General features: G+C 43.8%; 4 protein-coding genes across 8 annotated transcripts; 2 read left to right on the top strand and 2 right to left on the bottom strand.

Annotated features, from left to right (window-relative positions):
- The first annotated feature begins 17,215 nt into the window (after nt 1-17,215).
- Nucleotides 17,216-19,367, top strand: socs1a (suppressor of cytokine signaling 1a). The gene is made up of 2 exons (XM_053443047.1): nt 17,216-17,422; nt 18,459-19,367. The coding sequence occupies exon 2, from the start codon at nt 18,516-18,518 to the stop codon at nt 19,227-19,229; it is 714 nt and encodes a 237-aa protein (XP_053299022.1). The 5' UTR covers nt 17,216-17,422; nt 18,459-18,515; the 3' UTR covers nt 19,230-19,367.
- A 3,216-nt stretch (nt 19,368-22,583) lies between these two features.
- On the bottom strand, nt 22,584-47,786 carry clec16a (C-type lectin domain containing 16A). 3 transcript variants are annotated; one of them, XM_053443482.1, is made up of 23 exons: nt 47,533-47,786; nt 46,756-46,884; nt 45,262-45,395; nt 44,722-44,870; nt 43,139-43,244; nt 40,271-40,394; nt 39,832-40,006; nt 39,499-39,549; nt 39,292-39,408; nt 35,850-36,168; nt 34,619-34,730; nt 34,425-34,525; nt 33,655-33,774; nt 33,454-33,563; nt 32,781-32,825; nt 31,867-31,917; nt 31,624-31,752; nt 31,165-31,285; nt 30,176-30,327; nt 29,520-29,724; nt 28,154-28,324; nt 27,674-27,811; nt 22,584-26,446 (listed from the first exon to the last, which is right to left on the bottom strand). In XM_053443482.1, exons 1-23 carry the CDS (start codon nt 47,604-47,606, stop codon nt 25,860-25,862), a joined length of 3,420 nt encoding a protein of 1,139 aa, XP_053299457.1. In that variant the 5' UTR covers nt 47,607-47,786; the 3' UTR covers nt 22,584-25,859. The 3 variants fall into 3 exon arrangements, with proteins under 3 accessions (XP_053299457.1, XP_053299458.1, XP_053299460.1); XM_053443483.1 differs by having other exon boundaries at nt 35,928-36,168; nt 47,533-47,783; XM_053443485.1 differs by lacking the exons at nt 43,139-43,244; nt 44,722-44,870; nt 45,262-45,395; nt 46,756-46,884; nt 47,533-47,786 and adding an exon at nt 40,718-41,517.
- Nucleotides 47,787-47,981: 195 nt separating this feature from the next.
- Nucleotides 47,982-51,370, top strand: dexi (Dexi homolog (mouse)). 2 transcript variants are annotated; one of them, XM_053443481.1, is made up of 2 exons: nt 47,982-48,818; nt 49,192-51,370. In XM_053443481.1, the coding sequence occupies exon 1, from the start codon at nt 48,400-48,402 to the stop codon at nt 48,667-48,669; it is 270 nt and encodes an 89-aa protein (XP_053299456.1). In that variant the 5' UTR covers nt 47,982-48,399; the 3' UTR covers nt 48,670-48,818; nt 49,192-51,370. The 2 variants fall into 2 exon arrangements, with proteins under 2 accessions (XP_053299456.1, XP_053299455.1); XM_053443480.1 differs by having other exon boundaries at nt 47,982-48,825.
- Nucleotides 51,371-51,754: 384 nt separating this feature from the next.
- ciita (class II, major histocompatibility complex, transactivator) lies at nt 51,755-64,338 on the bottom strand. 2 transcript variants are annotated; one of them, XM_053443476.1, is made up of 21 exons: nt 63,488-64,338; nt 59,648-59,701; nt 58,867-58,905; nt 58,725-58,781; nt 57,983-58,087; nt 57,794-57,862; nt 57,450-57,656; nt 57,121-57,171; nt 56,930-57,037; nt 56,785-56,844; nt 56,483-56,700; nt 54,966-56,338; nt 54,300-54,821; nt 53,829-54,008; nt 53,633-53,704; nt 53,445-53,525; nt 53,257-53,340; nt 53,045-53,128; nt 52,863-52,946; nt 52,431-52,514; nt 51,755-52,330 (listed from the first exon to the last, which is right to left on the bottom strand). In XM_053443476.1, exons 1-21 carry the CDS (start codon nt 64,047-64,049, stop codon nt 52,255-52,257), a joined length of 4,170 nt encoding a protein of 1,389 aa, XP_053299451.1. In that variant the 5' UTR covers nt 64,050-64,338; the 3' UTR covers nt 51,755-52,254. The 2 variants fall into 2 exon arrangements, with proteins under 2 accessions (XP_053299451.1, XP_053299452.1); XM_053443477.1 differs by lacking the exon at nt 63,488-64,338 and adding an exon at nt 61,263-61,600.
- Between the last annotated feature and the right edge of the window lie 714 nt (nt 64,339-65,052).

The following is a 65,052-nucleotide window of genomic DNA, read 5'->3' as shown; positions in this document are numbered from 1 at the left end:
ATATGGTTCGTGAGAACAACTCTATCACACTCAGACAAATAAAAACTAGGATCCTGGCTGACCATGCTACATTTAGAAACATCCAGAACGTCATTGGACTGTATTCTTCATATGAATGCTATGCGGATGAAACAAGTGTTCAGGGTCCCATTTGAACGGAACACAGCCATCAAGGAGTTATTGTGAGAGTTTGTGCTTGTAAGTACCAACATTCAGCTCTGACACATGCATGTATTGTACCTGTAATCCAATATTGTTCCTTTTCTACAGTGTCTCACTGTAGCCCACTGTGTTGACCTCTCTGTGTCCATACTGTAACTTGCATTATCATGCTGTCTGTATCAGCGGATCCACGAGCATGACACAGCTCATGAGTTGTACCAGTACATCTTTATTGATGATGTGGGATTCAACCTGGTGAAGAGGAGGTGACGGGGCAGAAACGTCATTGGCCAGTGTTGAGGTCCCCGGCCAGCGTGGTGGGAACATCACAATGTGTGCTGCAATGAATCACCATGGGATGTTGCACCGTCACACCCACCCAGGGGCCTATAACGCTGCCCGTCTCCTCGTCTTCCTGGATGGCCTGCATGACCTGCTGGTACCACCTGACCAGACAGATGACCCACAGTGGATCCATCACGTTGTCATCTGGGACAATGTGAGCTTTCAAGTGCGTGAGTGGTTCCAGGACCACCCACATTTTTCCGTTCTATACCTTCCACCTTATTCTCCTTTCCTGAATCCCATTGAGGGAATTCTTTTCAGCTTGGAGGTGGAAGGTGTATGAACGGAACCCACAGGACCGGGTCCCACTGCTCCAGGCCATGGAGGAGGCCTGTGGCGACATGAGTGTCGAGGCCTGTCAGCATGTGTGAGGTATTCAGTTTACTGTGTGCAGTTTTGAGAAAGCCGTTATTGTTTTGAAAAACGTGTGTTAACAATTGTGAAAAACTGTAATTTTTGTGAAGGGGGGGGGGGGGGGGTTGAGTAGGCCGGTTTACAGTACTGTACTATTCTCTGTGTGTACCTTTTAATGCTGCATATTTGTGTGCTGTTTTATGTTTGACTATGAAAAAAGTAGGTCTACACTGAGACATTTTACAAAAGGAGAAATGGCTCATTCTCCAGAGTCACTGTCATTCATATGGTGTGTTCCATTTTGATGATTGTGTTTGAAATTTTGCACTTCAGCGTGCTGTAAATGCTTGGTAGTGTGCCAGCAAATGCTTAGTTGTGTGTACTCAATGAATGGTATGTGTGTGTCATTTGAAAATATGGCTGTGTGTACCAAATGAAAACACGAGTTCCATTTTGTGAACAGGTAAGAGATTTGATGGCAAAGAGTCCTCTTGCAAAGGGAGTGTCAGGTTTAGCATTTTGTGTGTGAGGTTTTCAGTTTTGTGTGTGCAGTTTTGAGAAAGCCGTTATTGTTTTGAAAAATGTGTGTTAACAATCGAGAACAACTGTAAGTTGATTTGTTACCTCCCCTGCTGGCAGCAGGTTACATTGGAAATATTTGTACTCTACCGCTGTCCTCAATGAACTGCCATGCAATGTAGCCTGAAGACAGATATGACAGGTGGGGCCCACATGCGGTTCCAGGAAAAGCTGTTTTGTGTGTTGTGAAAATTATCAAGAAATTCACCGTTGCTGTGTTGATGTCGACAAACAGGCCTGTGAACTTCCAGGTACATCACCTGGAATTGACACACCTCACCTCACCTCACTGTCAATGCTTTTCAGTAATTACATAAACCTGTCAATCAAATTCTTGGTCATGACAAGAAATCTGATTTTATCCCTGTTTTCTGAAAAGCATTCTGGGAAAATGTAGCGCAGGATGTTTAACAGTGAGGGAGGGATTTCCTTTTATTCAAGGACATTTTCATCTGTATTGAAATGTTGATATCATATTGAAAGTGCATCCTTCCTTCCTCCTCTCTCTTTCACCTCTTTCCATCTGCTCCTTTTCTGATCTTCCTCTCCAGTCCCACGATTCCCATCTTCACACCCTGTCTTTCACAGAGGGGAGGGCGTTGTTACATAAACCTGTTGCTTTCTTTGTCATTCACTGACCACAGAGCAGTTCAGAAACCCTCAAACGCTAAACATATACGGTTTTAGGCTCATTACTGAGTTCACAGCAATATTTGGTAATCATAAAAAATGTTATTAAAAGAGATGGTTAAACAAATGTGCATATTATCACGTGACATTGTTGTTTGTAAAGTACATTTTCGTCAGCTGTGGCTCGAGCTGGGTGTTAAATGAAAGTCTATTTGTAAGTGTAGAGACTTTGTCAAGTTGTGTTCACACCAGGTCTGCACACTGCCTCCAGGAAATAGCCATATGCTCGCACCACAGACCAAGTAGCTCACTCTCTCTCCCACAGACTAGGCTTCAGTAATATGTCACCACAGCATCCACGACCTTAGTTTATGCACAGTGTCGTGGATGAACTTGCCCATTGGAGAGAATACGAGTTTTATTTAATACAGTTCTCAGTGAGATGCTCTGAATGAAGCTGATCTCTGTCACTGGATTTAAAACTACTATCAACAGAGCTGTGGTTAAAGGCAGCTCAGGCCTCATTGATCCGAAACCACAGAGAGCTCATTCTTCTGCTTTCACAGCTCATTTGCATAACTGCACTTTACCCCCTCTCTCTCTCACACACTCACACACACACACACACACACACACCCACATACATACACACTCATCCTCTGTGGCTGTGTGCTCGAGTGTGTATCCGTGTGCAGTTGCGTTCATGTCTTTATTTTGCATGACGGTCCACGTGTTTCTAGTTATGCGATTTTGTCTATGTCTGCACGTCTTTGGTGTGTGTCTTTGTGTGTGTGTGTGTGTGTGTGTGTGTGTGTGTGTGTTCTGGACTGTATAATCATGTAAAAGGCTGCAGTGGAACAGATTTTTTCCTGGAAGTGTGTCTGCAGCATCATTCAGCCCCCTTATTCTAAACCACACCTAGAAGCCTAATACCAACACATCCCCTAAACCTAACCATGTTCTAATCTTGAACCTAAAACTGAGGACTGACAGTTTGTCTGAAACGTGAGGACGGACAGAAGTGTCACTTTTCCAAATGTCCCCACTAATTAATCTCAGAGGTTAAATGTTAAAACATGAAGGATAAGGTTTATATCTTGCACTTATCTTGTGTTTTAGCCACTTAAACATGCAAAGTGTGAACTTTAAACAGACGTGTAATTCTTTGAGAGCACGCGTGTGAAAGCTTGGAAAGCTGTCATGCATGGTGGATAATAACCTGCTACAAGATAATTGCTCATTCTTTAACACAAACTTCAAACTACATACATTTCAATAGAAATATTTTAGAACACTGCCTGTATGAAAGTGACTGTTATCAATTAAAGTGAGCAGGTTTGGCTTGTTGAAGTCATGAGTCATCATAAGAACTTATACAACACTTGTTTTTCTGAGGGTGGGATCGGCAGCTTTCAGCCCAACTCAGGGATAAATCTCACGAGGGTAGTTTGTGTTTTAAAGTCCACAAATATGACTTTTTGTTAATTAAATCTATTTAAACTATAATTTACTTTTATTACAATAAGTGCATTTCCAAGAATATAGTTTGTTACATGCCGTCAATCAACAAAAATCTGATTCACCAAGACAGATATACAAATTCAGAAATTCAGTGTGTGTGTGTGTGTTTGTGTGTGGAGGCTCATGTATCAGCACACCTGGTGAAGCTAGAAGAACGAAACACTGTGTGTTGCTGGAGGATATCTCACATTTATTATTGTATTTTTCAGCATGTTTTTTTTTTTTCCTTTTTCTCCCCCACACTGGAGCTGCCAGTTCCCCTGCTCACTCCCACTGTCGGCCCAGCGGAGGGTGTAAACACTGCTCCTCCTCGGATGCACGTGGACTTCAGCCAACTGCTTTGTTTCACCTGACGGAGAGAAGCTCCACCAGCAGAAAGAATCACCTGCACGAATGGTTTCAGACGAACCACCTCACAGCACCGGTTCTCCAAACCACGGAGTAGGAGCTGCCAGAGAACAAGTTGTGTTTGGTGGGATACTGACCTTTTCCCAGTAGGTCGATTACCAGGGTCTGTGATGACCCTGATCTGAACCATTCATCTGAAAGATGGTGCACCACACATCCAGCAGAGTCCACCTGAAGCCTGTGTAAGACGAGATGGAACGTCTGGTCCTTTCCTTGTAGTTGGATCCAGTGATGCAGACGTTCGGTGGTGACACAGTCCAAAAGAACTCGTACGCACATTTTGGTCGTGGACACACACCTTCCCTCTTTCTGGCCTGGACCTCCAGACTTTGCAGTTTTGTCCGAACCCAAATAACAGGTGGGAAAGGAGCCTCAGACCACAGATCGATCCAAAGGACCAAAGTTTAGTCTTGGTTCCGTTCCTTTGCACGATGAAAACATGTTTTGTGACCGTTCACACTTTCTGACCGATAGCAGGAAGGATTAAACAGCAGCTGAGGAGAAAGAAGGAGAAGAGGCTCACAGTCTTCACCGCAGAGGATATAAAGTTCGAGCAGTGAGGACGTTCATTCGCTTTATTTGAATAAACGTTGTGTGCCGCTCTTGATGTGGTGACAGTGGCAGCCGACTTAATGAACCAGTGTATTCATGCTTCATTCAAACCAAAAAGTTGTCCAACAAATTGGCAAGTGGCCACAGCCCACACAGGTGATGACAGGACGTTCTCTGGTGCATTCCTTCAGTTGCAACGCGAAACCGACACTAACTGATCAAATGTAAACAAGGAAAGCAAAGACGCAAACTCTGGCTCGGACCTTAGTTTGGGTCTTGGCACGTTTGTCATCTGCACACAAAGCTTTTACAGTATCAACTCGATAAGAAGCGATTTCTCTGCAGAGGTTAGCTACACATCAGAAAGCAAAACACAATCTTCCGTTGCACCCTCTGCCCACTCAAGTACATACATGTGCACGCTAACAATGATTGCTACTCTGAAGAAATCTTTAATCCCTTCACATCAAACAGGCGATGAAAGACCTGGAAAGAAAAAAAAAGACTCATTACCACAGCGTACAGCAGTGCTATTTATATGTGAAAGACTGGATCTCATGGGAGACAGGGAGGGAGGGAGAAGTGTGTGTGTGTGTGTGTGGGGGGGGGGGGGGGGGGGGGGGGGGGAGCACTGGGAGAAAAGAGTGAGAAAATAGACTCTCCACCTCCAGCCTGGTGGCGATCTCCATCTCCCACCGAGCAGAACACACCCACACATCTGCACCCCATGATGACCTCTGTGAGTGACAAGGTGGCGCCCTCTAGTGGCTGCAGGTTGTAGTCTTTTTGTGGATTCTACCATGTAGCTCATAACCTTAACTCTTTCTCTGGCACATTTTTACACTTTTGCTTTTAGATTTTATTTTCCACTTTTTGTTTTTCATCTTTTATGCGTTATAACAGACAGATGGAAACTCCTCTCCCTGTCACACTGTCTAGGTGCCCCTGAGCAAGGCACCTTACTCCCCTCTAACATCCGCTCGCCGTGCGCTTTTCCAATATATAACTGCCCACTGCTCCGTGTGGTTGAATTTCCAAATTGCAAGCAGCACGCCTGTGTGTGCATGATTAATACGGGACCACAATAAAGGAAATCTGAGTCTTTTATCTTTTTAAGTTTTTTCAGGGCAGGTGAAGTCTTACACAACATTGTGGTCTGTGTTTTGTGGTTTTGTTACACACTGAACTGTTCTGCAGCTGCTGCAGCACGTTGGCCCAAGGGGACAATAAATAATATTGGATATGATTTATTATTTGAAAGTGTCTAAATTCCTTTCAGCCACTAGAGAGCGCCAGATCTACGTTTTCATACTTGACGGAGAACGATCAGCGTCTGTGCAGCAGATCTGTTTGAGTTGGATTCTCTCAGCCCTGAAGCTGGAGCCTCACAGCTGTAATGCGTAATAAGCAGACTGGTTTAGAGGTGATGTCAAAGACTGACATGTAGATATACAACATCTACTTAATAACAGAGTTTTGTCAGTTTCATTCCCATGAAAAACATCTGGTGCGTGACAGCTCCATATATGCAAGGGTCACAGACAAATCACCATAAACTCACAAAATAAAAAAATCTCGAATGAGTAATTTAATATTTACTGATTTTAAGTTGTTGTCTATGTGATAAATTGCTACTTTAAAATAAGATCATTCAACGTCCCACAGGAAAATCAGTTTTTGTTAATCCTAACAAACACCAGTATAAGTTTACCAGTTTAAACAGCTACACTATATCATTCTCACATCTTGTGTTTGAATGACAGTGGTTTTTTTACCCAGAATCATATCTCATCTGCGACACCAGCAAAACCCACATCTTTCCAAACAGCTGCTCTGGTTCGTGAGTTATGATTTTCCAACCCATCAACCCTCAGTTCTCTGATGTGACTGATTGGAACAGGCGACACTCCCTCCAGGCTCGCGTGCTCCTTTGAAACACCCAATTAAATACTGTTAATCCAGATCTTATTCTGTCGAGTCGGGCCCATGTTTCCCTCTGAACCGGTTGGTCTCTTCCTATTGTTTGAAATTGGAACATCCGGCACTTCTCAGGAGTTCAGATTACACGAAGAGGAGCTGCTGTTTTGTTTATTATGGGTGTCACTGGGTGGACATGGTTTCCTTCAACAACCTGAGCTTCGGACTTGACTCATTGCAAGAGAGTAAAACCAAAAGGAAAACTGTTATTTACTGTCATGGTGTTTTATTATGTGATGATATTAAAGCAAATCATGCTTCATATTTGGCAAAGTGTATTTGTACATGAAAGTCTTTCTAGTCCAGGTTTCCAGCGTGTTCCCAGCAGCACAGTGTGTAAGGAAACTGTTGTACTGGACTCAAGTCCTGGACTCAGACCGGAGCCACTGGTCCTTTAAAACAGAATGGATAATTCCAGTGTAGAACTGGCTCAGCGGATCCAGAAGCAGGAGGAAGTACAGGAAGAAACACCCTCTGCATCAGGGTTCCAATTAATTGAGACCTGTGACTGAGAGCTTCCTCGGAACTGGGATGATGATTGTAGAGCATTCAAAACAGGAGGATTCACATGAAGGGTGATGCACCGTCTGGTTTCTGGTGTCGCCCTTATCTTCCAACGCACATGGGTCTTTGCAGCTCCTGCTGATGGGAGGTCTGTGGGGGGGGGGGAGTGATGAAAGCAGGAGGTGCAGTTGGTTGTGTGATGTTCGAGATGGAGGGTGAGGGTTGTCATGGGTGTAGTTCTATCCAAATAACGGTAAAACACATTTAAGTCATCAGCCAGTTGATGGGTTGGGGGGTGGGGGGGGGGTTCATGGTTCACACTTGTTAACTAGATTTGGAAAATGTAAGATCTTTTTTCCATTATTCTGTATCAAACCAATCCAGATTCCGATCTCGTGACTAATGAACTCTCCTGAAATTTGCATCAACTCAAAACCAAAACCAAAGCACGACCGGACAAAGGCCTTCTTAGGAATTACTATCTCTAAGTTCCTATGATTTGTTTGTGTGCTGTACTTACTGTAAATTATTTGCATAGATCCTCTTCTTCTGAAATTCTAAATTGTTATAGAGAAGTCTTATTTCCTTCTTTCGACCGTCACACCAACTCCAACACACGTAGGAACCGGCTTCACACCTCAAAGACTCACTGTGTCAGAAACAGAAACACTTCACATTCCCCTTTTTTTTGTTGTTAAATGACCGTCACCGTAACGCTAATTTCACTTTCAAATCATTATTCTGTGTTTTTGGAAGTGAAAGGCTTGATTCTGGGTTTGTCAGACATCGGCTTCTGTGAAGACACACACACACACACAGACACACACAGACACACAGACACACACACACAGACACACACATGGATGCCTGAGGTACTGGGTAAATTAGATACCAAGAGGTCACATTACTTCATAGAACTAAAAGTAGAGCAGTTTGTTGTTGTGTGTGTGTGTGTGTGTGTGTGTGAGGATTGTTGAGACACTGCACGGCTGCGTCAACAACACGTCTCTGTCCACATGCTCATCCCTCCACTTCAGATTCCATTTACTTTATTCTTTATCTGGAACGGGACGAAGACGCAGCCAGCCGAGCTAGTTCCCTTTTCCAGATGTTGATCGGCAGCCTGCAGTGATCAAAACACTACTACTACTATGACTAATAATAATAATAATAATAATATTAATTAGACTGATTATTAAAAAAACCTCTTAAAAGTAATATACAACACACAATTCAACAAAAACATGATATATAATGTTAAAAGAAAAGAATGAAAAACATTTTTTTATATCATCAGTATTTATTGGTTATTCCTTTTCCTTCCCCCCAAGCAGCAGTTGAAGGCTGCGTGGAGCAAAGGAGCCAATCAGAAAGAAGCTGGAGGTCTCATCTGTATCCGAGCTGTCTGGCACAGGTTGAACTTTCATTTTCCAGGGAAGACAGATCCCAGTGCAGCAGCAGATTGACTCAGATCAGCATTTGTTGGTACCAGAACGAGCTGCAGCCTCTCATGCGTCACTTGGACAAACATTTATCCTTCAGCCATCAAATTAAAAACATGTTTACGTTGTTTATAGTCATAGTTCACTCTTCTCCGACCCAGCACTTCCCCTGGCCCTCACTACGTAAACTGTTTTCCCAGACAGTGGAGGGAGAACAGGAAACTTCAACTAAACTCCGAGTCTATTCCTCATCCACAGAATGAAGAACTGTCTTCCAAGAACTAGCCGGGAGATTTATTTCACTTTCATTCTGACATCCTTGTCCTCTCTCACACACACCCTCCCAAGTGCAACCTATTCTTCTAAATTATAGTGCTTTTTTGTAGAGCAGCTAGGAATGCATTCTGGGTACTCGATGTTCTGATGTCGTTGTCCTTATAGAACCGGTGGAACGTCTACAGCAGCAAGGAATGCATTCTGGGTACTCGATGAGCTGATGTTGTTGTCCTTATAGAACCAGTGGAACGTCTAGAGCAGCAAGGAATGCATTCTGGGTACTTGATGAGCTGATGTTGTTGTCCTTATAGAACCAGTGGAACGTCTAGAGCAGCAAGGAATGCATTCTGGGTACTCGATGTTCTGATGTTGTTGTCCTTATAGAACCGGTGGAACGTCTACAGCAGCAAGGAATGCATTCTGGGTACTTGATGATCTGATGTTGTTGTCCTTATAGAACCAGTGGAACGTCTCCCTGACAGATTTGTAGCAGCCAAATAAGAATCTAGTGCTGTACATATTCATCTAATGGTTAACAGGTTGAGGTCCAACACTCCTGAACCAAACTGTGCACACTCACAAATATCAGTCCCCTTAAAATGAGGGACTACTTCGTCAAGATGAATTACATTGTGAGAAATTAAAGAGAAATTGCTAAATGCCGTAGGAAAATCCTGTATCCGCCCCCTGACCTGAACCCACACTGGGTTCTTCCCCGACCTGAAGCTCATCGCTCCACTATGTTCCCTGGTGATCCATCAGGTAGGTTTTGCGTAACTCTGCTAACTAACCTACAGACAAAGAAACGTAAACCTCCTCGTTCTTCAGTCGAGGATTAAGTGGATAAACTGAATCTTAGGAAAACTTCCCCGGAGCTGTGAACTGTACCCGAGCATTATAAGAGACTTTAAGATGTTTTGTCGTCTGATAAACCTTCAGATTAACGGGATTGTGACCCGACCTGAAGCAACAGGCCCGGAGCCTGACCCCCTTTTTCTTTAATAAGACAGTTTTGGGGGTTTAATGACTGGTTATCATGACGGAAAATCGCTGAAGCTGCGAAACGACCACACATCAATCCATTTATAACTTTACTGCAAAAGCGCGAAGAGACAACATTCATCGAATTGTGGAGATAATCCGTGGGTGCAGTTTTCACTTCCTTCAAGATTCATCACGGTTTTACACATGAAGATATACATTTTTCACAAGTGAGTCAAAAGTCAGAGCAGATATCCTATCTTCAGTAGTAGCATGACGCAATATTAAAAATGCAATGAGTCATCGTGATTCTGAGGATTAGTTTATGATCAAATCAGGATCGCAATCACTAAACACAAACGCACGCACGCGCGCACACACACACACACACGCACACGCACACTCATTCAGAGTAAATGCCAGTCGTCACTAAGAATGTCTGTCACCTTAGATCATTTCTGAGGAAGACTCATAACATTTTTCTGGTAGCTTATCTCAGAGGTTTCCACTTTAGATTACCTTCCTTGTACTCTATTACATTTCAGAGGTAAATATTGAACGTTTACATTGTAGTGACTATAGTTGATATTCCTTTCTGAGTCACATTTTTAGGAAAGGAATATATTTTGATGTGTTCAGTGGTTTTCTGTGGGATTTCTCGTGAATGATGACTACGCTCAATATTTCTCCTGAACAAACCCGGGGAAGTTCACTCGGCTTCGGTCACTTGGGCCACATCAGAGACAAACTGGGCCACATCAGAGACAACAATGAATTCCCCATACTGACCCATTAACCTAACCTTTAACCAGCACACTATGTTCAGTGCGTTAATGAGAAATGAACGTCAGACAGTGACTGACTGGTTCCGCAAAAGCTGTTAAATATCGTTGGTTTTTATTACTGCTGTCCAACTGGTTTCACACGTCCACCCATTGTTTCACTTGCGTTTTTACTCTTATTCTTTGTTGAATGACCTTTGTGTCCAAATAGAAGAGCCAGCCCCAGCTACTCTGATTTGACTGTGTTAAAAATGCATTGATCGTTAGGGAGAAATTGGGGCTTTATGACCCTGAGCAGCAGGCGTACGGACGAGACCTCGACAAGGACAAAGACATTCTGACTGGAGCTGAGAACAATAAAACTGTTTTCTCCTGTCTGAGCACAAAGGACCATTCAGTGCCTGGGATGAGGGACAAACAGAAGGATGAACAAGTCAGAGGCCTGGGAGGAATTCTATATATTGAATTCTAGTATTTCTTCATTAATTTCTCAAAAATTAAGAAGAAATCACAATTTTTTTTAGAAAACAATTTACAAAGCAAAGTGAATACTCTGAATACGCCTCTTCTACATCTACCCACCAGTTCAACAAATGTCTTTCTGTCTGAATGTGCCAGTGGTATCTCCCAAACCATTCATTTCATCGGTTTCACACTTGGCAGGTGCATTTTAATTCTCCCCAGGAAGAGCAGTTCCGGAGTTTGTTGCTATTCACACTCACGATTTGTTCAAACTGATCAAATTTGTCATTGTGTGTTTAATCCTGTGGATATATGACTTGGGGTAAACTACAGCAGTTATCAGCGACTGGGTTAAACCAATAATTAAGCTTTTATTTTGAAAAGTTGTGAACTTGGGTGAAAAGATTGTGTCGATGCTTTTTCTCTGAAATAGATGAAATGTAATGTTTGAAAAAAATAGCAGTAGTTCAGTAAATCATTTAAACTTTTATGAAAGCCACGCAGGTGAGCAGTAATAAAAGCTAGCTCTGTTTCATTTATGAGAAACACTGACTATAAAATCGTCACTGCAGATAAGCCAGGTCGGATTAGACTTCACTCTGCTCCATAGAACGTGCACACAGTTAAAGAAAAGTAACATTATTCTGTTTTGAGGAGAACTCACTAATGACTGAAGTAGCTCCGGAGCATCAACACAGTGTAGAAGGGGCAAAGCATGAACCCCGACTGGAGCCATCTGGTTTCCTCATCCTCACCTTTACAAGTGCTTCCAATAAACGTGTGGAGTTCATGGAAGATACTTACTTACTTTCACATTTAGCCAAACTGCCTCTCATGCAGAGCTCATTTATAAGGCTCTTGATTGTTTACTGTGCTCGGTTACATTGGAAGTAATAAACATCCCCGTGAATGTTTAGATCTTCCTTATAATAAGTGATAAAGATTCCCTGAAACTCAGCTTCTCATTTCACTGCACTTTCACTTTCACTGCAGCAGAATTGTGATCCGACGACAGTGGATTACAGGAAAGTCAGGATCCACGGAACCTGGACTAAACCTCAGACCGGCGCTGAACCCCCCCCCCCCCCCCCCCCCCCCCCCCGCCGAGAGAGAAAGAGATCCACTGGCTGAGTTTATTATAGAGGTGATTTGGCTGCAGGTCGGTAAAAGCTTTCACCGGGCTCGATAAGGAGGGTGAGGTAAAATACCAAAATGGAAAATGATTAACTTCTCTGGCCTCCACTGTGGTTATTTGGTGCAAACAGATATGGAATTATATTGACTTACAAAGGGCAAGAAAAGCAGTGACGCTTCCCCTGACATTTTCAACAGAATTAAAAATGTACACGTCATAACCCCTCTCTACCAAACTGTCCTGGTCCTGTTTATATATATTATATATTATATATATTTATATATATATTTTCAGTAGTCAAATAAATTCATTATTGCTGATACAGTATCTGCACTTTGGCCCGTTGCTGCCATACAGGCCTTATCCCTGTCACATTCAGGAGCCGGGTCAATAACCATATCACGAGTACACAGCAGTCCCTCTTAAATCAAGCCTCAAACTGAAAGTGAAGACACGCGTGATTGTATAATAAAATAATTTGACTTCCATCTATCAATGTTTTCAGAAGGACATCATATTGAAAGTAGATTCTGTTATGGAGCAACAGAAGTGGCTCTTACTGTAACACCAGGGTTTGCAAGAAGCTAAGGAATGAAAATGGGAAGCTAAGTGTGTGTGTGTGTGTGTGTGTGTGGGGGGGGGAGTTGACATTCCACACACAAACACACACATGCACGCACACTGTTTGCCGAGACACTTGTTCTAACCGTTGCCTTAATTACTACATGCCCAACCCTAACCTTAAAGGAACGGTTCACCCAAAAATGAAAATTCACTCGTTATCTATACTCACCACTGTGCCGAATGACAAGTGGGTGAATGTGTTAGAGTCCACAAAACACTTTTTGGAGTTTCAGGAGTAAACAGTGTCGCAGCCAAATCAAATGCAACTGAAGTGAATAGTGACCACTCCCTCAAACGTACAAAAAAAAGAACATTAAATGCCTCCATGCTGTTGCTGCTGTGGAGTCATTCAAAGTGTCTGTGAGCCTCGACATTCACATTCAGATTCAGTTGCAGTTACTAGGAGGGGGATAACAGCAGAGGTGAGAAATGGATTCTATAGTTGGAGTTTTTATTTTTCAGATAGGGAGGTGCAGGGAATTCTTTGTTGGAACGACACAGTGCCAGAAATAACCAAACCCCTCAGAGACAAAAACAGTTTAATTGTACCTGACACAGAACCACACGTGATGACACACCCCCAGTCACACAGGCCCCATTCATCACCATCACATCATCTGTCTGTCGGTGCACTTTCAAGCTGCGACAGGAACAAACTAAGTGAAACATCAGCTGATATTTTGACAGCTGAAAATTGCCGGTGTTCAGGTAGAACTTCAAGAAATTACATGTGTAAAGAAAACAACAGCCTCAGCTCCCTCCTGCAGAAACCTCCCGGGTGCATGTGCCACGACCTGTTCAGGAGGTTTAATCTGCTTAGATCTCAGATTATAATGAGCAGTCTTGTCTCATATCTGCAATAGTAAGTCCAGCTAAGCTCGTATGGTTTACTACAAACGTTCCTGCAGGACAACAAGGAGCAGACATGGATTTCCCCTGCTCCGCCTCTTCCCTACATCTGTAATCCATTGATGAGCCCTGCCACACAACAGTAAACAGCCGTTCGTGCAGCTATTGCAGGAACAAGTAACTTTTCATGAACAAAAAACTGATCCTGCAGCTTTGTGCATGTCTACTTTTTCACCGCTCATGCATCCTTCATTTTTCCTGTCCTGTTTCATGCAGCATCCACAGACATTCTCAGGATCTGCAATCGGACCCCATGTCCTCCATCATGTGGAGCTGGCTTTGTTTCAGGTTTCTTGTCTCTCTCCCTGTTTCACAGAAATGAAACTCATGGGATATGTGCACACACTGAGTGCACAACAACATGAACACAAAAGCAATATCAACATAGGCAGGACCTTTTTTCAAACCGCATTGCAGCCACATGAGCTGATAGTGGATTAGAAATATTTGCAATGCATGCAAGAAGCACCAACCACAGAGGAGGACCAGTGGCAGTATTCCAGTATTAGCGTTGTGCATCTGATTAAGCTCAATCATCTTACTACCGAGGAAAACAGAGACTTCTACAGCAGTCCCATGTCAAGCCCCCCCCCCCCCCCCATCGCCTCACTTTCATTTGGCAACACTGATCTGACTGCAGTGTGGTCCAACTATGCATTGTAAACATAGCTTTTCACACTCCAGTGACTTTTAAAATAGATGTGATTCAATTTCACCCTTCTGAGATTATTCTCCAAGCCGCCGACCGGCAGAATACTTTCTGATACAAGCTCTTAACCAGCATTTAAAGTGAAGTTAGGTCTTTGTAAAGGATTATCCTCCAAAGTAAAAAGTGATTTAGTAAAGGTATACAAATGAAAAGTTGTTTCACAGAGAGACGTGAGATCAACTCCTGAAAGTAAGCAGCCTCTTCCACCCACGTGCATGTTTTTATGTTATTACTTAAGGACGCACTTCCAAGTTATGATTCCCGTGCACACAACAATAATGGACCCACACCAGTGCAGGGGACACAGCAGGGGATGCAAGTGTCTCCAGAGGCTCCATGAGGGAGTCCAGGTGCAGATCAGTGTCACCATCAGACACACAGAGTGGAACCAGTTGAGTCAGGCCCCGATGAAATGAAACTTAGGTCCCACTCGTCTCACCTGTCTGTCTGACTCTTCCCCTTTCAGCCCTGCCAGCTGACCACGGGGCTCTAACTTTCTATTCATCCCTCTCTCTCTCATCCCCCTCTCTCTCTCTCTCTCGATTTACTCAAACTGGGATCCCAGCAACACACTGTTGGTCATTTTCACTTCTCTTTTTTTTTCTTGCGAAGAAGCCGCAGGTGACGACAGCGTAATGCAGCCGAGATGCTGCTGGAGAACTAAAGATCCTTATTGTTAGTCTCTGTTTACACTGCTCTGTGCCAAACCCATGAAACGTTTGGCAGGAGACCCGGAAGAAGTAATTCACACTGTAAGCAGATGTACTTTATGGGTTATGCACACATGCAGTATTCAAACACTGGAGAAGGCCTGGAGAGATGAACCTATAAGTGAAATCAGATGCTTTGTTAGTTTCGTTTTCACGTGCCGACTTCTGTCAGACAGATGTAGTTTTAAAAAAAGAAAGAAGCTGAAGTGAGATTTGAAAAGATTTCCAACATGACTGTTTTTCTTCTTTTTTTTTTTACGTGACATAATTAGAAATCACCTAAAATAGTCGTATGACAGCAGAGCGGTTCATCTTTATGAGAAACAGGCTCAGAGCAGAACAGACGAGCGTGACCGACGTCCACGTAAAGAGGAATAAGAAAAACACTGTGATGCGTCATCCGAAGAAACTTCATCAATTCTTTCAAATGTATCCTCAAAATGGGAATGGCAGTGGGAAATGGGTCGAAGTGGTAAAAATCCAAAATAGTGAAATAGTCTGACAGGATGACACAACAGTGAGAGTTAATCATTTATAATAATTGAGTTTTTCCCGCTTGTAGATAAGGGTCAACTGAAGAACCACACGTTTCCTTGTGCTTTACTAATCTCATTTTACCCTGTTATAACTCATTTCCCTTTAGTCTTGTACTTCTCTTCATGGTTTTAAATTATTTGTACAACATAATGGTGCAAAAAGTGGATCCTCTAACAGAAACATGTTAGCATACGACACGCTGACCTTACGCTAACGAGTACAAGTAGAAACAAGAGAACACGGACTCGTTTTGATATATGGTTCTCCAAGCGTTGCGTGTGTTCCAAAGCAATTCTCCGCCAGAACACTAGGTGGAGTAGCGTGTTTTGTCGAGGACGACGTTAGAGACGCCTTCTTTGTGTGTGGCAGTCATCGTCGACTGTTTATTTACATCTCCACCGCTGCTGCTCCTCAGAGCCTTTTTCTGGCGGACAAATTTGTCCCTGATCTTCCTCCACCGCTTCGTACACTCGTCGACCTGCGACCCGACGTTAGCCGAGATGTCCTTCCAGGAATAGCAGGTCATACACGTGGTACTTTCGGATCTCTTATGCCAAACGCTCTTCTATTTGGTCCATATTCGTTCTTCTAAATCTTCCTTGGTTTCTGTCGGTATCGTGGGGCATGAAACCGGAAATGTGACTCGGGACAGGATGTAGTTAGCGGACCAATCACAGCCTTGCGGGCTGCATGAGGCTTGTGTAGCTTTGTCAAATAGTTAAAAAAATTGGGCGACGCACGCAAACACGCAAGAAGGGATACGAAAGAAAGCAAGGGGCGTGTCTCGGAAAACGCAGAACCATGCGCCGGCCTTAAGGGTCAACTGAAGAACCACACGTTCCTTCTGGCTTTACTAATCTCATTTTAGCATTTTTATAACTCATTTCCCTTTAGTCTTGTACTTCTCTTCATGTTTTAATATTATTTGTGCAAAATAATGGTGCAACAAGTGGAGCCTCTAACAGAAACAAGTTAGCATACGACACGCTGACGAGTACAAGTAGAGACGTGAGAACATGGTTGGATGAACTTATGGATAACATGCAACCAAAATGTTATGAATAAGGTCTCGTGTGGAGAACAGCAGGACAAGAGGTGAGCGGGAGGACCACCTTAGAGGGGAAGAGCTGCAGAGACTCAAACACAGGAGGTTAAAAAAAAAGTATACTTATTTGCAGATTCCTCATCTGCGACATGAGACCATCAACTTGATCTGCCAGCTGATATCATCCCCCCCCCCACCCCCCGAGCACAACCTGTGCTCTGTCTAAACGACCGGCGGACCCACGCTGTTCTGTCCCTGCTCGCACGGGACTCGACCTCATCACCTCTCTGGGCCGAGCAGGTATAAATAGAACCCCAGACTTCTGATGCACGTGCAGTAACTCACTCGTCCCGCTGCCAACGTCTCGGCGTCACGTGGCCGTTGTGGTTTTCTAGAAATAAAAACAGAGCAATGAAATGAAAGAGGGGCTGCGCTCATCTTGGTTTCACTTTCTATTTACAAGAAATGGCTGTACTAGGAACCCGGAGGAGGAGGGGGGGGGGCGTAGCTGGGGGGGGTGGGGCTTAGACAGTATAAAGCCTAGTGAGCAGTTTATCTTCCCTGTCACAGACACACACACACGCACACCGATCTGACTGAGACACGACAACCAGCTCACTTCCACCTCCGAGCTGTCACAGGGAAAGAGCCCGTGAGTGTCCCGCGCTGCGTCCAGGATTCCCTGCGGGAGTTTCACCGCAGCCTTCACGCAGATCTTCACGCGTCGGGATTTACACAAGACGCGTCTTTAAAACGCCGCTGATGTTGTAACACAACGGTGAGTCGATCTATTTCGCAGTGCACCGGTTTTGTGATGCAGGTTAAAAACTAAATGGGACAGGATGCAAACCTCAGAGATCAGCGCACAGTGAAGGGAGGCGATCTTTGTAAAAATGCATTAAAGAGTTAAAGAATCAAAAATTCAACACGGAGATGATACACACTTGAAATTCATCTCTTTATACTTTATTCATCCTGAATATAACGCATCCATCTAAGTGACTGTGTTGACTGGCAGCACATGAGATCATCTGTCGATCATTACCTGATTTGGGGGAATCACTTGAACTTTTCCTGGAACTTAAAACAACTTGCAGTGGTTGGTTCAACTGCACAGGAGAAAGTAATTCATTAATATATTATTATTATTATATTATTCTATATAACATTTTTTTTGTATTTGTCAAAATAGGAGTGTAAACATTTGATTAAAGCCTGATTTATCAGTTCACTGTGGTAGGAGGCAAAGTCTTTAATGTAGACGTGTGTGTGTGTGTGTACAGTAAATTGACTGTGGATGACATCAGTGCTTCATTCTTAGGCAAACCACAGATTCCAGTCATATCAAACAAATTTCCGCTCAGTGGAAACCAGAATGAATTTCTAATCTACACTGACAGACATTCACTGAATTATGCACACACACACACACACACACACACACACACACACACACACACACACACACACACACACACACACACACACACACACACACACACACACACACACACACACACACACACACACACACACACACACACACACACACACACACACACACACACACACACACACACACACAATCTATATAAAAGACTTTATGACTCCTGCCATGACTCATCAATCAGGAATTTGTTCTTCTTGTTGAGTCATGTGACCTTACAGGGTCTTTTTCTGACACTTGACTTTAAACTTGTGTGTTAACTTGAGTCTCCATTGGTCGAGACATAATGACTCTTCACTGACTCTGCCTCTGCTCCAGCTGGATTGAAGTAAACTAACTTGTCTCTCCTCTTCTCTGTGTCTCTCAGGATGACAGTGGGGTGGGTAGAGATGGGAGAGGGTCTGGGGCCACTCTCCCCCGTAGGATGGTAGCCGACAGCACAGTGGAAGGCCACGACAAGACACATTTGTCAAGCTCATCGTCGGCGTCGTCCTCCTCCTCCTCCTCATCATCTTCATCATCATCATCATCATCCTTCTCCTCATCGTCCTCCTTGTCTTCGTCCTCCTCATCACTTCGCACAGAGGCAGAGCAGCTTCAGCAACAGGCCGCTCCAGAGCCGATCCCCAAACCAGTGTCCGTCCCCTCTGCGTATCTGACCCACTTCCGTACCTTCTCCTGCAAGGAGGACTGCAAGATAATCACAGAGACCGCCGCCAAGCTCGAGCGCAGCGGCTTCTACTGGGGCCCCCTGGGGGTGGAGGACGCCCATCGCATGCTGCGGGACGCGCCGCTGGGAAGCTTCCTCATCCGGGACAGTCGGCAGAAAGACGTCTTCTTCACTCTGTCCTACCACGCCAAGAGCGCGCCGGTCAGCGTGCGCATCACCTACAAGCAGAAGAAGTTCTCGCTGGCGGGAAACGAGCGCTCCTTCCCGACGCTCTTCGCCCTGTTGGAGTATTACATCAACTCCCCCAAGAAGAGCCTGAGCGCCCCCTACAGGAAATGGGAGCCAACCTTGCAGGAACTGTGCAGGAAGCGCATCATGGAGCTGTGCGACGGGGGAAGTCTGGTGCCAGAGCTGCCAGTCACACATGTGGTCCAAGACTTCCTGTTGGAGTTCCCTTTCAAACTATGAGCAGCTTGTCGTGGAACATTGTCACTGTACTGTTTTTAATCTCAAGACGGATGCTTTTACCAAGCAGCAGTAAACTGGAGGGGATGGAGAAGCCTGTCCAGGGTCTGTTGACAGGGAGAACTACATGTCCATGGCTACACATGAATTCATCCCCCTGGTCTGAGCTGAGAAGCTGCAAAACGTTTTCTAAGAGACGTCACCACAGTCCAGGGGAGGCGGCCTCCAGCTGGACAGGGCCCAGCCGGGACATTTCAACTCATGTTACCTGTAGAGAATCCACTTGCACACGGAGAGAGCATCTCCTGGACTTGAGGAAGCATGGAAAGCTGGAGAAAACTGCATTAAGGGAAACCATCGGAGTAAATAGAGCCGTTAAGGAGATGAACAAACTGCTGGGCTCAACTGGGACTCTCCCACTGGACAGTGGGACGTCTGCTGTCGCACGTTGGCGTCCATTTAAAAGTTTAAAAGTAGATGGCGTGAGGACATTAAGAGCATCGACAGCGTGGACTTGGAGAAATGTTTTCTCATATTTGGGGGTACGATTGAAACTGTCATGGCGGTGATAGGATTTATTCTTGTAGCAGATTCAAACACTCTAATGTTAGTGAACGTTTACATCGCACACGAATGTTTGCCGGCGCCGAGGTCTGGCGTCAAGTCGTACTGTATGTGGAGGCGTGTCACCTCCGGTTCAATCCTCTCTGCCGGGCAGAGAAACACATCTTTACAGAGTCATATATATATATATATATATATATATCTATTGTTCATCATAGAGTTTTACATTGATATATATTTTTTTCATCCAACATATTTAAAAAATAAAAATGAATGAGTTTAAAACTGACTTTTTTGTGTTTCGGTCACTTTTGTAACTGTTTCTGCTTCCACGTCATGTGATGTGGAGGAGTGGAGTGAGAGGGAGGGAGAGGGAGAGAGGGAGGGAGAGGGACAGACAGACAGACAAACAGGCAGACAGACAGGAACACCCGAGGGTTGAGTACAGTATTGTCACCACAGTGAGTCATCCCTGTAGGCTAAAGTGACAGGTGGGTGTGGTTACTTTGGTTGTAAATGAAGTGTTACGCTGAGAAACACACACACTTACCAGAAACAGGGGCTGAGGTGACACATAATGAAGCGTGTGATTGTGTGTGTGTGTGTGTGTGTGTGTGCGTGTGTGTGTGTGTGTGTGTGATTGTGTGTAGCATTCTTAATGAGGACCCAGCTCAGATAAAACATTTCCTGAAGAGGAAGTGGGAATTTTTCAGGGGGTTGGTGGTTAGAAGGAAACCTTTTCGATCGAAAGTCAGGGTTCGAGTCACAGATCACATTTTACTGTAGAGTTATAAATAAATAATATAATGTAGGCAGCACATGAAACAAATAAAAGTAATAACTCACAGAAAAGGACTGAAGAAGATATTAAACATATCAGGACAGCCAGCGTGGACTGACTGAAATGTCAACTCACTCACTAACGGGAACAAGGAAGTAGACGTGTGTGTTTTAAAACACACTGTACACACGATTGAGTACACACACACACACACATTTCAAGAACCACATTAATAATAATAAATCACAAGGTGTTTGACAAAGAGCAAATCATAGACAAGCCAGATCAGCAATGTGATAAAACTAAAACAGGTAAAAGACAAACATAACAAGGAAATATAAAAACTATACTAGTCTTATTCTCACCGCACAGCTCTTACATATCCTTATTATCAGCCATCCTATACATTCAAGCTGGTCAAATGGCCTGTGGAACACCAGGAGCATCCAGCTAGGGAAACCATCATGGGAATTTAAAAGCATTACCAGACTGGTAAGTAAACCACCATGACTAATGGTTAGGGATTCAGGGAACCCGGTTTACAAGAATCCGTATTAGCCATGACTTCCTGGTCTCTTTTCCCGAGAGACAATTTGAGATTATTCTCGGGGAAAAATGTGTGGGTCCTCTCTTCGGAGGCCGCCATGTTTTTCACATTTTACTGTAGTAGTAGTAGAGTGTGGGTGAGGGGGGGGGGGGGGGGGGGGCTCCAAATTCCTCTTGTATATAAGTACAGTTTAAAAACATTCATCATCTGAGGTTGTAGCCTGAACAATGAGCAAACCTCCAGCAGTTTCCTCTCAGCCGGCCTGACCAGAACACCAACACTAAAACCAAACCAGAAGAATTTGACATCTAGTCGGGGAGTTTTCCTCTTTATGGCCTAATTATACCGCTACACACACACACACACACACACACACACACACACACACACACACACACACACACACACACACACACACACACACACACACACACACACACACACACACACACACACACACACACACACACACACACGAAGATGACTCATTGATATGATCGCAACATTTTAGCTTTTTTCTGAGATCAATCCTCACTGTATTTTAAGCTTTACCTAGAAATCCCTCTCTGTGTTGTGTGTTGTGTGTGTGTGTGTGTGTTGTGTGTAGCCGGAGGAAGGAGGCGACCGAACAACTTAACAGTTTCATTCACAGCTTCTCAGTTTTGAGGACATTCCCGACCTTTTTGAGAAGTGAAAAGTGAAGTGAGGTGTTTTGAAGGCAGCTGACTTTTCTGGAATACTCCTCCGGGAGTTTTCTGATATTTAAACAAACTTCTGTGGAAAACAATCGAATTAAATGTGAGTGACACCAACAGGGAAACACACTAAATGTCTCAGGACTACATGATGTGTGGACCAAATGTCAAATTACACATGGCACTACTTCTGTGGTGGCAGATATTAGGTTCAGCAGATTAGCAGCCGGCAGCCCAACTAGTTGGTTGGGTTTTTTCCTGGAGATGTTTTTCCTTTGACCAAACACGCTTTCTTGTAAACCGGGTTCTCGATGAGAGTTCTTTTAGAAACACAACTTCCCTGAATCCCACCATTAGTCACCGCTTTGCTTTGTTTCTACAGCTTCCTCCATTTTCACACCCATTCGTTTCTTTTGGTGGAGTTTCTGAGAATGGACAAAGGGATGATTACTGATTCACAGGAAACTTTAGTCACCATGTAAGATAGTGAGTTTTGATAGTGATTGGGCTTATTGTAATAATGAAACAGTGTTTCCCCTTCAGCAGAAAGCTGAAGCTGTAAGGGGCGGGGGGACTTCTTACAGCTGATACTAAAGGTTCTCAAATCAGCAGTAATGGGAATAATTAGAGGGAGTAGTTTGACATTTGTAGGGAATTCTTTTACTTTAGAATTAGATGAGAAGCCTCCACCATGTTCAACGATTCTCTTCATGTTTGAGGTGGAGGGAGGGAAATGTCTACATGTGGCAACAAAATCCAACACCTTTAAATATCAGTAAAATATCTAATTTATTAAAACTTCAAAAACAAAAGAAGAAACACATCTTTGCCATTTCATAGTTAAGACAGTTGTGCTGGAACATTTCTTTGAAGCAGCTTTTAGATTCTCACCTCTGGTCGCCACCTAAACATCTGGCACAAAACACTATTAACACAAGCATGTGGCTGTAAATAGGTCAAAAGTAAGATGTTCACAATGTAAACTTATGTTATGTCAATGCTTTCAATCCTTCGGTTTCTAAATAACCTTCATCCGTGATTGTGACTTCAGCAGCACGACTGCTTCAATCTTTACATCAGTCTGAACTTCAGTTTGATGCTGTGACTGCTGTGGTGTGGAGCACACTCGCACACGAACACCATGTCCGTATTGTTGCAGTACCAGGAACTCATTCAGGTTTACGCACACAACACCCAGACTTCCCTGAAGTGAGGAACCGCGATAAAAGCAACACGTACAGACCACAAGGTGACTGAGGGCAGCATCAGCAGCAGCAGCAGCCACAGAGACAGAACACATATGTAGAAAGTGCAACAGCAACGTCATGATCCTCAGGCCTTCTCAGCGTCTGACACACACACTCTCACACACTCTGAATTCAGGCCCGAAGCAAATACGTGCATCATTAACCCGTGTTTACACCTGAGTGTCGAGCTGCAGGGCAGGAAGTAGAACGCTGGTTGTGTGCTGCTGCAGTTTGAAGGTCGTGAGGCGTCTCACTGTAGGTCACCGACCTTCAGCTTTCTAACACGTGTGACGGTGTTTTCGACTCAGCTTCTTTCAGCACCACAGATATGTGTGAAGGTTGATTATGTAGAAATCCAACTATTTTACAAGCGACTTCTAATTAAGAGCAACATGAGTTCCTCTAAAAACCTCCTTTGAAACCTGGTGCAGTAGAAGACGAGGGGGTGGGCGACAGTTTTCTAATATTTCCTGTGGTTTTCTTGCTCAGACTCTGAGGAGAACCTCCTCTGCTCTTACTACTGCTCTGTCGTTCTGAGAAGAATGGAGTGGAAAAAAAAAAAAACTCTCCTGTCTGCAAACACAACAACAACACTCATGCAGGGCGCTCACCGTTTTTTAAGTAGAATAATTTATTGCAATTCTTTATTTATTCCTCTGTTTTAAGTCATTAACAATAATTACAGGTTTAAAAGCCAAAAGCATTTACAGAGCATACAAACAAATTGCATACACACACACACACACACGCACTACAATCAGAGGCTCGATTACAGATGCTTCTCACGGCACGTTCCTCTGAACCATCGGCTCTACACACTGTGCCAAGCCAAGCCTCCTCAGCCGGTCGGCTCAGCCTCTTCCCCACTGTCATTCTTCTGCTATTTACAAAGAAGCCAAATGGAAATACGAGGAGACGGACTCAAAATAAAGAGAGAGAGTATTGCTCTGAGTTTCTCATTTATAAACCTGTTGATGACTGTACAAAGTTAAAAAACAAGAGTGATCGAGCGTTGAGACTTCAGCTGTGTGGCGATGGCACCGGAGAGAGGAGGGCGAGTTGGAGAGCGAGGGAGAGAAGGAGAAAAGGAGGAAGAGAAAAGGAGAAGGGGAAAAGCAGCGAGGGTAAAAGGATCGAAAAAGATGAGGGAAACAATCCGAGTGCTTTTTTTAAACAAATCAAGTCGTGAATTAAAGTTTAAAGTTGATCTAATAACACTGATGATTGAGAGATAAGTTGTTACATTCATGTCTCCCCAGCACTGGTCACTTCTTCAGATTATTGCAGTAGTTCATGAAAATAGGATCCAAACTTTTGCTTGGGGGGGGGGAACCCACCACATACTACTGCTCTTGTCTTATTAACATTTATCTATTTAAAGCCGTCCCCACATACATGCAGAGTAAAACTGATCTCAGGTCAGCGCCTGAGGGGGGGGGAAACCAGCAGGTACATTCAACACGTGCAGACCCAAAGACACGGCTGTTACTTCTAATAGTTTCCTCATGACACCACAGATCCATATTATACTACATCACTATGCAGATGAAAGAAATTTAAGAAAATAAAAATTTGTATCTAGTTTTCACTAAAGATCCATATTATATTATCAGATCTAGTTTTCTTAGGTCGTCAAACAGGACATTTGTTTTGCCACAGGCTGAATAAAATGAATGAATCAATCAATGGATGACTGAAACAAAACTCACTTACTACTGCTCCACATTATATATTATTCAGTACCACTTACTCAGCAGCCGAGGCTCCATTCAGATCTCTCAGGCTGCTGACGGGTGAACGCACTCTTTGCAAAACCAGGTGGTGATTTGAAATGGAAGTTGGAATAAAAGCCAGAGTGAGATCGAAGTTAAATCGATTGTTGTTGCATATGTGAATTGCTGGAAAACCGACTGTGTGCTGGTGAATCATAAGTAAAAAGCAGCGTTCACACACCTCATGTCACATTCCCACAGGAACTTAACCAAATATTTACCAGCAGGGCACAAGACGACCACTTTGAAAAAAAAAGGTTTTAACATCGAATGAATGTGGACAGTCTCAGAGAAGTGCCGCCTGATTGGTCGAGATGATTTGATTTTGATATTTATATATATATATATATTCTATAATAGACACCAATCAGGAAGTGGCAAATGAATGGATCATTACTTTACACGTGGAAGAATGAGAATCAAACCGAAAGCAGATCACGCGCACGGCGACCCGCTGGCACTCCTGGGTGGCAGTAACTGCAAATGGGTGCAACATGCAAAGGTTAAAAGGCAAGTGCAGCTGACTCAGTGTGGACTGTGTGGACTGTGTGTGTGTGTGTGTGTGTGTGTGTGTGTGTGTGTGTGTGTGTGTGTATTAGCATAGTAGTGACCATCACCACAAAACAATAGCTGTGAAAACTGTTATGTGAATTTTAAACACAAAAATAGGGTGTGTGTGTGTTTGTGTGTCTCTGAGCTGACAATCAATCAGAATGAGTAAAAAACTTTGCTGGTTGTGTGCATCGACACACGCGTGCTTAAAAACACTCGCACACGCACGACTGAACACACTCGAGTACACAAAAAGCTGAATGTGCTTTGAGCCTTCCTTGAGTTCGACCAGGGTCTGGACTTGTCTTTCTTCATGTGCAAACACCAAGGCTTCCAAAGCCTCCTGATTTATCCACATCACACAATTCAAACAAGTAGCAACATGAAAATATACTGTAGCCGCACCGGATAGTTTCACTATCACACTGTCCTGTGTGTGTGTGTGTGTGTGTGAGATGACGTTAAGTGTTGTTGTTTAATCCAGTTCAGGTGAGTCTGCATCTTCTGAGTTCTCCACAGAGTCGTCTCTTCTTAGCGGCTCTGAAGCAGTAAGCTCCGCCTCTAGAGGCGTGTCCTCACCTTCTGGCTCGTCTCCTCCCTCTGGCGCCTCCTCAGTGGGTGTGGCCAACTCTGTCGTGGCGGTGTCCTCTTTGACTGTCGCATCCATCGGCGATCCCTCCTCCTCTTGCATCTCCTCCACGTCTCTTTGCCCTCCTTTCCTGTCTCCTTCTGTCTCCTCCTCATCCTCCTCCTCCTCCTCTGCGATGGAGGCATCTGGTCTCTGGAGGGAGAGCGGTGCAGGAACGTGGCTGGCGCATGGGTGCAGGTGCGGCGAGTCGGAAGGGGGCAGTAGCGTGAGCGACTCCACGCTGAGGGTGTCTGTGCTGTTGTCGGTGAGGAGGGAGATGTTGGGCTGGGAGGCCGGGGTGAGGCTCGGGGCTAGGGCGTGAGCAGGGACTGGGTTTGAAGGAGTAGAGGAGAGTAGAATTACTTCCCCGCCTCCACCTTCTCCTTCTCCACCTGAGGAGGAGGGCGGAGTGTGCTCCAAAAAAGTGCCGTCATCTAGTGCAGAGGAGAGGAGGCACAGATTTGTAAGAATTCAGACTTTTCTGTGTAGAGTGAGAACATGCTGACAGATTCACTTCAGCCAAATCAGGGAACTATCACGATTTACATGGGTAAGAAGTGAGGGACGTGTTTTCTACAGGCAAAGGCAGAATGACACTGTGTTCACCAAGTACCTCCTTATATTTTCATCGTGTAAAGAACAAACAGTTTCCTTCTGACAAGGTTGAGCTTCTTTCAAATGTGTCAACGAACATAAAAGCTTCCAAGACGAAAAAGCAGAGGTAGAAGGTGAACACAAGAATGAGAAACAGCAGCAGTGGTGCTAACAAACTACCACAGTAACAATACTACGACTACTATCGAATAACTGGTCTGTAAGCATACTTACATTGCGAGAGTGTTAGGTTGCATATGAAAGATATAACAAAAGTGTTTCACAATAGCATTCTTAAATCTAGAAAACCCTGAACAGTTTTATATGTAGGTGTGTGACTACGTGTGTCTCGTGCAGTTTAAGTCATTTTGATGTTAATAAGATATAAAGTGGAAAAAGTAAACAAAATAATTGATGTGGCGAGACACAACTCTTGGATCAGATCGAGTTTCTCCGCAGGGATTCGTGTCACAACCTCACGGAGCCCTATCCAGTTTCCTCAGCTGCACTCAAACCTTACACAACCCTCCTGGCTCTGTAGAGTCCCACCTTAAACCCTTCACATCACTTAAGGTGACTGCCTGCTCCAGACTAAGCTTTCTGTACAATAATCTATGAGAGGAATCTAATGAGGTATGGCGTTCTTCCACAGCCAGTTGAACAGGTGCTCCTGTCTGCATGTATAGAAACTGCACGTTAACGCCCGTATGGGTGCAGCCAGAGTGCAGAGTTCAGACCTGCCACTCTCATGCATCTCAGTCCATCTGAGCACAGCGGGCATGAGAGTGGGTCGTGAGCGACCACTTGAGAAAGGATCTAACTTCCCCTGCTCTATATGCAAATGAAGAGTACAGTAAAGATCCGCTCTATATGAAAAGAGCCCTGATTTGACCCTATTACCATTTGACTCAACTGACATCAATGCAAGCAGCGGTGTTGTGTTGAGATGTGTGCAGTTGTGCTATAGGTAAAACCACAACTCTGCATCTGTAAAGCAGGCTCGTGTGTGTGTGCGCGCGCGTGTGTGTGTGTGTGTGTGTGTGAGTGTGTGTGTGTGTGAGTGCTACCTGTCGGGCTTTGAGCTGATACAGTACTTGCAGTCACAGAGTCACATCTCCCTGTGCTGCCACTCCCACTGGAGGGAGGCGAGGGGGAGGAGAGGGGCGAGGGACTGTGCTGCGACACACAGTGAGCCACCGCAAAACCTGGAGGTGGCACACATGTACATAAACACACACACGCACGCACAAACACACAAATTAAAACTATGGTTTATCTTGAACCTTATGTCACTGTAATCTACCCAGAATATACAGAAAAGATAAATCTATTATAGAACCGTTTCTTATGGAAAACACATTAACTTTTAATGTGGCTACAAATACATTTCTATTAACCCGGGCTATGTAACTTTCTCATTAAAAAGTTGTTTTCCCAGGGGTCTGCCTTTACTGTCAGTCCTTCATGATATTCAGATTTGGGTGATGTGTGTTCTAGGATTAATCTTTTAGATGCTTCTGGATCTGTATGCATCTCCTGTGTGTTACCTGGAACTTTATCCACGGAGCCAAAGACTGATCTAGCTGCTGTGGGGTCGTTGGGGGCCCGTCTCGACTGCTCGTAGAATCGGAAAGGGAGGCCGCTGGGTGAAGCGTTGGAAGTCTGACCAAAGCCCAGAACCTCTGTGGCACCGGGCTGCACTGGCAGGTCAAACAGAGCTGCAGACACAGGAAGCACAGGGATCAAAACAAAGCTTCTGCACTGTACTTAGCGTTTGGATATTAAACATGATATGGCAGAGAGAGGCTTCTGTCTTATAACAGAGAAAGGAACTAAATTTAGATTTTTTTCCAGAGAGGGAGTGTAATGGGAAGTGAAATGCAGACTCATGAATTTGGCTCAACTGTCACTGGATTCCGTGTAACTAGGAAATGCTTTTTTGAGTGCGTGTCTAAAACAGAGTTCGTCATCTCAGTGTTTTTGTTTATTTGCATTGTTCACATCCTCATTAACTTCGCTGCATTGGAAAGGTTTCAAATGTCACAGAACTTGTTACTGATAAATTCTGAAGAATCAGACAGTTGAGAGGGGAAGTGCTTATGAGTCAATTCATCTGAATTTACATTATGAAATATTCCTCTGATAATAGTTTTGTGTCTATGTACAAACAAGTACACTAGGCACTTTGGCTACACAACAGATTTGAGACTTTGAGGATTTTGGATGCTGTACACTATTAGGAGAATCGTGCCCGTCTAATTCCACACACAGTCCCTTCTCTCCCAGCTACACCCAAGGTCAGGTTCTAGATAAAGGGAAACCAGCAGTACGTTGTAGTGTCTACGCTGAAGGACTTTCATATCAAGGTCAGATGCCCCAGACAGAGAGGCACCAACTCCAGCCCTCCGACTTAAGGACACAATGTGATTTAGGAATACTTACCTTAGGTGTACCTTTCAAATAGGATGCCAACACCTCCATGTAACGTAGATAGTGAAAGCAAATCTAACCATTCATGGATGTGTGGTTAGAATGGGTGATGCAAGTAGAGGGAGATACACTGGGGAGGTTGTGTTATCGTTTGTATATTGTTTCACCTTCGGATCTCATTGATTCATCAAGTCCACATTAAACTGTTCTGCATAAGACATCAGCTGCTGCCTGAGTTCTCCTTTCACCAGCTTCCAGAAAACCTCCATAACAATCACGATCACACGTTCTGGGGCTGATTTACCCCTTCATGACTTAGTCATCTAATATTTATGAATCGAAATTGGCGAGATCCAGTGGTGTAGGAAGAGCGACTGGGCAGGTGACCAGGAGGTGTCCCCAGATGTTGCGTACTGGTGTCACGAACAGAAACATGGCTGCCTAACACGACTGGTTTGTACTCCCGGCTTCCTATTTACCCACCGGCGATCCTTTGCATCTTCATGCGGCGGGCCTGGATGCGCCCCTTGGCCAGCCGCTGCTTGGCGATGATGCAGCGGATGTGGTCAGCGAAGATGAAGTTGGCCTGGAGGATGGGCAGGGGCTTGGCGTGGGGGTTGGAGATGGGCTTATGGATGATTATGTTCAACGCTCTGCTGTCGTCCTCCACACCAGACACCTGCATGTCCTGTGGAGAGAGGAAACAGGGTTAGTGAGTTTGAGAAGGAAAGAAGCAGAATCGGTGATGAAAGATACAAATTGAGTTAAGATGTGATTCATCAAACAGACAAAAGAAGGAGACATTAGATTTTTCAAAACAACGGTTTGAAAAAATTTCACAATATCCGTTTCTAAAGAGCAAACAGTCATTTTTGTTAGAATGCAGAGTCACTTGAACTTCTCTGGAGTCATGCTGACATTACAGAATACACTGGAAATGGTTCAGCATGACTAAATACACTTTGAAGAAGAACAACATGCGATATGTGTGATACAGTTTATCCTGCTTTTTCTGGGAAGTGAAAAGAAAACAAGTTTTCAGAATCTGGAGGATGAACTGATGAAGAGGAGAAAAGGGGAGAAAGGACAAATTTGTGTCAATTTCCAAAACAAAGGGATGCAAACAGCTTCTCTCTTACCTGCAGGAGGCCAGCGAACTTGACTACACCCCAGCCGAGGCGTTTGGTTTCTGGCTCGACCAAACTCATCTGGTACACGTCTACAGCGAGGAACCTCTGGGCCTGGCCGCCATCTTTACTGACCACCATACAGGCGATGAGGTCACTGTTGTCTGAAACAGGGGAAAGGCACGAAGGATTTTAAATTTTGTATTGCAATTATTTTCTGGATCAAACTTCTCCAGTGGGGAGAAGAACTGGATAAAATTCATGGATCGTGATGAAAACTAAACAGGGACATTTATGAGTCTTATACTTATGAGTATGTGATATTAGATGCAGCTTGACTGAATGCAAGGGGACAGAATGGCCTTGGAGGAGGTATGAACTTAAGTGACATCCTAGTTAAGAGTCATTAATCATTAAGTAAAGGCCTTGAATGTTGTTGTTATTTAAGTTCTTACAACCCGACAGTCTATCTAAAGAACGACAGCCCTGTTTCAACCACAACCAGGCCAGTTGTGAGGCAAGCTGTCAGGTAACATTGCAGGGAACAGTCACGACTACTCAGCCCTCGCTGTCACCTAATGTATCCACCAAAGCTATCAAGTGTCCCAAAGCAGCCTGCTGCCCTGAAAAGACCTCACTAGTGGTAGACAATGGAGCGACTGTGACTGGGCACGAGTTCATTGGGTTTCTGAAAAGTCAAATTCATCAAAACAAATAAAACAATCTGTCACTTTCACCTTTCCAGCAAAACAAACCGGCCAGAGGAGCTGTTATCATATTTTACAGCTCAGGTACAATGAGTTTTATTGTGTTATAAAATAAATCATTACTAAACCAATAATCTCCACATGTGTTTGCGACAGAGAAAACAAAGCCTTGCTTCAGAGCACTTTCACAATTTAGGAAATCCTCCCACTGATGGGAACACAACCAAACCTTCCCATTGAAAGAATCACCGGTTTTACACAACACGTGCGTGTGTGTGTGTGTGCGTATCTTACTGAGGTCCAACACATCATCTGTTTTGATAAGGTCTTCAGGTCTGGTCAGAGGAAGCTGTGTCTCAGGTTCTCCCTGAAGCTGAAGCGACAGCGACCGCAGCATGAAGAAGACCCGGATCGCCTGTGCAGAGGACCCACACAAACACAAACACAAACACACACACACACACACAGAGAAAAATGTAATGCTCAATCAAATGTTCTGCCTGAAACTGACAAACCCTTGAATATGACAAAAATAGAAGTGCTCAAAATAAAAAGTTGTGTGAGAAAACAAGAGGTGAGAATCTTTCATGAGAGCTTTCATGTGCTTTGAGGGTGTAATGTAAGAGTGTAATTATCGTGTGACAGGGTAATTGAATGGGTATATCAAAATGTTAGGTATTAACGATTTCCTCAAAAGCCTCAAGAAGATTGATTTGGGACATGAACTGAGTTTCTGTGTGAGAGTGGACGCACCCTGCGAGTCTTCTCCACGTCTCCACACGGGAGTCTCTTGACAAAGTCGATGCCAGTCAAAGGTGTGCCCGTGGGTGGCAGCAGCACCGAGGCATCCATCATTAGATACTCCACGTTGAGAGGTTTACTCTGCAACAAACACACAACGCATGCATGAGCACAGACAAACTAACAGGAACAACATCATGTACTTTGTGTGAAAAGAGAAAAACACATTCACACATGAAATCAGGAGAAACTGACCGTCATGCTTCTGTATTCATCCTCAAACATGTCCAGAAAGATCTCCTCTCCCTGGGATGACGGTTTAAAATGAAAAAAGAAGCATTAAGTCCGTCATCATCAGACTGTGTGTGTTGTATTGACCACTTTCCATGTGGTTTCAGACTTTTGAACCCCACAGATGTTTACATGCAGATGTTCTTGCGCGTGTCCCTGCTCCTCTACTGGTTTCCATTATAGAATAGAATAGAATTTCAGAGAATAATCTTTTGTGTGCTTTGCTATTGTTTACATCACAAGTTACTGTGTCTCCCTCAGACAAGTTTTCCCTCGTCATAAGCTATAATGACACACTAATTGGTGCCTGTGTGTGTTGAGTATAAACACAGTGTACGGATGTAGACACACACTCACAACACTTTGAGATAGGTTTCGTTTTTTGTCAGAACAACATTCAAGACCTTCTCCTTCTTTGTGCTCGTTCTCTTTGCAGGACTGACGCAGGTTCCCAGAGTTACCACATTCCTCTCAGCTGCACGCACTACACCAGACATTTGCTGAGCAAGGACAGTTTCTTCAAGATAGCGAATTGACTGCGGTACAAATGCTGACAGAATACGTCAGCTGCAGTCTATGCAATTTAATCATTAAGAGTCAGCCAAATATAACTCCTATAACTGATTCCAAAACTGATAACACACTCAAATAGAAAAAGAAAGCAATTGCTCAACCCGGATCTGTAATGGTGTTGAATTACTTTCAGTTTTACCATTACAACTTCAGGGAAATGCCTTGAATTATAATCAGTGGCACAAATGATGATATAATCTCATCACCAGTGGATCTGGATATCCCTTACAACTCATACCAACTTTTTCTGTGGCAAAGACCCCTGAGAAGATCTCGTCATTATTCATGTTTCCATTTACACTCACCTTGTAAAACCTCCGCAGTAAATGCAGGCTTTCTTCTCTGGCACCCTTCAAGTGCAAACATGGTGAAGAAAGAAAAGGAAAAATACACTGAACCAACATTCATGTGACACACAGAGAAACAAACATCCTTTAATTTAATATACATATATATTCAAATAATGAGTGGCTAAAGAAACACATTTAAATAGTTTCTTATTATGCTTGAATCATTATGAATTATTAATGTTGTATTCTGTGTGACCATATTCTTTAACCAACAGTCCACTGACTGAAGAGTTTTCTCTTACAGTTAATAAGAACGTTATTGTGATAGATTGACAATCTTAATGTAGGGGCCTTATAAAGTATACCAAAGTAATTAGGGTCTATTCTTATAACATCAATAAATTAAGTCTCTCTTACTCAGCTTCCTCATTCTAATAAAGTGAGATCTTGCTCATAACTAATTCACGAGCAGTTTGGCACTTGCTCACCCACACAGGTTCCTTATTCTAAAGCTGCATGCTCTTCACACCTCAAACCACAGCAATTAACAGACCCTGTTTTTTCTAATGATGGGTTATTTCTTGAAAAAGGGATTGTTTCTGGAACTACTGAGTGTGTGTGTGATATGCTAACGTTAAGTATGAGTCAAGCACGTGTGTGTGTGTGTGTCTGTGTGTGTGTGTCTTACCTCCAAGCAGGCCAGGTGGACGTCTTTGATTATACAGAGGTTTCCAGACAGCACTGACTGCTTCAACAAAAGGCAGCTCAGCTCCAGAGTAGCTAGACGCACTTTACCGTCTATGTACATGTCAAGAGATATAGATGATTAAGTGGTGATGATAACTTACAATGGTTCCTTATGGTCCTTTGTTTTTTGATTGTGCGTTACCTGGTTGTGCTGCCTGGCTCATGACTCTGATCAGTCTCTCTGCCAGCACCAGGCTGTAGCAGCTCTTCTCCTGGTCAGGAACTGGCAGCTGCAGCCGCTCCAGAAGATCACGGTTTATACCTGCAGGCCAGAAATGGAAGACGTGACATTACATACGTGAACACTCTGATGATGTAGGTTTCAACGTCTTATCTTTATCCTGTCTACCTCAAAATGAGCGAAAGTGCTCATTTCAGTTTCTATGAACTCCCAAGAGCCTCCTAGCGAGCTGGCTATCATAACAAATCAATGTTTCATGTTGCAGTTCCTTAGAAAGTTGTAGTTTTCAGATATAATATTACTGCCATCTTTCACTAATTATATTTACTTCCAAACAGAATGTAGGAAACACAATAAGATTACCCCTCTATCGTAAGCAGCCTTTGTGGTCCGACATGGCTGCCAGAGAGCAAGTAACTGGTTTATTACCTTGTCTTACTGGGATTACACAAAAACTGCCAAAACTATCGTATTAAAACTTGGTGGAAGGGTGTGGTGTGGCCCCATTACATTTTGATGTAGATCAGGGACATTTATTATTACTTTCTTTAACTTTGCAAAATAGGAAACTTTTGAAATTTCTACAGAAGATAATTCCTGGATCTTGATATAATTCACAGGGCCTGCTGGGCCTTGGTGGAGGTGTGTGCCCTACTGAGTCCGATCCAGTTTTATAAATAGCTCGCAGGTCAGGTGACTTCATTCACCAGGTATCTAGAACAAGCTATTACCTTTGCTGTGTGACACGGCATAAAGCAGGCAGAGGACAAACAGGGCGTGGTAGTCATCGTTGGCGCAATCGAGGGCACTGTACACCATGTCCAAAAACGGTCTGTACAGAGAGAAAGGTTATGCAATTTCATTTCACCAGTCTTTGCATTTCTTTGTCAATCTGTTCCGTGTTCAGATATCTGAGAACATGTACCTGCTTCTCTGTGCACATGTGCGAGTGGCTGCAGCCGTCTTCTCCTCATCAGTGATGTTCTGCTCAGTCTGCTCAGACACCTTACACTTCTCCATCACCACCATCTCTATCTCTGTACACACACACTCTTTTTGTAGTCACTAGCATAAGTGTCAATACATTTTGAATTGTGTGTTTTTTTTTTTATAATACACATTCACATCAAACACTTTCACCAAAAACACACATCACTGCCAATGAATAATAAATTATATTTTCACCAGTGATAATGAATGCACGTCTGAAGTGCTTCCTTCTTGACCTTCACGGGTTTAAAAGGTAATGAAATAAGAAAGAATGATCACGGAGTCAGTGAGTGCTTACAGGAGATCAGCGGCATTAGATCTTATCTGTCCTTCAAAATGTTTTTTTTAATTATTTATCACTTCTCAATCAATCCGTTAGAATTGACTGGCCACATCTTTCCACCCCCGAATGGCCCTGGACTCATTTTGAAACTGTGTTCCTCAGCAGCCCATGATGCAATCTGTGCGTGTGAGCCTTCAGACGATCGTGAAGATTGTGTCACCCTCGGTTAATATTCTCTGCAAAGAGTCTTTTCAGTCAAAGTAAAGAAGGAATCATTTCAGACGAGTTAAATGGCCAGAGTTTTACTTGACACACACACACACACACACACACACACACACACACACACACACACACACACACACACACACACACACACACACACACACACACACACACACACACACACACACACACACACACACACACACACACACACACACACACGACGAGAGTGAGAGACAGGAGGAGAGGTGAGGAGCACAGGATGGATGGTGTGTCACCGTGGAAGAGGTCAGTCGGCTGCCACAGGGATTGTGTTGGACATGTGATCCGTGGCAGCCATGGTCACCATGAGGGAAAATAAAAGTGAAAGGGTGATCTCATCTCAAAACTAGATAAAGAGGAAATTCAAATTAAAGTTTATTTTTGTTTATGTGCTGTTTCTCAGTTGTTGTTGTTTTTTTTAAACACACTTTTGATGAAATGATTCTGTCTTTTTAATAGTTAGTCTCACTCTTTTCTGTTTGGAGACGAGGGCAGCTGCTGTGGTGGCTGCTGGGTAACCAGGATGCATCATGGGAGACTGTGTCTGATGATGGTAGTACAGAAACACTCACAAACACAGTCCTGTACTGCTGTGTCCAAGGAGACACACACTCACCTTCCGCTGTCTCCCCACTTGCTCTGCTTCCCTTAGAACTCCCACCTCCTCCTCCTCCTCCTCCTCCTCCCTCTGTACCTTTTCCCTTCTCCCGGCCTCCATCTCTCTCTCCTCTGCCATTGTCATCCCAGGTCTCCTCTACTCCAATTCCTCCGCTTCCTCCCCCTCCGCCGGCCCTTTCCTCGTCCTCTTCCTCGCCCAGGTTCTTGTAGTTTGGCCTCTTTTGGGTTCTCTTGCGGCCCCGGTTGCGGGACAGCTCCAGGGAGCGCTCCAGAGACTCGGAGGGCTTGGTGAACCGACGCAGGCCTCCTGCACTGGCCTGGGAGGTTGGAGATGGACAGAAAGGAATCAGAGGCGAGAGTGAGTGACTTGAAAACCTTACGTATCTGGAAATGAGTTGTTATTTTAGCATCTTATCGCAAAATCATCAAAGCGTTTCGTTATCGTGTTCTTTCTAAGATAAGCTTGGCTAGAAGAAAGCAGTGGCAGCTCTGTTTGCCGCAAGATTTTTATCCAAGGGGACATTACACAGGTAACACAGCACGGTGGAGCTTCATAGTTTAAAATAAATGAGAAAAAGAGAAAATACCAGTTTCCAGAAAGCAATATCACTACAACCTTTTACTGGTAGATCTTCATGCAGAAAACAGACACACATGAGCACACACAAGATCCACTTGTACTCTCCTGTTAATCAACACACACACACACACACACACACACAGTGTCGATCAGTGGCTTTGAGGTCTTATCTTTGAGGCCATACTGGAAATAGACACATTTCTCGCATTCAGAACTCAGAGTTGAAGAACATATGCAGATGCACAGGAAACAGCTGGTAAAGGATAAGACGCTGAGCAAAGACTTTAGCCCTGACTTACAGTAAAACTTACTAATGAATAGTAATGGTGATAATTTGAACTGTGACTGACATTTCTAATAATAAAATGACATCACTTCTTCAGATTAAACTGCTGTTTCGAGTAAAACCATTTTTTTAAAATGACAAAACAAGCCCCTGTCAGATTCGGGTTGTAAAAGGATTTACAATTAGCGAAATGACAAAGATAACAAAACAAAAATCTAGTTAATTAAAGCTATTCTCCCGAAATACACACACGGTTTTTGTACACCACCACAAAAGATATTTGATAGAGCCATTACTGATTCTCGTTGAACTGAATAACCAGTGATTTTACTGAAGAACTTGACATGAAACTGCTCATGTGGTTTATATTCATATAAAAGTATTGAACCTTGTTACAATGGACCAAGAGGAAGAGGTTCAAGTAATGTAACTCAAACTGAAACTAGGTGGCCCGATTTCAATTGATTTCTTACGCTGATGCAAAACCACACATATGCATGTGAACACGAAGCTACATAGTTAAACACATATACACCTGACGTACAGAGTCAGAAGCTACAGGCACATCCTGGCTATTCAAATTTTTGTCACGAAAAGCCTCAGTTGAAGTTTCTGAGCATCTCCAATTACTGGAAGAGAGTGGGGATTGTTGTGTGTAATGTTTAAGTCATTATTTTCTGGCCAAAGGATGTATTGCTTGAAGATTGTGAAAACTAAAGTTTAAGTTTCTACTTTTTCCATCATTCCCTTGTCTTCCTCTTTGACTTGTGAGGAACAAACACACAAAAAAAATACAATTTCCCAGCTATACAGTCATCACTCTTCTTTAGAAAAATAACCTGAAGCCTAACAAAGGTCAACGCCTCAGCTTCCCAATTTCCCAAAATAATGTTGTCTTTTTTAACCTTCCTTCCTTCCTTTCTGTGTCATCGCTCCGTGACACAAGGTAAGTCATCGCAAAGACTGCACCACATCTGCTGCTGAAAACACTGTGTTTACGCTGTCAGGCATAAACCACAGACTAGTATCAGTGTCTTTGTTGCACCTGTTAGCTGACTATGTTCTGGTAAACCGCTCACACTCCGAGCCGATGCTGAGAAATTAATGGAGGTCAGGGAGCATGCGAGACAAACCTACGCGTGCACATGGAGGTGCACACGCGGGCACACATATACGCAACCACACACGAAATCTGATGTACAAAATGAACACAACTAAAAACAACTACATGTGATATAGGAGAAAGAGCAGATGCTGCGGATGCAAAAAAAAGAAAAAGAAAAACATAGGTACAAAAGACGAGGGAGCGAGAAAGAGCGAGAGCAAGAGAGAGAGAGAGAGCGAGAGAGAGAGAACACACTTCTTCCAGGAAAGAGATCCGGGTTAGGGGAGCCAGCTCAGTGTTCCGTCATGTGACCTAATTTCCTGCCACATCACAGACAAACAGGAAGTGCCATTTGACCACCTGTGTCGAAAAAGCACCCATACCTCATCCATTTCATCTAACATGAATCAAACAATAATAGAAGAGCAGCTCTATCTGATGTGGCAGCCACCTGCCAGTATGCACGCAGACAATCAAACAAATACTTCTGTGCAACCTTTGAAAAATGGAAACATTTAGCAGAAATGCAAATGAACCAGGCGCCTGCAGAATAAGAAATCTATGCACATGCAAGCAATACACATGAACACAGAGACTGAAGTAAATATCCCCGTCTGAACTAGTAACAACATTTCAAGGGAACTTTGATTATGAAGTAGCAAAAAAGTTAAACTGTGTGAAAGTCTAATTCAAAACCGTCGGACCATATCAGTGACTTCTTTATGAACTTCTCTTCTAATATTTTGAAAAGTGCTACTTCACTTGAAAAATCGAATGTTACAGAGTCAATGTGACGCCATCCCCAAAGGAAAATCTCAGCTGAATGAGTATTGACACAAACTAGTTTTGTCTCGCTGCCTCCTGATTGTAGGCTAACATCACACTTCCACTCATATTCACTGGAAAGTAGACTAGTTCTTACAACAGCGTTAGGTGTAACACACACACACACTCACACACACAAACACACACACACAAAATTACCACAGGGTTTCTCAGAAACGCTCACTACCTCAGCACACCCACCTGGCTTTACAAACAGTCACAAAATAATCAGAAGTGGGGGGGAGGGCAATAAGGGAAGAGAAACTGAATCATGGGAGAGATAAAATTAGAGAGTGAGAGGTGAGGGGACTGAGATGGGGGAGATTTGGGGAAAGACGAGGGAGATCAAAAGAGGACATTGAAGTACGATGACGAGCACAATCAAAGAAGTCATGAGACATTGTTTGAAATAGGAAAGACGAAAAAAAAATGAAGGTAATTTGCACCTTGCCTCCTTGATGTGGGTGAATAATGAAGAAAAGCATGACCCTGTGATCTCATAACCACCCACGTGCACATCTGAAGCTCCATTGTGTGTTTGTGTTTGTGTAAATACCAGTGCATGTATGTACCCATGTGGTTGCCTGCGTAGGTGTGTTTGTGTGCTGTAACATAACGTGTGTGTGTGTGTGTGTGTTTATTACCGTGCTCTTATGTGTGCTGTGTATGTCTGTCTGCGGGGTGAAGACAGACAGGTCCCCGTTGAGGATAACATCGGCCAGGGAGTCGACCAGTGGCCGATAGTGGATGATCAGAAACACCTGGAAAGACACATTCTCATTCATTTAAGAGACGTTACTTAAAAAATGATATAAGAAGAAGACATTTCCTGAGTGATGTGTGTTGCTTACTTGAGACAGAAGGTACAAGGACACCTGAGGGTTGATCTTTCGCTCCTCGGACTAAAAAACATGGAAAATAAAAGGTCAGCTGAGAGTGGAGAGATACAGCACAAAGCTAAACCACCATATTGTTTGATAATAATTGAATAGTTGAATAAACCAGACCTATGTTTTGGTATCTTACCCAAATAGGTGCTTTGTGCTTATACCTTTTTTTAATGCTGTTACTCATGTCTCATTCTGTGCAGTTACCATGTTTAGAAACCAAAGCTTTGACACTTCAGAAGCTTTCTGTGTTTAACCTCTTAACATCACTGCCAGCTACACATAGGGGTACCGTACCGTCTCAGGGATGACCAATGAGTACACATAGAGGGGCAGGAACAGACGGTTGAGGAGGTGGTCCGTCAGCACGTCATTTAGGAATTCACAGTTGATGATGAGGATGTCGTTGAGGTAGTGGAGGTGGTCGAGGTGCTCCGCTACCAGGTCACTTAACTTTCCCCGGTTCTTATGTCTGAGACACGAAAAAAGAAGAGAAACAGAAAGGTTGTGTGGATATGATCATGGAAATAGCGTCGGTCAGGTTTTAAACATGTGACGGTGCAGCTGTCACCCAAATGTCACGATGTACAGAAAACTGAAACAATGCTGATAAAACTATAGATCATGCAATTAAACAGTTCAGCAATTTCACTTAATGAGCACCAGGATAATGTTTAAAAACCCTGACTTCTAGAGGCCACAGAGAGAATTACACTGAGAAAGAGACAGCACTCACTCTTCATCTGTCTGCACACACTTGTCCAATTCAAGGACATGGCTGCCGATAAACCACACCAGGTTGCTGAAATATGGGACCGCCGTCTTATCTCGGATGTAGTGCAGCATGTGCTGGTTGTCCACTGAGGAGAGGGGGGTCAGGAAGACAAGTTGAGACACATGGTGTCTCTCAATCACATACAATTTGAAATCCCAGAAAAGTACCCAAATGTGACCGGTGAATACAAAACAAACCAAAAAAAGAGTAAAAACAAAAAATAAACCCACCACATGAAGTCAAATTAAGTCCAAGAATTGATTCAGCCATTTGGATTTTGTAAAATGCTAATTAAAAGAGAAATCCAGTGGAGAAGAGGAAAACCAGTCTGGTTTTAAATTGAGGCGACAGCATGACCAGCATGAGTTGGGTCTCACGTAAATATCAAATAAAAACTGTCTTTCCAACCTTTTCTTTCTGCTTTGTTAACAAGAGCCTTCTTTAGACCGGGAGAAAGATCTGAGCCGGATTAGATAGTACAATGTTAAATTCAATTCTGCTGGAATGTCTACTATATAAAAGCCCTAATATGACGTTTGGCAGTTAGATTTGTCACCAAGTAGGTAATGCTTTGATTATTGTTTGTCTCTTTGCCTGTGTTAAGAGGATTACAACAACACTACTAAAGTAAAAGAGAGGGTTAAATAAATAAAAAACTGGTTGTAATTTCACAATGCCAACTGGTCAAACTGAGACCAGTAACGAACCAGCAAATCAAATTCACGAATTACATAATAGCAGAAAACAAATGTACAAATCAGAGTTCCCCTGTCATTGCAGCATTGTGTGTAAGTGGATGAACTGTGGATTAATGCAGAAGAAGATTCCGGCTCAATAACCTCAAAAACTGTCAGACCCACCGTGATCAACATGTGGCCCTGAGCTGAAATTAAGCCTGAGGAACGATTAACCCGAGAAAAACCAAATCAAAAAAGGCATGCAGGTGTTTTTCGTAATGTATGCATGTAGGTAGGTGATACAGAATGATATTCATACCAGTACATTTACAACAAATACACCATCAGGTATAAATAGGGCTGGGTATCGCTAAACACACATGTAATACCTCATAACAACTCACAATAAAAAGACAAATTTCGAAAATAACTGTTTTACCAATAACAATTGGTAAACGTCTAAAGAAACTTACAACAAAACATGTTTCTACAATACCCAGCCCTGAGATAAAAGTCTAAATGAATGGAACCAACTTACATGAAACTGGAGTTAGGCAGATGGGGCGCGTAGAGGGAGGAGGAGGGGGGGGGGGGGGGAGGAGAGAGACAAGGAGAGGAAGAGTGGTTGTTGAAGAGGAGGAGGGAGAGGGAAGGGAAACAGACACAGGGTTAATGTGAGTAAAGGGGTGGCTGTGTTTGGGGGGGGCTGGGGAGGAGGCAAGGACCCTGCCGTTATCTTCACAAATAAAACTAAAAACAATGACAGACCTTGAAAAGGAACATTTACGTCACCGCGAGGCGCAGGCGTGATTTAATAGCATCAAATAGCATTGAACAATTAGCTGTTGAACATACACCAATGTGATTAGAACGACCTAAAATGACAGGAAGCATCTTTGAGTAAAAATGGCTTGATGTGAACTCCACAAACATGGAGGAGGCGGGTTTATGACCAGTACTGCAGCCACCAGGAGGCGATCAAGACGCTTAAGCTTCACTTTTGGGAAACCCTCGTGTTGTCAATCTTTATATATAGAGCTAGAGTGTGACATCTAAATAATAGTTATTTAATTTAAAAAGTTCAAATTGTGTTATTTTTGTTTTAAAAGTGCTACACAGACTATTTGCACTATACATAACTGCATTAGAGCAGAGATCCTGCACCAGTTACAGTTATCTCAGTTCATGCTCCATTCTTAAACAGATTCCTTACAATAACATTACAGCCCAGAAAGTCAATACATGTGTTTTCACAATGGTTACTTATACTACTGGGGTTAAAGAGTCAAGACTTCAGGGGCGGTGTCGGAAAGTCAGGTTGCTCAAGTATTACATGCAGAACAAGACCAACTACAAATACAGAGACAGACAGGAAGCTGTAGATGTGCTGCAGTGTCTCTATAAAGAGGAGAGGCGACGTTACGTCACCTATAGTCAAGAGAAGTGTGATGTAAAAGAAAATCCGCCCAAAGCGCCAAGAGAGGCGGCAGCAGCAGGGAGAAGCCGAGGCTGACGCAGCACAGTGCACGAGACTGAGCACATTTACAAACAGTGAGTATGTGAATGAGATCAGTGAAGCAGAGCGGCTGCACCTTGTGGTGATACAACTCTAACAAAAGACTGACAAGTTCATAAGCTGCTGATTAATACGTTGCTGGATCGTCTCCAACATCTCTATTAACTTATATTTGTTATTTGATTTGAATATACTGTATATTATAGCTGCAGCAGAATTTAACTGTGAAAGATTAGAAAATGACAAGACAATAAATGCAATGCAGCAGATTTGTGACAAAAATGAACTGTATGTGTGTTATTCTAGGCTTATTTGATGATGGATATCCTCAGGTTCAGGACTTTTTTTTTACTTAAAAAATGTATATGATATCTTAAAAATAATGATTTGCACTAGGGGAGCAACAAAAGATACTAGGCCCCAAATTTCTGCAAAATGTGGGTTTGTGTTACCTGTTAGTCATGTGCATGCACCAGAAGCAGCAGCAGCAGCAACAAGAAGAAGAAGAAGAAGAGAAGAGGCGGAAGGCAGTCCCAGCATCCCATGAGTGTGTGTGAGTGAGTCAGCGTGTGTGTGTGTTTGCGTTCTGTATGTGCGCATAGCTAGCATGAGCACATGCGTGTTCCTGGCACTCACCTTTGTAGACGTTGAGTGTGATGGTGCGGACTGCGATGCGGACCATGCTTTCCGGGTGGTTGAAAAACTTAATGGCCTCGGTGTACAGGGCAAAGTCATTAGTGTGCTGTGTGTGGGAGACAGAGAGGGGAGGGGGCGCCGGTGAGCAAGGCACGGCATTGCACCGCCGGGCTTCGGCCACAAATGACCACAGAGAGAGAGAAAAAGCAGCTTCTATAAAAAAATAAATGATAAACACTGGGCCGGAGGCTTTGGTAGAGAAATACAGGCTGGGAAAATACACAAAAATCTGATTTAGTGTTTAATCTAATTGCGACTTGGTGTGAAACTGTAAAATATTAAAGTGTAGTTATCTTGTGGACCAACTCAAACCCTAAAGAATTCATGATGAATATCTTTAAACTCAGCCAAATGGATGTATTGACTTGTCCATCCAATATGTAAAAGAAAAAAACATTCACATAAAGTAAAAGACAATGGGATTTTGATTTACATCTCGTCATACATTTAATTTCATGACCACGCAAAAGCTCTGTATCTTCCAGTCTCTCTCTGTGCCAGTGGCTGATCCTCTACTCGAGCATTCCTCATTCGCTGAGACCTCCAACCAATCACAGTTGAGGCTCGGTGAGCAAAGAGTCACGGTGAGGTCACAGCAAATGAAGAAATCTGACCCTGAAGCTGAACCCAAACCCAGAGTTTGTAGATCTGACAGCAACAGAAGAGAACAACAGCTATCTAACGGCGCCCCCTGGAGGGCAACACGCTATCAATCGCCAAACTTTGAAATTACCAAATCATAAATGAATTATAGACTTTATACATGTCTGCTTTTAAAACAATAATCATACGCTCAGTCTAAGATAAACAAATTAAGAAGGGATCTACTTAAAACATTAAGTAAATAATCAAAATAAACTAAATCTGTTATAAGGTTTTTGGTTTCTGAATCTACATAAACGCTCATATCTACACGCTGGGTCTGGCTTTGGTCTCAGGGGTAAAGCTTCCATCAACAGTACACCAATAACTTTCCCCAGCACACACAGGCCAACTGAAGGACTACAGATACTGCTGTTACAAAGAAGGGCAACAACATCATCAGAGATTAATCAGAAATACAGTAGTCTTTAATATTACCATCCATTGCCACACAAACACACACTTAGAAAAAGATTAAATTAAGGTGATAGCAGCACTCATAGTCTTTGTACCAGCCAGTGCAGAGAAAGATGTCTGTTGCTAAATCAACCCATCTAGAGACAGGAAGCTGACGATTTCAACATAGTGTGTAGAATCGCAGATTGCTGTTGCCTGATAAGTTCAAATAAAAGTCAACTTGAACCAAATGCAAGTGACAACAAAGCCTCTGGAGATTTCTGCTAATTGAACGGCGCTAGATTTTTTAAAGATGATGTGTGTATTAAAGTTACTAACTCCCTTCACTCTCAGCCTCTCCTCTTTTGTCCCTTCCGTCTCCTTTAACTGTCTTCGAGAGTTCACGAGACGGGCTGAGGTCACAAAGTGATAGATTCTCACTCTTGCTTCAATACTTCTCTTACCCCATTCTTCTGTGGCCTTACCTCATTGTAAAAGAAGTGCACGGTGTGGCTGTTGAGTTTGAGCGACAGGGTCTTGAGGAAGGAGATGTAATAGGCCATGATCTCCTCGTCTGAGAAGTCAAACTTGTGGACAATGATGGAGTTCACGTGGTTATTCGACAAGAGGTAATCTAAGGGTGGAGAGAAGAGAGGATTAACGATCAACCTAATCAAACTGGTTCATATGGAATACGTTTTAGCAGAGGAAGCCTTCTTTTAGGAGGAAACACTTAGGATCTCTGAGCGTCTTTTAGTCCATCCACTAACCATTCCAGCACTAATGCAATTTTAATAACACCATAAACCACAATAGAAAAATATTCCATTATAATACATTTTTGGAACATCTTAAATATTAATTATATTTAATTAAAGTCCTCCCAACTTTGCCGCAGCCTAAAAAAACCTCATATATCCAGACAGAGCATAGGTTTCAAAACGTTTTTCTGTCGGGTCTAGTTTACTGAAATGCAATACCTCCTGCATGTGTTTATTTTTCAGTCAATCAGTGAAAGTACTTACATAAAGACGTCTCATGGCTAATGTTCTCAAACAGAATGTTGAGGGTCTGGAGGAGCTGGACGCAGACGTAGCGTCCGGACTTCTGACGCAGGATGTTGAGGAAGAAGGCAAACATGTTCTTCTCCAGAAAGAAGCTGGAAACAGACAGGAGAACAAAATCAGACAGGATTCACCATGAATTCATCTTGAAACGATATCTACTAGAGATATTCTTTAATAATGAAGTGTGTTTCTCGTTCACAGCATTATTGTGGAGACTTGGTAAAGATAGATAAATATTTATTGCAGCCGTATGGTCAGCCTACCAGACTGTTTACTGGTCCTCATTAACGCACTTCTTTAACTACATTTCCTGTCTGTCTCCACTGTAGCTATCAAATAAAGCATACAAATGCTCAGAAAATACATATATATATATATACACTCTTCATAGGAATACATCTCAGAGTCACTAACTCTAGCGACTGTAAACTTTAAATTTAGTGAGGCCAGAGCTTTGTGTTTTGTACAATAGAATTAAATCGTTTTCTTTTCACTCAAGGATGATTATCATATTGGCCCTAAACCAGACTGCATCTCACTTGAACTCTTACATTCATATTAGGTCAGGTTTAAAAGTTTCAGTACCAATACAACAAATTAATAAACAGCTACTAGCTTAGACATATGTGAGTGACTATTCATTTCAACTCTGTCAACGTCCTCTGTGGCTTCTCTGCTCTCCAAAGCCATTTCCTGTTTCAAATAATAAAGCATGAGGTTTCACCCGTTTGAATCCCCCCCTCACTAAAATGCTTCAGTGGGTTGAAGAGAAATCACGAGTGTTAAGAGGCATGATGACAATAATTGGTCACATTTACGGGACTGATTTCTGTGAGTGAGTTCAATTTGGTGCAGTTGGATTGAATTTAAGGGGAATGTTGGGCCTTGATGGGGGTATGCACTCCACTGACATTCTTGTTTAATTAGGTTAAAGTCTTCTAAAGTACTGCAGTTGCTTCTTTGTTCTTTGAGTCAGCGTGTCAAGAAGTGAAATAGATAAGATAAGATGCATTTATTCGTCCCAAACACATGCACAGTCATGCAAAGGCACACTCATGCAGGTAGGGAAATTTAATCTCTGCTTTTGACCCATCTGGTGCAGTACACACAGAGCAGTGATCAGCCATGTACGGCGCTCGGGGAGCAGATGTTGGGGGAGTAAGGTGCCTTGCTCAGGGGCACTAGACAGGGTAGGGAGACTCTTGGATTTTTGGACAGATCAATCCAGGTTCGTCTTTTGTTGTCTCTCCGTGGAGTCGAACCAGAGACGAACCAGAGACCTTCTCTGCCCATAGTCCAAGTTTCTGCCACTAGACCACCGCCTCTCCATATTTTTAGGGATGTCACACACACACACACAGCTGGTTTTGAAAGAATTCGCAGGATTGGGACACCTCACCGACCACATGCACATCACACCTATAATCGATTGGACATTGACGGGGAACTTACTCAAACACAGAGCTGTCATTCTGGTCGCCCCAGATGAGGATCTCTGTGATGGAGCGGATGGTCTCCACTAGGAGGTTTCGATTGCTGTCGGTCACCGTTGTGTTCTTGGTCAGGACGTGGTACATATACCTGATGGAGAGAAATGGAGATATGGTGAATGCACGGCTGCTTAACTAAACATGTTTCAATTGATGGAGAGACACCTGTGGAAGTTGAAGATCGGAGGAACCTGATGGAACATACCTTGTCCCTCTCTCCTTCCCCTTCCTCCCTCTCTCCCACCCACTTCTCCTCCCCATTTTTCCCTGCTCACCCAAACAGGTCGAGGCAGACGGCCGCCCACACTGACTGGTTCTCCTTCTATGTAAAGTATCTTGAGATAACATGTATTATGACGAATCCAGCTGAATCACTGGTCTACATGAAATTCATCTGTCAAGAAATTGTCATGGATCCACAAATGACGCCTCAACTGCTCATCTCCAAATAGAGTAATAACACACACACCACACAAACACACACATAGATAGAGTTACACCTGTTGGGACACACTGCAGCTCAGCTCCACAGTGGGGATGCTAACGTGCACAAGCTAGCTCACTCGTCCCATCGTTAACAGGGTGAATGGAGGCACGAGCACCCCCACCCCTCGCTGCAGTGAACCAGCAACACGTTAATAACCTGCTGCTTGTGAAGTCGCTAGCACCTGGGTTCGTGCTAACGCCTGACAGCTTATCACCCAGGCTAACGTTAGCTCGTCTCATGCTAGCCACTCACTTCAGATGGTCCAGGGAGTGGATGTTTTTCGCCCTCCCCTGTCCTCCAACCCAGCTCCGCGAGCGGCCGAACATGGCTGTGCTTGTTTTGTCCACCGGGGGTTTGATGCTGCTTGCCAGACGGGTAATTTCTCTCGGTTTTTAGGCTCCGCGAGTGTCCATTACACCCACTTTCTCCTAGTGGTAGCCACTTAGCAAACAGAAGGTGAGAGGCGGTGGAGGAGGCAGCGCTCGCGGGGGCATTTCCTCTCAGCCTCGGTTGCAGGGGCGGCTTCCCCGGGAGTTGTAGTTCTTTCCCCCCGTGGGAGACGGTTGAAAACGCTGGAAAAAAACTACAACATCCACTTCTGGGGTTTAGCAGTGACGGCTAAAGCACGCGACACGCCCCGAAGTGTCGATTGACACTTGCATGGGCCAATCACAGGGGAGCGGTGTGAGCGCAGGGCCAATCGGCGGCCGAGGCTTCAGGTGTCGGGGGAATGTTTTGACAGAAATGTCGGAAAAGGACGTTCAAGCTGTGTTTCTACAGGTTTCTCTCACAGCGCAGGTTAGTGAAGAAGAACAGTTTGAACACGCAACGCACAGAAGTGTCCGCGTTTGTTTATGCTAGCACCGCATGCTTCTGTTTTTAGCCATTAGCCAGCTAGCAATAATGCGTTGAGCTAGCTACCGTGTTGATCTGAGTCTGGTTGTTATGATCTATGGACGTGTGTTCCTTGCTGTTTTCCTCTGGACTCCCTACACATGAGATAGCTGGCAAAATGGACGCCCCCAGCCCCATCAGCCCCTCAGACTGATTTCCAGCAACACGGAATCCACCTCCCCTCCCAGCAGGACGAACCCAAACCAGTGGCTTCCTTTCTCTTCTATGACAAACCAAATTTACGCCCAGCTAGATTCAGTGGAGTCGCTCCTGGACGATCTCCCCTATATGTTTTATCTGGGCCTGTTCTTCGTGAACGTGCTGATCCTGTACTACGCCTTCCTGATGGAGTACATCGTCCTGAACGTGGGGATAGTGTTCCTGCCCGAGGACATGGACCAGGCGCTGGTGGACCTCGGGGTGCTGTCCGACCCGGCCTCTGTCCCCTACGACACGGACACGGACCTGGATGTGTTCGAGGGCTTCCTGGAGTGACGGGCTGGTCCTGGAGGAGGTCATCATCTTCATCATCATCATCGTGGTGGTGGTGGTGATGAAGAGGTCCAGGCTGAACTCTTCCTGCTCAGGGATGCGGGGAACAAATCTGATGCTGCCGTTGCCTTTGTCTCACACAGACACATCAGGTCAGAAGTAAGCAAAGCAGACCAGAAGTTACACGTTTCATGATGTGATCACCACACTGAGGTATAACTATGTGATTAATGTACTGGGGGAAACGGCAACAACTTTGAAATGCGGTTAGTTCAAGTTTCAAGTTTTATTTGACATATGCAAGTTAACACAGGGTGATTGACACAGGGTGATTGACACAAGTTAAAGTGCTGGACAAGGGCAGGTCAGCTCAGCGATGCAACCACATAAATATCATAGAGAATATAAAGAGAGAAGAACATTTAAACAAATAATCAAATACAATAGTATGTACATTGTATATCTAATTTTGACACGGCCCCTTTTTCAGTGCATATTTTTGAAATTGTGCGTCCTTGTCTCCAGGTTGTCTCGGCTCAAAAGAAGATAGCCCGAGGGAGTGATAAAGCCCCGCCTGCCGCGTCATGACTGTTCCGAGGAATCTGCCCCGGATCAGCTGCCAGTCAGTCTGCGACCATTCAAAAAAACAATCGACTCGAGTCGGACATCAGGGAGTTCACGTGGGAATCTGTGTCCTTCACTGTGGACACAATGGAGTAAGATACGACATCAGATTGTGCTGCAGGTGGAGAGACACAGCTGTTTCCTGTTGCAAGAAACTCAATGTTATCTGAAACGTGGAGTTTCAGGCTGGCTGCGCTGCTGCCAGTCCAGATCCAGCAACCTGGCATTTACACCCATCACTTATCCGGGCTATGCAAGATCTGGTGGCTGACTGCAGAAGGAAGTAATTATATTCACTTGCGACCAAAAGCCCCAGTGAGACGTGCTTCACAGTAAGAGGAAGTGGCAACGTGTGGAATGTACATCTGTCGCAGACTTAATCACCCACAGAACAACCTGCTTTACCCTTTTGTCCTTTTACATTTTAAGGAAAACATATTTGCTGCTTTGCAGGCCCACTTATCCTTGAAGAATAATTTAAAATGTGTCGTTTGAGGCCAATCACACTGTATGTGTGCTTCAGGGATGTGCACACTCTCAGGAGCACAGTTAGGAACTCTGGGCACACTGACACTCACAGTGACACTGGACACAGGCTGTGCAACTAAAGGTTGTATCTGCTGGAGAGCTCTTAACTCTTTAAGCTCACTTATAAATCAGGATCACCGCCCTGCACGTGTCACAGTCTTCACTGTTGTGAATAAAAGCATCTCAATAGGTCTTCTGTTAACCTACGGTACATTCAATTATTGTGGCAAATTTAATTAACCTGGAAGCAATTAACTGTTATAGATTTAGTTATGACAAATGGCCAATCACGCCAAAATGATATCAGTATGATTGTCAAGGAAACCTCCAACTTAAAAGAAGTGTTTCAGATATGCATATGTTTATATAATGTTACAGATGCGTTTGACACACGAGACTCGGAAGCTTGACATCGGTTGTGTTGTTTATTTTACTTGTTGAATTCTGTTTTATTGCACTTTCCTTGTTATGAATATAGAATCCAGTTCATAAGAGGTATATTCTCGGCAGCAATAATAAACTGGATTTAACCAATGGGGGAGTTTAATAGTTCAACATATGAGATAACATACAGAATCAGAGTTATTCCATGTATCAGCTGGATTTCATTGTGGAGGGGAAGAAGAAAACCGCCCTGGGGCAGTGAAGCCCAGAGAATTAAGTACAGCGCAACCAGTGTCTTCTGGCAAAACACTGTCCAGAATAAGCAAATTGTGTATAGTCATTATGGAGCTACTGTGTGGTGACCATTTCAGACCGTTTCAAAATAAGTGAACATGCATATAATACTCCAACAGATCAACTGGTACGAATCAGTGACGGCTAATAACCAAATAATTATTATCTTTTGGACTATGGCTGCCTTTAAGCAATATATAATGTATCGGTAAATTTGCATTTTTATTTGTCCGTCCATCAGCTTGTCCAAATGAATTCTATTTTTTGGATAAAAGATAAAAACATCTACAGAAACCCGACACTAAGGCTCAGGATACCAATATTCTTTAAATAATAAAAACACATATTTGTGGAAACTGCTCAGATAGACTCCGGTAAGGGCTTCCTGTAGATTAATAGTGAATATTTAACTCAAGAAAGTATTTAATCAATCTCCATCATGCTGGAAATGGGCGACAATAACAGGCCAATAATGATAATAATAATATATTTTTATTAAACTAATACGTATTGTCAACAGATGGGTGAGTTGCATCTCGATGTCACTCCCTCTCCTGAGGAATCAGCAAGTGAAGATGGGTAGATTCTGGTTTTGTGTGGAAAGTGTTTCTTAATCGCCGGTGAAAGACGGTTTGTGCCATGATACCCGGCTGTGTTGTTCTGGCTCTGATCAACTCATGTGCTCAGTGTTTCATTCATCAATCAGGACTGTGACAGGTCAGTTTGTCGGATGCCATCATCATCATCATCCAAACACAACCAGTGCTTGTTCCCTCCCTCCCATCTGCAGACCTGCACACGTTATAATAAGCAATGGATCATAGCAGAGTCGAATTTTGCCAAGGTGTCTGTTTAATAAACTGAGAGAATGCCAGCTTCTTGCCTCCTTCTTTCATTTTAGATGAGTGTGTTTAGATGCTCCTGCGTCAGAGGACGGGATGCGACAGGGATTTGTTTACCTCAAAACTGGTGACTGGTAGCCACGTGCTGTGTTGTTGTCCTGTCAGTGTTTGTCCAGCAGAGGACACCAGAGAGCAACATCAACAGCTCAGAAAGTCACACAGGATGATGTTAAAATGTTTTTTTTTTAGATTTGTATAAAGAATATTCTCTTTATTTAATGGCTGTGATTGACAACTGACACCTGATATGATATATGACTATCTACAGATATGAGTCATGTAGCGATATTTGTATTTTATCTTTGTATTAATGGAATTCAAGTCATTTACACATAAAACAAGCTTCATAATCAGACTGAATTTCCATTTTAGTTTATTCATTCATTAATTTAGTCAAACTCTGCAAGGCCTGCTGTCGAAAACAATTGTATCCAAGGTTTGAAATGAAAACAGAATTGACAAAATTCATATTCAAGTGTCAGATGATTGTGAAGCTATAGCTATTTATACAGACACAGAAAGAGTATCAACAAATATATAATTTACACAAAAACACAAATAGAAAAAACTCTTTACAACATTTAGGAAACGACATCAGACAAACAGTAACTCATATAAAAAAAATAGACAAACATCAAGGTGCAAATGTTATTCTGGAATTTCTCCATAGCTGCAGCACTGTGAAATAGTGAAATAATTTCCATCTAAGACCTAACGTCATCTTATAAAGGACATGCATTTCTTATTAAAGCAGCAAAGAATCCTCTCTCCATTGTCTCTTAAGCATTTATGCTTCAGAAAACTGTGTATTATGCAGATGCATGACAGGAAAATCACAAAGAGGTTTCATGTTGTTTCAATGCCAGAGGATGCGACCGTCTTGCTGCTGAAGACGCTCAAACACTCCGTATGGAATACACTGGTTCCACATCCTGAGGGGAGGAAGAAGAGTGAGAAAACAAATATTTATTATGAGCAGCCGGACATGATCGGGACTGAAATGAGGAAACAACTCAAACAGGGACTTCTCACCTTAATGTCCTTATTTTTTTACAGTTTCTCAGACTGGCTCCGAGGCTCTGCGCTCCCACGTCTGTCAGCTTGTTGTACTTCACACTGTCCAACAAAACAAATGTAGATTTTAATGGTCACTTCTAAAATCGACTTCATTCATCACCCGATCCTCATTTTAAGGTGTGTACCATTAGTTTTAAAAAGTGTAATCATAGGAAGGTTTGACGTCATCGTTTGCCGCTGCCATTATCTCTTTGAAAAACAGTTTGACACCCAGGAGCAATGAACCCTGGGAAAGATTCACCCAGAGAAAGATCCACTCCCCTGAGAATGGAAGGATGCAATTGTCGGTTGCATTTGAAGGAGCCTTTGAAATGTGAATGCAGCCTCCGTATGAATACACACAGTTACCGTACATGTCTAAAGAAAACATGTTGTGGGTAGACTTACTCCAGGTCAGTGAGAGATGCCATGTGTGGGAGGAGGGCTGCTAAACTCTCCGCCCCTTCGTCAGAAATCACGTTACTGTAGAGACTGGAACAAAAAGAAGGCGGAAGAAGGAAGTGAAAGTCTGTGTGTGTCAGTGTGGTTATTGTTGTGTAGGTGCGGCAGGTCAATGTGTGTGTGTTTACCTCAAACAGTGCAGGTTGGGCAGATACCCGAGGGTGGTTGCCAGTTTCTTCAGCCCGTGGTCCCCGATGCAATTCTGTGACACACTAGACACCAGAGGGAGAGATAATAAGCTCAGTTTCACACACATACACAAAGATCTTACTGTATTCAAAATGTTCAAAATATTATATCCTACAAAATATTATAAACTGGAAGGAAAAGTCGTACATACTTCAGTATCTCCAGGGAACAAAGTGACGCTAAAGCATCAGCCAACTTCTCGGATCCCTCGTCCCCTATCTTACTGTTCTCCAGACTGACGGAGGAAAGAGAGAGAGTCAGCCACCACAAACAGACACACAAACAGACACACAAACACAAAGAGCTGGAGGCACAGAGGGAGCGAGGGTGTGTACTTACTCCAAGTGCTGTAGGTTACGTAGAGCTGGCAGGAGCTCCCACAGCTTGGAGATACCCAGGGGTCCTTTGTCTGGGCCGAGCCTAGAGAGACAAGCATCATCTTCATCATCTTCATCAGCTTCATCAGCTTCATCATCATCATCATCATCATCATCATCATCATCATGCACTCAAATGTCATATCTTACTCAAACTCCAGCTTGTGTAGCTCTTTGACAGCTGGTACTCCGTCTGCCAAGATGGACTCTGAATCGGTGCAACTAGACAAAAAACAACACACACTTCAGGGGAAGTACAATTGGGTGCAGCTGTCTGTGTGTGTGTGTGTGTGTGTGTGTGTGTGTGTGTGTGTGTGCGTGCATGTGCGTGTGTGTGGTGAGCTACCTGCTCGATAGCCTCCTGTGCACATGTATGTTCACCAGCTGTGCCAGGTGCTCCACATGACACAGCTGTGTGACTTTCAGAGGATGGACCTTGAACTTGGACACCGCCCCTCGCAGGAGCCCCTCCTCCCCACTCTGCTCCAGCTGCTCCCATAGGGCAATAACATCAGCAATGCACGCCCTATGTGGGAGGGAGGGAGGGGGGGGGGGGTCAGTTTCAAAGGCTTTCACATTTGTATTGATGGAGTAAATGGAGAAAAACAACACAACTATGTGATTTAACTGCAGCCCCCTTTTCCACAGGTCAAAACCCACTAACATCTGGCTTTTGTCTGCAATGGGAATAAAACCACCAGGAGTCACTAACAGGTTGAATGACTCTGCAGCAGACACAGGTTTTTATCAGCTTTGTTGATGACTGGACAATGGAAAACTCCAAACAGCTCTTTAAGATGTGGAATGTAACCAGTACCTGTACGAGTTGACGTTGTCGAGCCCCACCAGCGCTCTCAGTCCAGAAACCCCGATCCCAGAATCCCCCAGATCCAAGCAGAAGCCTCCACCTCTTTCCAGCATGTTCTGCACAGTGAACACGTCGGGAGGGTTGAGCCGAACTCCGTGAAATGACAGGACGTCTGGGAGATTCGCTGCCAGGTGAGCGACCAATCGTGCGCTGCCTCTGCTCCCGTCACCAGATGATGTGAAACTTGCTTCGTAAACATAGTGACACGCCTCCAGGACCTGGGCGGGACTCAGGTCCCCGTGAGAAAGGCCTTTGAGGTGCTTTGTCACTAGAGCCTGTCGGTTGACAACCATATCCCTGAAGGCCGCCTCTCTGTGTGAGTGGAGGCTCTGCAGCTCTGCCCTGTTGTGGAAGAGGAGGCCGACTGCAAATTGCTGAGTCAGCTGGAATTCCTCTCTCTGAGGGCGGCGACGTCCCTTCAGTCCTGAGTGGAAAGGAAGGTTCTGGAGGAAGGTGCGCTCTGACACAGTCCTGTGGAAACGGACAGTGAGTCAGGCTGAGACAGGCTAGAACAATGAATGTCAAGGAGAGTTCAGGAAATGAGCGGAAAGGGACATAAACGTTTTACAAAGACGGAAAAACTGTTTCACATCTAATCAAATAAGTTGTTCTTACTTAGAAAAAGAAAGATGGACTCCTGCCAAGTAGCTCTGAAGGAAGGGACTGGCCCACAACAGGATGTGGCCATCACTTTCATCACTGTTTATAATCTCTGTTGTCCCTCTGTCTCTCTTCACGTCTTGCTCCTCTCCTCCTCCCATTTCTTTTCGGTCCTCTCCTCCACCCCCCTCTTCCGTTGAGACACCCAGCCTCTTCCTCAGGGGATGGCAGAGGAGGAGTCCTGTCCTGAGGCCAAAAGCCTTGTGTTTGGCAGCCAAGGTCCGCCTCGTGGGAAGGATGGACGAGTTGGCTTTGACCCCCTCCCAAGCCAAAGAGCTCAGCTGCGACAGGAGCTCTCTCTCCTCCGTTCTATCCACCTCCCTTCCCACACTGTCCATCTCCTCCCCGTCCACTTCACTCCCCTCTGTCACCTGCTTTTCAGCCCCCCTCGCTCTTCTGTTGCTTGAGCGAGTACCAGTGTGTACTCGTGGTCTGGACTTGCGGACTGGAATGTTTTTGTGACTAACGTTCAGTTGATTATTATCTGGGATCTGTGTTTGTTTTTCTTCTTCAGATTGCAGGGGTGTTTGTGTTTTGACGTCAGGCTGCGAGTCTGTGGCCTTACCGTGCTTTTCCATTTTCAAACGTAGCACTTGATGGCAGAGCCCGGTTAAAGTTCTCGGTAGGACGTCCAAAGTTTTGGACTGTTCCAACACCAGGCACACCAACCGACAGAGTCCAGGATTCCAGCAGAGGAGATGTAGATAGCTGCAGTTTTTTAAGTAGTCCAAAGCAGTGGCTCTGAGGGCCGGCTCAGTGAAGTACTGGGACAAGTATGCTTCCACATCGGTGGGAGTAAAGCCACAGACCTCCAGAAAGCTGTCTGCCCGACGGAGGAGCTGGTTGGCCGAGCCCCTCGGCCGGGTACTGAGCAGAAGAGTGCATCCTGGAAGAAGGACCCTCTGAAGGATGGCTGAGAATAGCTGTTTTACAGTGTAGGTCTCCGCTTTACTGTCTTTCTGAAGCGATGTGATCACGTCCTTCTCTTGAGTCTGGAGTAGAACTTCGTATTCTCGCAGCTCGTCAAAATTGTCGAAAACGATGAGCACGCGCTTGGAGGCCGCAAGGATCTGAGCGTACACCTCCTCGGGGTTCGTGCAAGAAGAGGCAAAGGAGGAGAGGTTTAATAAAAGGGTCTGAAGGCTGTAGATGGGGTTTTTCAAAGCGAGTGTTTTGCCATCTAATAGGAAGACAAAGTCAAACTGTGGGATGCTGTCTCTGGACCAGTCAAGGCACAGCTTCCTGATCAGGGTGGTTTTTCCCATTCCCGCATTGCCAAGCAGCACTATGTATCGTTTGGGGCTATGTCCATTTGAGTCTCCGAAGATCTGAGAGGAGAAAGATCCACATGAAGGTAGCTGCAACCTGGGATTTCAACTACATCTAAAAATCTTTTTTTCCACTACACAAAAGCATGTGACTAGATGATGACCATGCATCTGCGTGCTCTCCGATAAAAGTGATCCTCTTACCTGACTGAGCCCCAACAAGCTGTTTTGTCGATCCGTATCTCCCGTGATGATGAGCTCCTGGTCCAGGACTCTGTTCGCGTTCTTTCCCAAGCGGAAGGTTTCTCTCTGGCTCACTTTCACATCCACGTAATGAGAGGTCAGACTAACACCCTCCTCTATAGCCGGGCATGTTAGACTCATGTGGGCTTTGACTTTCTGAATGTAGTCTCTTACACTCTCTGAAAAGGAACAAACACAAGTGAATGCCAAGCTGCAGCTCCCATTAACAGAGAAGAGAGGATTAAAACCAAATGGGAATTTACCTGGAATATCGTGGACAGTGGGAGACTGAGGAGGAGGTGATTCGTTAGATGGGGAAGTCTCTGAAATAAACAAAAGGCCACGATATTAACAATACGTCTGCAGGGTGGAGCACAGGGAGGAAATGAAACAGGTACCGGTACACACTTGTGGAGGAGATCGAGGTATGAGCGGGAGACATTGCTCTGCTAGCGGTGTCCGACAGCGAACCTGGTGGCGACGAGCTCATTTGGACGGGAACTACTGCAGCATCCACTGCACACACAAGAGAACACTGCAGTTAGCAGAGAGTGGTTACAATGATACTGACATTGTTCTTGTAGAGTTGTTTGACTCACCCGGGGAGAGCGGCTGCAGTTGGGGTTTGCACGGTGTTGAGGCAGAAGGAACTATATTAGAAACAGGGATTAGAACATGTAATATCAGTTTATGTGTGATAAATAACTAGACAATCATGAGATTCACAGTCTCCACTGCTACATCCTCAAATGCAGCATTCAAATCTGAAAAAGTCCTAGGATAGAGTTTCTCACGGAAACAGTATGCATATAAATAAAATATATATTATCTAACATTTAAAAGGATTGTTACAGGGTTAGTACATACACAATGTCAACAAATACGCTGAAGGGACTTAGACTCAAGTGTGTGTGAATTTTAAACTCACCTAATATGTATGTGGGTGTAGCGGCTGCACCGGGGAGTCGAAGTCTAATAACCGGAGGGGAGAGCCCCACGTTCGGGATGAGCTGATATCCTTTAGAGTCTGGGATGGTGATGAAATGAATACGGGGCTGGAGGTGAAGGATTCTTGTGGGAGTGGTGGTTGGGTCCGCTGCCTCTGCAGTGATGAGCTCTGCCTCCACGTTGGCGCCTGGAAAAACAATCACAAGCAACATTCTGATAATGTCCACACTGGGTTTTGTTCACCTTGTGCTCGCCAAAATAAGAGGTTTAACAAAAACAAAGAAATAATAAATGATTTAGAGTGAAACAGTCTAGGAGGGTCACCTGCTGCTCTGTGTCTTTTTGGTGTGGATGGTGGTTTCTTCTCATCAGTGCACCGCTGTGACCGAGGAACTGGACATGGAAACAATAGAATTTTTCTTTTAGTGATTCAGACTTGAGGATGTTTGTGGCTGGATTCCCAGGACACAGCCCACAGAGCTGCAGTGTAGGTCCTAGTGACTCTTTATCTACCTCTCTGTCTTTTTCTCCTTTTGTTTTGAATGCCGGTGAATTGGTCCGTCTGCCCCTGCTGGTGACCGCCGGTGCGCGGCTGCTCTGCCGGAACAGCGACTTCATCTGAGGTGCACGAGGGAGGAAGTAAAGGAATCAGTGAAGCAGACACGATAACTAGAAATGGTTGTTGTTTTCGAATTTCAGTAGTGATCTTTTAAAAAACCATGACGGTGAAGCCTTTTCTATAAATGTCTCGACGGACAAGGAAGTGGAAGTGAAAATTTCGAGCTAATGAGAACTTATTGACATCACTGAGAAAGATTGTTTCTCAACACTTTTGTTTTATTTCCTCATTGTTTAATGGACACACACACTCACACGCACACACACACACACACACACACACACACACACACACACACACACACACACACACACATAATGAAAGGGTTATCTTCTTAATATGTGATGTAGTGTTGATCTCTCCATTAGGGGATCTGTGTTTTTCTCCATGTAAAGACCCAGCTCATATATGTGCCTTCACCTATGGACGTAGCTTCAACACCTTTTGAGGATTTAGATTATTTGATAATATATATTGAAAACTGTCAATAAGAAGTCATCTACAGTTTTCATTGTGTGAATCTACTTTGAATCTATCATGACCATATTTGGACCTGTTCTTTTTCTCCTTAAATGTCATCCATTGTCTTCCACCACCTATCAGTAGTCTGAAAATGAATAGAGAAAGGATTCTTACTGAAGTTGGTGAGTTCCTCAGGATTAAACCACGGATCACCAAAGAAAACGTCCGTGCCTGTTGGTTAAGAAAACACCTTAAAGGGAATCGGACACTGGACCGTCTTTAAATTCATACTTGATTTGCATTGTTTGCAACTTACCCAACAGGTAATCATCGTTCAGGAATTCAGATAAATCCTCTAAAACACAAAGAATCAGAATCAGTTTGGTTATGAATCATAAATCGTTCCAATTTCACAAACCTTTGGAGTTGTGGGATTTTTTTCTCATGTGATGTCCTTTCTCTTACTTATGAGTTGTACTATCTTGATTATAGTGGTTTTAAGTTGTACTAGATCACTGTCCAATTGTTCCTCAGTATGGTACCAGGCCAGGAGGAGACCAGGAGGAGACCAGGAGGAGACCAGGAGGAGACCAGGAGGAGACTGGGTAGAACAAGCTTTAGGTGGCTACTCTAAACTTGTTGAGGCCTCCAGCGTCCTGATACCTGTGCTGCTTCTCTGTTAATCTGCACCTGACCCGGATGTGCCGCTATCAGGACGAATAGATGGCACAGCTGCAAACTCGGTGCCTGGCCAGGTTCTTCCTCGTTCCTCGTCAATATCACCGCTTGGACTGTGATGCAATTTTATCTTTCAATGTACGCAACCATCATATTTACATTTTGGATTTGAAATGCTGTCGTGTTTGTATTCATCATATCATATAATGGATTAAACAGGGAACAAGCAGCAGGAGCGTCTAGTATTTCTGATATCTCTGATCTTTTATTCGCTGTTTAATGGCCCTTAAATAGTTGAGCTATCTCTGACGCTCCTGTTGTTGTATGAGGGAAACTCCTGAAGCTTTCCATCTAATCATTGTGTCGACTCTCGTAGAGGCATTCTGCAGAATGGTAGTTAAAAGTCAAACAAGACCAACCTGGTAGATCTCCGAGGTCGAGTGGGTCCTGGTCTACTTCATGCATCTTGGCACCTGATCACACACAGACAGAGATCTCTCAGTACAGACACCAGCTGCGAAACCTTCGGACTCACATCTCTACTTAGCTCAGCTCTTTGTTAAGAAATAATCTACAAAGTTTATCTAACTTCATAAAAAACAAAGAACGTGCGCCAGGTGCTCGTGTTGATTTGACCTTCACGCTTGATAACACACACACAACAGATGAGGAACTTGCAAAATTAAAAACAACACCACATGTGTTTGGTGCTGTCGCTTATATAGTAATATCTGTCGCTCACTTCTGTTCAAAATATAGCTGCTTCCTCTCAGCCAGATCAGCCAGAAGCATGATATCTCCCACAGTTACCTCAGTGGTGTTAGATGTTAGTTCTGCTAACACTTCTCAGTGAGTCACTCAGCTACACATTTTGCTCACTTCATAGTAAATTCCTTTTCCTTGACCAAAAACGTTTAGTACTCAACAAGAAACCTCAATGGAAACAAGAAAAATGAACACATTGACCCGAAAACTTATCAATTTGCACTTACTGTCTGTAACATTGATTTTAAAATTCGACTTAATCACTTTTTAAAGTAATAAATTATATGAACATCCACTTGAATCTGTGAATGGAGTTCTGCTTATTCCCAGATCCCATCTGGTGACTGGGCCTTCGTTATTAGAGTCAAAGTTTCCCTGTAACCTTTGTTATTGCAAAGTTTTATTTAATTATTTAATTATGATGTCATTGTTTTGTGTCTAACTGTATTTCCTTCCCCTCTGTTTAATCACATGATCATCTTTGTCTTGCTTTAATCGCTGCTCTTTTATTTTTCCATTCTTTCTTTCTTTCTTTCTGTTAAGCACTTTGCAACTTTGTTAAGAAAAGAGTTTATTACATATTGTTAGTGTTCACAAGCAAACACAAACACCCATGAGCACATGCAACTTGTGAAGCGAGAGAAACGTTGCAGGAGCAGCAATAGAAAAGTCTCAAAAAACACAACCCTCAACGTGAAGGAGAGAATAGTGGCGATGTTCACACATATTCACGCACATGGAAGAAGTTGGCAGCCAAACCAGATTTACTTTTAGTCCCCTGGAAGTCCCCCAAAATATAATGGTACCAACTTCCCCCCTCAACAGCCCCTCGTCTCCGCCAGAGCTCAGGCAAAGTTTTACACATTAAACCAAGTTAAACTCGCGCGTAATGGAGATCACTCAAGCGTAGATTCATACAATGATACTAAAGTTATTGGACAAAGACTTAAACTTATTTAGTTATAAACTTATCAAACTCATTTGTAGTTTTCGTCAGTGGTAGAACTATTGAAAGGGATTTTCCTTTTTTTTAAGACTTTCAATTTTGTTATTGCTCATCACCGAATTGTGAAAGTAATAAATAACAGCTCCTATCATTACGTATGTGCATCATTTAATGAAATGACTTATTATAATCACAAGATTATTCACAAAAATCCTAGAAATGTGGTTACAGGAGAAACCACCGCCAACGTTTTCCTACCCACACGTGCGCACTTTGGGTAAACATGCCCCATGCTGGTGCACCAGAGCCCGGGTAACTCCTACCTCCTCTCTGGAAGATGCTCAGATCCGCTGAACTCCTGCTGAGGATCATCCGTGTGATAAACTCCCGGGACATCAACCACTTCGCCCTGTCTGTCCTCGACTGACCCGTGCTGCTCCCCAGTCAGTGCGCGCAACCTGCTTTGTCTGTCTGTGATCTTTTACTTTCACTTCGGCGGTGGGAAGCTCAGCTTGAGGCTGTTGTGAGAGTTGTGTTGTCAAAACGTGACCAGAGCAAACTGCGCTTTTCATTTAGATTAAAAAGTCACGAAAACCTCCATCCTCACGCCCTCGGTGAGAAACAGGACAGAGTGCACGGAGGGGTAACGCGTTACTGATGGGGGAGATCATAGGCAACAATAAAACATAAACAACTTCACACTATCACGTGGACCAAATGCTCAAAATAGAGTATTTGCATATTGTGTTGGTAACCTCAATTTCAAAAGTCAAATTTCTCCTGCCCTCCAGTCCTTGTGTACTGGACTTTCTTTTTACTTGGTTGGTCCTCTGGGATTTGTGTGGCTAAAGTGTGCCTCTAATAAAGTCTATATACCAACTTACCAAAAGCAGGAGAACCAATAGAACACCTCAATCGACGTCCCTTTGAATACTATTAAAATGTATTATATTTATAAATCCCCTTTCAATGATGCTCACAGATGAAAATTAAAGTTAGATGTGAATCTGGATCAAGGAGGGGATCCAGACTTTGTTTTGCACTTTCAAACTTTGACTTGATGTAAAATAATCAGGCACATTTAAAGGACTGATATCTATGAGTGGGTTCAAAGTTTGGTTGAATTTAATGGGAGTGTTGGGCCACGGCACTGGGTAGAGCACATTCCTCACGCTCTACCCAGTCTAGGTGTTCTTCCCTTTGCTCCCTGGATAGAAATACTGCGCTCTACCGACCATACCTGCCTGCAACAGTCTTTGATACATTGAGACTGTGTTATTTGGCAAGTTAGGTTGTTAATCCTGCAGGTGGTGTTTCTAATGAGTTACTAGTTAAAAGTGGTTTCTTATTGGTCGCACTTTGGTATTATTGTCCTTCAGTCACCAATCAGTTCTCGGCGTGGAACAAGGACGTTTGGGCGTTTTGGTTCGATACTGGAAAGTACCGGCTGCACCTGTGCCAAGTCATGACATCATCACACTCATTCCAGTTCAAGCCAGTTTCTCCACATGCCAAGTGGCCAAACAAATTCTTTCTCTTTACTGTGAAACCATAACACAAGATTGCAGGTCGGTCCAGTGAAAACAAACGGCCGATTGTGCTGTTAATTGAAGAGCAAGTGCAACAAGTCCTAAGGTTGCAGATGAACCACTTTTCACTGATCACATCCATGTGTATGGAAACTTCACCCTTTTAAAATACCTTTAATTTCCTGATCCGAGCTCTGACGCCGGCCTCAAGCAACACGATCGGTTTGGGATAGATGACGTCATGATGGCATCCTTCATACCATATGATCATAAATAAATTTTCTACATATATATATATATATATAAACTGCAGGTCCCGTCCTTCGTCCTGCGGGATGCAGAGATCCCTTGAAAAATTTGCTTTATTAACTATACATGATGTCATTTTCTGACTTCTTTGTTTTCATAATTTATCATATAAGTCTTATAAAGGGAAATAATATTGTAATCAGCTTTAGATTGTCTCTGTATTATCTGTGGAGATGTCTTTGTTGACTCTGACCTCGACTTTTTATCCGTCAATCTCTATGAGCTCAAAAGTGAATCATCAGTGTATCGTGTTGATCTAGTGTTTGTTTTCAGGTGCGGGTGTTCTGCGGCTCCACATACTTGCAGCTTCGCCTCCACTCAAAGTGAAAGTAAAGTTGATTTGCAGCCTGACCACCAAACCCAGCACTGGCAGTAACAAAAGTAGAATACTGGTTTGTCTGGTCTTGTTATCAAAGCCACAGCGCATCTCATAGAAGAGATGGAGCTGATGTCGAAAGCAAGTGAAAGATGTCGGAAAGCACCTTAAAATCCTGGGCAGCAAAAAGCTTTCCTCCGAGCACAGTGGTGCCCGAATGCACGTAGACTCAAGGCTTTGGTGGTGTTTCTACAACCTCCGATATTTCATGGAAATGGGAGGTTATGCAAGTGAGCAGGAGGAAAAAGAAAAGCCATTACCATAAAATAGCATATGAAGCAAAGCAGGATTCAAATAGGCGGGTGGTTAAGAGGCCTACAGAGAAACAACTTACCCCAGTGTGAACCCACTCTCCCCTTATCCTCATCCTCCTCGTGGAAATCTGTCCTTAAGATTTGTTCTAAGTTGTCTAACGTCGTGCTCTGATCCATTTCTGAGTAAGAGGAGTAATCCTGTGCTTTAGCAGGAGAGTCCATTGCAGAACAGGCTAAAAAGAAATGGTCCATATCTGCAAAACCAGCATCCATGCCCCATTGTGCGTCTCCACTCACACACATCAGGTCGTCTGTTGTGTGTGTCGCCCCGTCAGCGACACACCGGACACAGAGGTGGTCCTCCAGACAGGTGGAGGAGATGTTGTCTGCACAGGCCTCAACAGGTGAAGCGTTTCCTGCCGCTCCAGAGACACTGACAGGCTCCATGTTCACTCCAGTGGTCGTTATGCTGTCGGATGCAGAATGACAGAGGCCTTTCATTGAGTCAGCGGCTCCCCGTGTATCCAGTGTCAAGCTCGAGTCCGTGTTCTCCAAGTTGTGCAAATCCAGCGTCCTGCAAGCAACTCCAAGCTCCATTTTCACTTCCAACTTCACATCAAGGCATCGTGCTTGTGTTTTCATGTGCTGCACAGCCACTCAGTCATAAAAGGAACTAGAACATCCCCGTCGTCTGTCCCAGTGCTGCCTCCTCTACGTTCTCTAACCACTCCTTCTCCTCCCCAGAAATCCCCTGATCTATTCTTTCCTCATCCCATGTTGGCTTCGGCAATTCTCTCCTCCACCAAACCCTCCTGCAGGTCTTGGATATCTCAGCACAGGTGAAGAGCCTGCTGGGCCTGAACTGGGTCACGGGGACGATGTCCTGGAGACTGAGGTCCAGCAAGAGAGACAGACAGCTACAGACAGAGACTCCCGAGGCTTTCGGATTGAAGGCTTGAGGCGTTTGTGTGGTTGGACACGTCTGAACACTTTTTAGTTGATGTTGAATGTGAGAAAGACTTTTGCATTCTTGATTTCATTATTACTAAAGACGTGAGGTGACATGCTCACACAAGGAGAAATGATCAGTTTCCCCTGCAGTTGTTTATTTGGCATTAATCCTGGTGTTAACGGCCGTTTGGCTCTGTCTGCATTTTACTTTTACTTTCACATTTACTTGTTTGCAGTCACGAACACATAAGGAAACCAATTCACATTCACCTGGGTGCCACCGGGAGTGACTCAATCTGTACTGTCTGCATCTACCAAATCTAGTGTTAGTTACCAGAGCTGGTTTATCCAGAAATCACATGCCTCACAGCTCTAACCAGTATATTCACCATGCCTTGTCTGACTTCCACCAAACCCCACCTGCACCACACAGTGAATAAAGGTGAGCTGCTACAATACTAAACTCCACAGTTCTTACGATTAACCTGGTTTTCTGAAGGAATCCTACATTTCTAAACAGGTAAAATAAATAAACCTGTAAAGTAAATTTAACAGAGAAATCACAGAGGGCCATTTCATGTTTGGTCATTTATTTTGGAAATCAGTCAACACGTGTACAGACATCACACAAAGAGCATTATTGACAAATCATTGTAGTAATCACACAAAATAACTCAAAACAAGGACCTACATG

Source organism: Pleuronectes platessa, chromosome 16 (genome assembly GCF_947347685.1).
Source record: "Pleuronectes platessa chromosome 16, fPlePla1.1, whole genome shotgun sequence".
In the NCBI taxonomy this organism is placed as follows: domain Eukaryota; kingdom Metazoa; phylum Chordata; class Actinopteri; order Pleuronectiformes; family Pleuronectidae; genus Pleuronectes; species Pleuronectes platessa.
The sequence above is the reverse complement of the archived record's forward strand: the minus strand, read 5'-3'. Positions and strand labels throughout refer to the sequence as shown.

Coding starts and splice junctions, on each gene's coding strand:
- socs1a (XM_053443047.1), top strand. CDS start 18,516: ATGGTAGCCGACAGCACAGTGGAAGGCCACGACAAGACACATTTGTCA.
- dexi (XM_053443481.1), top strand. CDS start 48,400: ATGACAAACCAAATTTACGCCCAGCTAGATTCAGTGGAGTCGCTCCTG.
- clec16a (XM_053443482.1), bottom strand. CDS start 47,606: ATGTTCGGCCGCTCGCGGAGCTGGGTTGGAGGACAGGGGAGGGCGAAA. Junction 46,885..47,532: donor CACTCCCTGGACCATCTGAA/GTGAGTGGCTAG, acceptor TCTCTCCATCAG/GTATATGTACCACGTCCTGA. Junction 33,775..34,424: donor TGCCGTGTCACACAGCAAAG/GTAATAGCTTGT, acceptor TCTGGCCTGCAG/GTATAAACCGTGATCTTCTG.
- ciita (XM_053443476.1), bottom strand. CDS start 64,049: ATGAAAACACAAGCACGATGCCTTGATGTGAAGTTGGAAGTGAAAATG. Junction 59,702..63,487: donor GAGAGTGGGTTCACACTGGG/GTAAGTTGTTTC, acceptor GTGTGTGATCAG/GTGCCAAGATGCATGAAGTA. Junction 56,701..56,784: donor CACTGTCCACGATATTCCAG/GTAAATTCCCAT, acceptor GTTCCTTTTCAG/AGAGTGTAAGAGACTACATT.